At 36.2% G+C, this 72,089-nt stretch overlaps 1 protein-coding gene, 1 non-coding gene and 1 pseudogene across 3 annotated transcripts; 1 reads left to right on the top strand and 2 right to left on the bottom strand.

Moving 5' to 3' along the window:
• Positions 1-12,452: 12,452 nt before the first annotated feature.
• On the bottom strand, positions 12,453-12,542 carry LOC138391104 (U6 spliceosomal RNA; annotated as a pseudogene).
• An 11,539-nt stretch (positions 12,543-24,081) lies between these two features.
• ZNF326 (zinc finger protein 326) lies at positions 24,082-59,349 on the bottom strand. 2 transcript variants are annotated; one of them, XM_069478190.1, is made up of 12 exons: positions 59,197-59,349; positions 56,773-56,817; positions 49,881-49,916; positions 49,675-49,786; positions 47,157-47,562; positions 44,629-44,827; positions 40,438-40,549; positions 35,515-35,662; positions 34,290-34,389; positions 32,214-32,344; positions 30,448-30,543; positions 24,082-26,194 (listed from the first exon to the last, which is right to left on the bottom strand). In XM_069478190.1, the coding sequence occupies exons 1-12, from the start codon at positions 59,210-59,212 to the stop codon at positions 25,871-25,873; spliced, it is 1,725 nt and encodes a 574-aa protein (XP_069334291.1). In that variant the 5' UTR covers positions 59,213-59,349; the 3' UTR covers positions 24,082-25,870. The 2 variants fall into 2 exon arrangements, with proteins under 2 accessions (XP_069334291.1, XP_069334292.1); XM_069478191.1 differs by lacking the exons at positions 47,157-47,562; positions 49,675-49,786; positions 56,773-56,817; positions 59,197-59,349 and having other exon boundaries at positions 49,827-49,885.
• Positions 52,252-52,358, top strand: LOC138391034 (U6 spliceosomal RNA). The gene has a single exon (XR_011234677.1). It is a non-coding gene; the product is annotated as a U6 spliceosomal RNA (small nuclear RNA).
• Positions 59,350-72,089: the final 12,740 nt, after the last annotated feature.

The raw sequence follows: 72,089 nt of genomic DNA, 5'->3' as shown, positions 1-72,089 counted from the left end.
GTGTAACAAAAAAGGCAGAAGCAAGCCCCTCGCCCCTGCATGGGCCCAGCAGGACTCTGGCATCCTGAAAGGCAGCAGTAGGACCCACTGCTCAGGGCCCAGCGGTGCCATCGCCTGGTGGAAGGCATCACAGCCAAGCACTAGAAACAGAAATAAGCCTCGTGCCACTTGTTTCATAAGCAAAGACAGCAGATGAAGACCGAGAAGTAAAATGACAGAGATTGGAACAAACTAGAGGTCCTACAATGGTGAGTTAGGTTAAAAAAAAAAAACAAAAAAAAAAACCAAAACCAAAGAAATATAAGCGACTGCGAATGTGGCTTCGTTTCCCACCCTTATCCCAGGTCAACCGGACTTGAGGAAACCCAGCCAACAGCAACAAGAACTTCGGACTGTATTCGCCACGACTGTAACTATAATAGCAAATGTATCTTAAAAGTGCTCATGAGATGGATCTAATCTTTTTGTTCTTTAAATACAAATCAGAGTCTTCGGGATGGAGTTAGCTCCAGGGTAAAAATTTTCCATTGAAATTCTAATCCCAGCCCTTTCGTTGAAACAGCATCAGACTCTCACCAATAAACAAGTTCTTAACTCCTTTCTTTAAAAGAGGTTGCATAATCAGCTTGAAGACATGTTCCCCCAAAGTTAAGCTCCAGACCCATATGCTGTGCCCAAAGACAGCAACTTAGGAAAGAAATTATTTTCTCCAACTTTAAAAGGGAGATTTTTCTCTTTTTTTATTAACAAAAAAGATACAGCGGGAAAAAAAATCTTCTGCGTTTAGAGCCTGAATTCCCTTTGAAAAGTGGGACTCTGCTGCCCCCTGCTTTCCACTATAAAAATTGCTTCGGGCAGAACTAGCAATCACTAAATTATTGAAGAACAAATTTTTTCTCTCTGTCTCCCTCGCTCTCTCTGTCTCTCCCCCTTCCCACACACACACACACGCACACACATGCACACACCCAAAACCAAAAATCACTGACATTACTCTAGCTTAGGGCTCCAAAAACCCTCTGTTTCTAAACCTTATAATTATCTAAACACTGGTTACCTGGATGCAGCGATAAGCACCATGGGGCCAGCATGGCTTGAGCACACTGAAGGCTCCATGGATCTGACTCAGAATCTGCCCCGTCTGTGCGCTTCCCGGAATACTCTTTGGACTGTAGCCTTCTCTTCCATGCTGAAAGAGAATCTCCAACCCTCAGCACCCAAGCTTTACTCAGAGCCTGATATCCAACAAGGCCTTCAAACTCAAAATGACCCAAACCAAGCTTAGCATTTTCCCTCACAAACCAGCCAATACACAGATTTCTTTCAGTGAGCTTGATTGCTTTTAATGGTACTACTACTCTCCATTCCCTAAAGTTCAATAATCTTACACCATCTTTGGTGGTTTTTTCTTGTCTCTCTCTCTCCTCTCTCTTTCTCTCTCACTGTCCTCCTCCATCAAATGAATTGCGGATACTGCCTTATTCTATTAACATCTTTTTAAAAAATTTTTATGAGACAGTAATGTTTCACTCTGTTGCCCAGGCTGGTCTGGAACTCCTGGGCTCAAGCGATCCTCCCGCCTCAGCCTCAACATCTTTCAAGCCTCTCACCTCCTCTCCATTGGTACCCAGGTTTACGCCTTCAGTGGGCTCTCGCCATTTCTGTCTGGAATGTTACACCAGCCTTCTCACACCAGCTTGTCTTCACCCCAGTACATCTTAGCATTGCTGGCAGATTTATCTTCCTGAAGTAAAGTTCTGCTCATATCACTCCACTGTCTCCCTCTTGCCACAATATATAATCCAAACCCTTTAGTCTGGCATGCAAGGCCCTCCGTGATCTGCCAACTGATTCTACCACTGTACTCAAGCGACCTACACTCTCATGAGCCACACAAAGCACATGCTGTTCCCTAGAGACAATGCTTGATTTTCTTCTGTGCCTTGGTCCTGCGGACACTTCTTCCTTGAATGCTTTTTCCTCTAGCACTCCCATTACCCCAGTTCTTTATGTTCAACTCATGTCTCTTTCAAATCCGTGGTCAAATACCACTTCTTTCACAAAGGCTTCCCTAATTTCTTCAACTGGAATAAATTATTCTTCCTCTGAAACCTAACCAATCTATCTGTTCCTATCTTTAGTTCAAATGAGCAAATATATATTGAGTTTCTATCATGTACAGGAATATGCTCTGTCTGGGCACATTGGGGCAAACAAAAACAGACGTGATCCCTGTCCTTTTTTTTTTTTTTTTTTTTTGGAGAACAGGGTCTCACTCTGTTGCCTGGGATAGCCTCCCAAATAGCTGGGACTATAGGCACATGACAGTGTGCCCAGCTAATTTTTCTATTTTTTTATAGAAATGGGGTCTTGCTCTTTCTTGGGCTGGTCTCGAAATCCTGATCACAGGTGTTCCTCCCGCCTTGGCCTCCCAAAGTGCTAGGATTACAGGAATGAGCCACCACACCCAGCCCCTATCCTTGTGTATCTAACAGTTTAATATTTTTCACTTTCCAATTTGTATTCTTTTTCTGTTCAAGGCTTACTTTTCCTTCCAGACTGAAAATTTCATAAAGGCAGCATGAAATTTTACATTTATGTATATTTCATTCATTTTTTATGCCCCTCTCATACATAATTATCTAGCAGAGTGCATTGCATGTGCTTGTTAATAAATATTTGAATAAATTAATGTAAGTATTAAATGTTACTAGATAGCTGAATTTCAGGGTCATTACTTACTTTCCAAGCTCAAGTAACTGATTAATTGAGAATCTGACAAATTCTGTGGGTTTGCTGATTGAAAAAATTCTTTATCACTTAATAAACTGTACTAATAACAAAGTTATGGGCATAAGCTTTGGAATCAGGCAGAACCAGGCAAGATTTCCAGTGCTGCTACTTCCCAATTGTGTGAACTGGAGTATGAGTTCTGGGAAAATTACTCAACCACTCTGAGCTTCAGTTTCTTTATTTTATTTTGGGAGAGCATTAAATAACATAATAAATGCAAGGCAGCTAATGCAATTGTGGTACATCAAGGTTCAACAAATTGAGGTTATTACTACTGTTATTTATTTTTATTGTTTTTCTTTGAATCATAGAATATCAATACTATTTCCCATAGCTTGTGGCCATTTCACTGGGATGTTTGCTTCCTTAGCTTCTGTGACAGATTCTGTTGGAAAACTGACTCAACAGTCATTCCAAACCCTCTTCTTCCCTCCCATCCTCTACAATAGGCAGCTAGGGATAGTTAGGAATGGCCATTTGACCCGCTTCTGACTAAAGAGACATAAGCAGACATTTGCTAGAGAATTCCAAGGAAAATATTTGCTTTCCCAACAACAGAGATAGATATGTGTGGGACTGCCTTCCCCGCTCTCCCTTCATCCTGCCCTGAATGTAGGCACATTACTTGAAGCTGCAACAGCATCTTGAGATGATGAGGGAATCGCAAAAGAATTGAGATGCGGACTCAGACAACACTGAGCAGCTGAACCAATAGGAGCAGTCATCTATCTCCAGACTTCTTGTTATATGAAAAAAGTAAACCCTATTTCTTTAAGCCAACATACATCAGTTTTTGTTGCTTACAGCCAAACACAATCAAAACTGATTCTCAGCCTTCTAAAGTAATTTAGGGTATATGTAAGAGAACATTATAAAAAGAAAAATTAATAATAGCTCTGTTCTTTAAATACTCTTCAATGCATAAAAGTCAAATATGTTATAAAAACTTCATATAGAAGGGGTTCTACAAGTCTAAGAGGGATTCAGACTAAACTAAGAATCATCCTGAAACCCATCCTGAGGGAAGAGGCTACAAGGACCCATTAAGAGGACCTCAATTGTATTTGAGTGTCTGCCAACCATTCTAGCTGCTGAGGATCCAATGCTAAATTAAAAGACAAAAATCCCCTTCTCATGGGACTTACATTCTAGTGAAGGAGGCAGGTGATAAGCAAATGAAATAATTGTAGATAGTGATGAATAAAAACAGGGTAATAGGATAGGGAATGACCACTTGAGAAGTCCTCTCTGAGAAAGCTGAAGTTTAACCTAGATGCATGATGAAAGAGAACCAGTCGTGCAAAGGTTTGGGAGAAGGGCATTCTGGGTCAAGAAAACAATAACCACAATGGCTGTGAGACAGAAACAAGTATGATGTATCACAGGAGCAGAAAGAAGGTCAGTGGACCTGTGGCATAATGAGTCAGGGGAAGAGTGGCAAGAGACGAGATCAGAAAGACAGGGGCAGGATCACATATGGTATTGCTGGCATGGTTCCAAATTTAGAATCACGGGCAGTTTTTAGAGATGTCATGCAGACGGAGACATCAGTGTTTGGCAGTGACCACATGCAGTGTGAGCAAATATTCATGAGCGTATGTGGGATACGTGCTGGTATACGTGGAAACCTGGTGTAGGGGAGTGGGGACTTTTCAGGAAAACTAAACAGAGTAAGCTGGCAGGTAGAGATAAGAACAAGAGAATCTGACCTATTTTTGTTACTGTACTCCATCTGTACTCAATGACAGCTGACTGGTCCTAACGAAACTTACAGATACAATTGTAACTAGAGAAGAAAGCTATTCACCACTATTTTTTTCCTCACTCAAAATCTTCTACTTGACAGAATGGACAAGATGGCTGACCAGAGACACCAGGTGCCAGATCATCTCAGAAAGAAGGAAAAGTTTTAGATGAAAAAGAAAAAACAAACAAACATAGAGTGTAATTCTGAGGAAAAAGTGCCAGAACCTACCAGAGATTCCACGGGAAGAAGTTGTGGAACAGAACGAGGAAGATACTGGCAGAGATCAACCCCCTGAGAGGCTTGGAGTCCAGCGAAAAGGGTAGGTGGTGTGGTTTGTTTCTCCTTCCCTCACATCTCTGGAAGTCAGCAAGCTCCTGAGCTGCTGGGGAGCCTTTCCACCCTCATAAGCCCAAAAGCGGCTACCACCAGTGAACTGGGAGCTTCTTGATGACAAAGCACCAGGCTGCCAGTGCCCTCAGGGCCACTTCCCATCACCACAAACCCAAGCTGAGACGGCAGATGCCATATTGCTTCTCCACCCACCATGCACCTTTGTCCTCCCTGAGACACTTCAACCCCTCAGTTTGGTCTCACTCATTCCCACACAAACATTTCCCAACTCTGGCCCAGACTGCAGTAGCCACAGGGGGCTGGTGGGTCCTGGGGGATCTGTGTGGCCCCAGAGCCTAGACATTCTGGGCTGGCTGCCTTCCAGAGAAAGGGACAGAGACGATCAGAGTGCTACCTTTCCGCCATTCAGACTTTTTTCTTCCCCTTCACCTTACCCCAGTTAGAATGGCTTTTATTAAAAAGTTCAAAAATAGATGCTGGTGTGGATGCAGAGAGAAAGGGAACACTTATACACTGTTGGTGCAGACTGCAAATTAATACAACCTCTATGGAAAACAGTATGGAGATACCTCAAAGAACTAAAAGTAGACCTACCATTTGATCCAGCAATCCCACTACTGGGTATTTACCCAAAGGTAAAGAAGTCATTTTATCAAAAAGACACCTGCATTCAAATGTTTATTGCAGCGCAATTCACAATTGCAAAGATGTGGAATCAACCCAAGTGCCCATCAATTCATGAATGGATTAACAAAATGTGGCATATGTATACCATGGAGTACTACTCAGCCATAAAAAAGGATTAATTATTGCCTTTTGGATGGAACTGGAGACCATTATCCTAAGTGAAGTATATAAAGAATGGACAAACACCACATGTACTAGCTATTAAATTGGAACTAACCGATGAGCACACATGTGCACAGAGGGAAGAAAAACTCAGTGGAAATCAAGTAGAGAGGAGGGAGAGGAGGGGAGGGGTGAAAACCTACCCAACGGGTACAATGAACACTATCTGGGTGTGGGCACACTTATAACCCCTGACTAAAGCATCACAAAAGTGATCCATGTAACCAAAAACATTTGTGCCTTCATAATATTTTGAAATTAAAAAAAAAAAAATCTTCTGCTTTCTTGGAAGGTTGCCTTTCTTGGCTCCTTGTTGGTAGGAGACCAATTGAAGAACAGAGTACTACCTCCATTCTACAGTAAGTCCTCACTTAACGTCATCAATAGGCTCTTGGAAACTGACTTTAAGCAAAAAGATGTATAACAAAACCAATTTGATCATATGCTAATTGATATAAACAAGACTTAAGTTCCTACAGCATATTTCTCGTCATAAAAACATCACCAAACTTCTAAACAAAGACCCAAAACACTTCTAATATTAAACATTAAAATAAATGTGAGTTATATATGCATTTCACAAAGATTAATAAAAACAAGTGAGATAATTATTTACCCAATTTTTGGTGAATTAGTGAGGGACAACAGTCATAGTGGCAGTGGGTTAAATCAAGGAATAAATGTTTGCAAAACAAAAATCATGAGGAGCACCTTCTACCACCATACAGTAGAAAAACCAACAATAACAATTATGGCGCGCTTGCTAAGTGCTTCCATGTTACATAGTTTATTGCTGTGCACTTGTATGATTTTTGTCTACTTTACAAATTTTTTACCATAATTTGTATTCATTCATTCATTCATTTTCCAACTCACTTATGCCAGTTCTGGGTTTCGGGTGGCTGGAGCCTATCCCGGCGGCTCAGAAGGCAAGGCAGGCACCAATCCTGGCAGGACATAACTCCATCGCAGGGTGCACTCCCACACATATCCAGGCTCACTCAGACTGGGACCATTTAGACACGCCAAGTCACCTAACGTGCACATCTTTGGGATGTGGGAGGAAACCAGCGTACCCAGGGAAAACCCACCCAGACATGGGGAGAACGTGCAAGCTCCACACAGTGGTGCAGCCAAGAATCGATTTTTTTTCCTTATCAACACCCATCAATGTTGTAATGAAACAAGTTTATTCAAAAACCTGCTATACTTCCTAATACACTACCATTGACTCCCAATTTCCTCCAGTGGGATTCTGAGCATAGGAAAACCTAGAAGAAATAATTTGGGATCTCTCGAGCAGGAGGGAAACCCGTGAAGTCTACAGAGCAAGTTTCTTATGTGCTGTCTATCTAGAGGCAGTTTCTAGGCCTTACATAATTTTGGTTGGTTTGGAAATCAGTGTTGTCAGACAGACATGGGTAAGTAGATCATTCCTAAATAGCAATTGCCTTTTAATTGTCTTTAAGATTCCTAAGGACAAGAATTGTACCTATTTTGTTCATAACTGTATACTTAGCTCCTAGCATCAGTGTCTGGCACACAGTAAGCACACAATATATGTTAGGTGAACAAGTAATGCTTTAAGAAAAAGTCATCCAAGCTTATAAAAATTAAAGAGATACCACACAGGAAAATAAAATAGCTACACACATTGATTTTTTTTTTAAGTTTTTATAGATACATACACCTAAGAGAAAAAATAGCTGTAACATTCATTTATCCAACAAATTCATTTTGGGGGTATCTATTATGTGGCATGCACTGTGCTAGAAGCAGAAGACAGGAAAAAAGAGTGAGACACAGACTATTCTGGGAAGTAGAGGCCTGTAGTGTAGAGTAGAGAAAGAAACATCTACAGGATTTTTGTGCACTCTCTGATAAAGTAAGCAGAGGTAGGGAGTGGGGGGGTCAGGGAGTTACTGGTGAACAGAGGGGAAGGAGGTCAAGAAAACCCAGGAATCCTTCCTAGACCGGCTGAATCCCAGCCACTTTTTTGTTTGTTTTATTTTATTTTGCTTTAGGCAAATCCTAATACCTTTAAGCACAACATTTAGAGTTCAAATTCCATACCTAACTTCTTTTAATACATCTAGACCAGTGGTCCTCAACTAGGAGTGATTTTCCCTCTCAGGAAACACTTGACAATGTCTAGAAACATTTCTGATTGTCACGACTGGCTGTATGCTACTGCAATCTATTAGGTAGAGGCCAGGGATGTTGCTAAACATCCTACAAGGCAAAAAACAGCCTCCCACAACAAAGAATTATCCAGTGTAAAATGTCGATAATGCCAAGACTAAGAGCCCCTGATCTAGAATGAGAAAAGAATTAGGAAGTACCACGCAAAGAAAAACACAAATACATCATTTAGTCAAGGTTTCTCATATGCAAATAACATGATCACAGAAATCATTTAACACATTAACTGCCATGTGAGTTATATTTAACTCACGCTAGTTTTGAGCCTAGGGCCTCGTGAAGCATATGTAACTCACACATCTCTTTACCTTGGGAGCCGTGTGAACTATTTTTCAGGTTGCATATAACTCACACATAGAAAACAATAAAAATAACAAATTTTTCATTAAATTAGAAAGGATCATTTTATTTTCAAAATTTTTATTCTATTTTCATAATAAAACACTGTGGCCCCAAGGAAAATTTTTTTTCTAGTGTGGTAGTCAATGTGTTAATTAGCTGCCTTGAATGTAAATCAATAAAGTACAAATAAAAACACAATCAGTTAAATTTCTGTGATGACTGAATAAAGTACTTAAGTCTCAGGATATATACAACTTAAATATTTATATCAATCAGTCATATTTATAACATTACATATCAAACCCAGGGTCTCATGAAAACATTGTTTGATTAGAATTCCAAACTGAAGAATGTCTTACTTAAATAAGAAATTGTGAGGGTTATTTTTATAGCTTTCAGCTTCTAGGATGGAAAAGACTTAGCCCGTTCATTTTGAGTTTAAAATTATGTTACATAGTCATATGTTCAGCATCCTTTAGCTGGATACATTTGCTCCCTATAGGAAGTTTATAACTTGTAAAAGGAGTTTTATGCAGAATACAAATTGGGAGTATTACATGACTACCTCTTGAGGACACTAAGCTGTGCAAACAACATCACTTTATCTGACGTAGTGGCTTTGGATTGGTCTATCTGTTCACCCTAGGGCTGTCTAGAATTATAGAGCAGGGACATCACTGTCATACCCCAGCTGCTGCAGAAAGCTAGTAGAAGAAAAGGAGATTTATGAGTATTTTGGTTATACTGAACCAAGGATACAGAAGCTATACAACAAGGAGCCTGACAGCTCTAAATTGTAGGCATTATGCAAAACTAAAATGCAGAGTTGGGTATCAAGGGAGTCCTCCAGGAGCAATAGGACATCTTTGTAAAATCTCTAAAGAATAAATTTAACAGTTATTAAAGAACACCACCCTGTTGTTGCAGGTACTGAACTTTATATCACCAGAAAGGTACAAGGGATTTCCAGGAAAACATCTGTCATTTAACAGTGATAGTGACCTCAGCACTGACAAGCAATTCAAATCCTAGTGGAGTAGAGGGCTTTACTCTGAGTTTGGAGCTCTAATATTAGCAGATTATTAATATCCCTGTCAGTTGAGGACTTTTGATGCCAAAGGAAATAAAATTATTGAGAATAACTATTACCGTTATATGAGAAATTCATAAATTATTTCCCTTCATTTATATCAAATTATTAGGTCATGGTTTTGTTAATCTTGACCAAAGTTCTGTGCAAATCTTAAAGAGAAATGAGTACATGTAATATAATCTTCAAAACATGTTAGGAAAGGTTAAAACTAGGTCAAAATGAATTTGAAAAAAAAAAACCCTACATTTCTATCTTAACTTTATATAAAGATTTACCAAGCCAATAATTCTTTTTCTCTCTTATCTCTAATTAAAAATAAATAAATAAGCTCTGATTTTTAGGTAACAGTAGGAAAACTAAAATGTTGAGAGGACAACTAAGCACCCCAGACAGAGCTGGGGGCATTCATTTAATCTATGTATCAATCTTACAAGTAAGGTACCATTATCTTCTTTTTTATTATTATTATTTTATGAGACAGAGTTTCAGTCTGTCACCCTAGCTAGAGTGCAGTGGCATCATCGTGGCTCACTTCAACCTCAAACTCCTAGGCTCAAGTGATCCTCCTGCCTCAGCCTCCCGAGTAGCTGGCACTACAGGCCTGAGCCATCACACCTGGCTAATTTTTTCTATTTTTAGTAGAGATGCGGTCTCACTCTTACTCAGGCTGGTCTCAAACTCCTGGCCTCAAGCAATCCTCCCACTTTGACCTCCCAGAGTGCTAGGATTACAGGTGTGCGCTACTGCACCCAGCCCATTATCTTCATTTTGTAAATGAGAAAACTGAGGTTTTTTTCTCAATTTAAATGTTTTTCCCAATACAGACAGAACTAGAAAATGGTATAGCTGGGGTAGGCCATGGGGAGCAGCAGATAGGGAAGATCTGCTGAATCCCAGGGCTAATAAGCTGTGTTACAATATGTTGTCACAGGAATTACATTTTGTGTCAGTCACATGAATATTAAAACTCATTACTTGAAATAGAAAGCATTACTACTATAAGTTGATCGTGAGTTCCCATAAGCACCATACCCATATATCCAATTGCTTACTTGATAACACCATTTCAGTAGCCCACAGGCAATGTCAATTTAACATGCGCCAAAACTGATTTATCATCTTCCTCACCTAAACCTGTTCTTCTTCCTGTTTCTCTTACCTCAAGGAATAGTATCAACATTTACCTTGTTGCAAAAAAAAAAGATATAAGGAAGTATAAAAAACTGTTAGTGCTATTATCTGGGTGGTTGGATTCGAGGTATTTTTTATTCTTTATACTTCTCTGTATTTTACAGATTTAACATTTACATCGTAACACATCATTATACCCTTGTTTTAAAAATAAAAAACAGAAATCGATAGAGTAAAAAACAAGTCCCCACTTTCTCAATGCAACTTCCCTCCTCACATGTAAACATTTGTATATCCTTTCAGACATTTTTTCTATGTAAATACATTTTTATTTTTATGCATTTTTGTACAAATGTATGTTTTGGAATTTGTATATTTACACATCTACATATATAGTTTCTTCTAAGTGAAACTCTAATATATACTGTATATTAATATATTGTAACTTGTTTTTTTCCATCTTTTCCCTCCTAATACATCTTAGAGATTTTTCTAAGTCAAAACATATAGGTCTCCCTCATTCTTTCTAATGGCTTAGAATATTCAATTGTGATGCCTGTACCATAATTTAATTGTTCTCTTTATTGCTGAATATGTAGAGTGTTTCCAATTTCTCATTACAAATAATGCTGCAAAGACCATTCTTACAGATACACCTGTTTCAGCGATTTTTTTTTGTTGTTGTTTTTGTTTTTTTTTTGAGACAGAGTGTCGCTTTGTTGCCCTGGCTAGAGTGAGTGCCGTGGCGTCAGCCTAGCTCACAGCAACCTCAAACTCCTGGGCTTAAGCAATCCTTCTGCCTCAGCCTCCCGAGTAGCTGGGACTACAGGCATGCGCCACCATGCCCGGCTAATTTTTTCTATATATATTTTAGTTGTCCAGCTAATTTCTTTCTATTTTTAGTAGAGACGGGGGTCTCGCTCTTGCTCAGACTGGTCTCGAACTCCTGACCTTGAGCGATCCACCCGCCTCCGCCTCCCAGAGTGCTAGGATTACAGGCCTGAGCCACCACGCCCGGCCTGTTTCAGCAATTCTTAAGACAAATTTTTTTCCCCCACATTTTACCATTTCTGGTTCTTGGATGCATTTAACAACTGATGGCATGTTACCACCACTGTCAGCCAGGTGGTATTTGTTGTGTAAAAATCTTTTTTTTTTTTTTTTTTTGACATTTTCCTGTAAGAGTAAAAAAGCATTAGCCTCAATACATTTTAGATTAGATGAAATAGGTATCTTTTCATTTATGTGCATTTCAGGCATTTGATTTTAGGCAAATACATAGCTATTTATAGGTGAGATTGCTGGGTTAAAGAGTGTGTGCATTTTAAATTTTGCTGGATGCTTCCAAATTGCTCTCTAAATAAGGTGAAGCAATTTATGCAGTCATTGACCATCTTGGAAAGGGCTTGTTTTCCTCACCAAGAGTGGCTATTATAAATCTTTGAAGATTTAGCCATGTGATAGTCAATAAATTGGAGCTCTCTGTTGACTTAATTTACTCTTCTGTCTCTTAGACACATGGAAAATATTCTCCCCTTCTGTTACTCTTCTTTCAATTTTGTTTATGGTGCCTTTCACCCATAGCTGTTTTTGTCATGTACCAAATTTGTCAAACTTTTTTCGTTATGGTTTTGAGGTTTATATCTTGCTTAGAAAGACCTCAAAATTCTAAATCATTTTCTTACATTTTGTTTTAGTACTTATGTAGTTTTTTAGCCTGTGTCTCTTTAATCCACTTGAAATTTATGTTTCTATATAGTGTGATATAGGCATGTCTTCTCCCAATTCTGTCTCTAAATCATTCATAGGCTACTTTATCTTTTACCCATGATTTTAATATACATTATGTATTTACATATTACATGAGTCTGTTTCTTTGTTTCATTTATCTATTTACCTATTTATCTTTGATTTACTTATTGTAGTTTTGTTTTTTGGATTTTTTAAAATATGGAACATGAATTTATGTGTCATCCATGCTAATTTTCTCTGTATCGTTCCAATTTTAGCATTATGTGCTACCAAAGCAAGCACTTACTGTAGTTTTGTTTTTCTAGTTAGAAATGTAAGCCGAACTTGCCTCATTTTTCATTTTTCTTGGTTACTTACTTTGCATATGAATTTCTGAATCAGCTTAAGTGGTATATACTGCTAGTAGTGCCCTAATACCCATTCTCCCCTTTGTGTATAATAGAACCCCTGCTTTTTCAGGTTGGAACATGGCTATATAGAACAAATACAATTCCTAGCCTTCCTGGCATGTATTTGTTCTTTTAATAATGAGATTAATGTAGAAAAGCAGGTACAATTTCTGACAACAGTTCTTAAAGTGGAGGTGTGTGACTTCCTTTTCTCCCTCTCCACTGGCTAGAATATAGACAGGATGATTGGAGATCTGAGGTTTTGAAGATGGCAGAGCAACAAGATAGAGGGAACCTCAGTCTCTGATACCTTGAAGGGTGCCACTACCTCTGAATCGTCTACCTGAACTTATATATAAGAGAAAGGCACTTCAATCTTCCTTATGCCATTGTTTTTTTTTTAACTTTTTCTCATAGCCAATACTAGTTCTAAATAACAATTGGAATGGTAATTAATTCATAAACTCACCTTAAGATAATTGACATACAGACAATATTTTTTGCAGATAGGAACAGAGACTGTTTCTCCATTTATTCAAGCATTTTATTTCCTTTATTAAAATGTGTAATTTTCCTTGTATGTATCCTGTAGTTTTCCCACTATTTAGTCCTAATTAGTATCTAATCCAGATTTGTGTTGCAAATGAGACTTTAAAATTATATTTCCAATTGGCCAATGCTAGTCTATACAAAGCTAAAGATTTTCATAAGTTGAACTATTAAACAAAATTATTATTTCTCATAGTTTTTCAGTTCTCTCCACAATATTTCTATTTCTTAGGGTTAAATGATTTTTGTAGCCAGCAGGCATCTTTGTCTTTATCCTGAATTGAATGTGGATGTTTGCTAAAGCTTTCTGTTAGACCTCCTTAGCTATGTTAAAAAAGTTTTCTTCTATTCCTAGCCTGACATAATTTAAATCTGGAATAAGTGTTAAATTTTAGGAAATGTTTTCCCAGAATATATCAAAATTGTCATGTAACTTTTCCCATTTAATCTGTTTTTTGTCTTTTAATTGACAGTAATAGATTTCCTAATGGATTGAGTTACATTAATAGATTATGTTGCATTCTTTGGATAAACCCTACTTTGCCATGGCATATTATTCTTTTGGATTTAATTGGTAATATTTTTTCAACGATTACATTTGTTCATAAGTGAGATTGGTCTGTAATTATCTTTGATGCACAATTTTCTGGAATAAAGGCTATTTAGCCTCAAAGACCAAACTGAGGTGTTTCAACATTTTGTATAGTGCGGAATTGGTTATATAAAATAGGAGTTCTTTCTTAAAATTTCCTGTTTTTATTTTCTTTTAAATGCAAGCATTGTAAAAACAGTGTTTTCTTTTATACCTGATTAATTTTTTATTAATTGGTTTATTGTTATCCACTTGTTGATTTCTAGTTTTATTGTATTGTGATGACAGATGTCCCTTATATGATTTCTACTTAACAAAACTTACTTTTTGTGGCCTGCTTCATGGTCATCTTTTCATGGCATTTGAAAACAAATACTCTATTAAAATTTGTAAACTGTATGATTCAAAATCTTTTTCCTCTACTTTGAACTCAACAATTTCTGAGAGAGCTATGTTCAAACACTTAGCTAAGACTAAATTTGTCAATTTCTCCTTGTTTATCCAATAGGTTTTTTAATATATAATTTGATATCTTGTTTTGTGCATAGTTTAAAGGCAGTTAATTTCTAATATCCTTGGATGTCCTAAAATTACTAAAATATTATTGTTCCCTCACTCTTGATAATTTGACTCAAGACAGAATTCTAAATTCAAAATAGTTCTCCCTCATAACTTCCAAAATAGCAGTATCTTCTAGCATCCCAATGTACAGATGACAAGTCTAAGATCAATTTCATTCTTTTCCCCTTATAAATTGCCCCTCTTTAGACATTTGGAGATTTTTCCTATTAGCCTGGGATTACAGAAATTTTGTATTTATCCTGTATGACTCCTTTTTCATTATCTTTGTTCAGCACATGAGCCTTCTTATAAGAATTTTTCATCAGAAGTTTCTTTTCCCCTATTCTTTATTTCTCAATTTTTCTGTTTTTACCTATTAGAACTCCTATATATTTATATACATATACACACACACTCATGCATACATATGTATTCAAAAATATTTACTGAGTACTTACTATTTGCCTGGCACTGTGATATATGCAGGGTATTCAACGGTGAATTCTTTTACATATGGTTCCTAGCCTCATTTTGTTTAATCTTAAATGGATGGTGTTTTCTCGGATCTTCTATGTCATTAAGAGATATATCCCTACATGTCTTTTCTTATAATTTCTTTTGACCTTTCCTTGTAAGACTCTGGAGTATCCCTCAGCTCAAAATTCTAGCTAGGTAATTTGATTCTCAGCCATGTTTATTCAACTCATCAGTCTAAAACAGACATTATTTTAACAACCATTTTTTATTTCCAAGACACTTCTTTTTCATAGCAACTTGCATTTTTTAAATTAGTGCAGTAACTTCTAAAATCTCTTTGAAAATTATAATGGCATATAATACTGAGGATTATATATAAAACTATTATAATTAGTACTAATTATACTTACTCTAAAGTTACTTTTTTCCCCTGCATTGTTTCCCCAGTAATTCTTTCTGCTTGTTAAGTTTGCTGCCTTTCATGTAGCTCTTTTCCTTAAATGTTTGTTGTTTCTTGATTGTTTTTCTCTATCTGTAAAGGAGAGTCTAGGAGTCAGCAACTTTTTATGCAAAGGTTAAGCTTTGAGGTCCACATATGGTATCTGGCATATATTGTCTTGGTTTTCTACAATCCTTTAAAAATATAAAATCCACACAAAAAACAGGTAGTGGAAGGCCTGCAGATGGTGGTTTTCCAACCAATAGATTTTTCAGTATTATTACCTGGAGATTATTTTCTCGGATTGAGTGAAAAATTCCCTGGCAGATTGTGATTACAGAGAACCTAGCATTTTAATTACATGAGACGAAAGGAAGAACAATCAGTTAAAAACAAACAAAAAGGGGAAGGATAGCCAGCAGACTTTTCTTTGTTTGCTTGTCTTCTCAATATGAGGCATAAAACCCCGTGTGGTAACCACAAAACACCTGGGGCACTGCCACACTTCAATGGCCTCTCTATATATGCTCTGCTTATGTGCTTTGTGAGTCTTACTTTATTTGGCAAACAGCTACTTAGAATAATTCTGTGGACCAGTAGCTCTGAGCCAGAGACTTGAATAAGACTATTTAGTTCTTTAAAAATCTGGCTTATCATGCAACAGACATCTATCTCACAGCTGCCTCTAAACCGGAAGTAATTCCTCTGTGTGTAGCTGTCAGTTACTTGGCTCTTTTGGTTTCATCAGGATCTAATTGCTTATTTTTTATCTTTTAGAAATACCTCACAGCACCCCACTGTCGTTCTAGTGTGGTATAAATTTATCTTTTTTACTGTAATTTTTTATCATTGTATTTCTTCTGTAATTTTAATAGAACTTTAAAAAATAACAACTTGAATCTGGTTTGACATTTTGATCTGTAACTCTCCCAAATTCCTACTTTATACTCACCTAATAACCAAGCTACTCAGAGTTGCCTTCCACATTCCATGCTGTTTCATACCTCCCTGTCATCAATGAGGCCACCTGTCACCATTGACACCACCTCACCCCCACTCCTAATACTTAAAAAAAAAATTTTTTTTAACAAAACTCAGGAAAATCAGGGCAAAAGGAAGGGAAAAGTAAGATGAGACTAGACTTTTACGGCTGTTTCCAAGGAGGCCTCAAACAGTGGCAGGGCCTACTGAATTTACCATTGCCAAGAATCTGTCCTCTAGCCTTGTAGACTCCCTGGTTTCATTTGCATACCAAATAGGAACCATAGGAACTCAGCTGTCAGGGGAGGCACTACAACTATCAAAGTCAAATTGTTAACATATAATATTAACTGTAACCGTCACATGGACTAGAACATTTCTGCCTATATGACTACTCACTCCATTTTCTGTCCATCAACAGATGTCAAACTGTAATCAAAAGTTTGCTTACATTTAATGCCACTGAACTGTACATTCAAAAATGGTTAGAATGGTAAATTTTATGCTATGTATAGTTTACCACAATAAAAAAAAAAGTTTGCTTATATTCAAAATAAGCACAATTTGGTAGGCAAATCAAATGTTAAATGTCTAAAATAATCTGACAGTCTCTACTTCTACAAGAACAATCTTGCTAACAAAAACAAATTCTTAAATACATTTCAACATGCACTACCAACATTTGCCTTTTTAAGTTCTTTTTTCTGTATCTATGAATACAAGACAGAGCTTTTTGTATAGGAAAACTACTATTCCTACTGACTTCAAAATATAATTTTAAATATTAAATTTAAAAAGAACAAGGCCCAGGTTTCTGATTCCTAGAGGTCTGTTACAGATTCCAATGCTTTCATAAATTATTATGGAGAATCCCTCAAACCTATCTCTACTTACAAAAGTAGGGATACTCTTGCTTTGATATGGGAGAATTATAAGCACCAGAAATTTGTTTGAGGATCCTATCAATGTTCTAAGTGCAATCACTGACTATCACCTTCAAAATCACCTGGGATACTTGTTAAAAATACAACATCTCCAAGCTGGGCATGGTGGAGCACACCTGTGGTCCCAGCTATTTGGGATGCTGAGGTGGGAGGTTCACTTGAGCTCAAGAGTTCAAGTCCAGCCTGGGCAACATAGCAAGATCCCATCTCTAAAAATAAAAAAAAAGGCCGGGCGCGGTGGCTCACGCCTGTAATCCTAGCACTCTGGGAGGCTGAGGCGGGTGGATCGCTCGAGGTCAGGAGTTCGAGACCAGCCTGAGCAAGAGTGAGACCCCGTCTCTACTAAAAATAGAAAGAAATTATATGGACAACTAAAATATATATATATACAAAAAATTAGCCGGGCATGGTGGCGCATGTCTGTAGTCCCAGCTACTCGGGAGGCTGAGGCAGTAGGATCGCTTAAGCCCAGGAGTTTGAGGTTGCTGTGAGCTAGGCTGACGCCACGGCACTCACTCTAGCCCGGGCAACAGAGTGAGACTCTGTCTCAAAAAAAAATAAAAAAATAAAAAAAAAAATAAAAATAAAAAAAAAAATAAAAAAAAAAATTTGAAAGTTAAAAAAAAAAAAACCACCACCTCCAAAGAATATGCTCTAGTAAATCTGGGGTGGTGCCCCAAAATCTTCACTTTTACAAAAATTTAAGGACTACTGCCCTTTTCTAACACTTAACATAACCTGAAGAATGAAGTCAGCCAAGGAAAGCTGACTAGTATAGACTACACCAAATGCAAAGAGCTTTGTAGGAAAGAGCTTCATCAAAAAAAAAAAGTAACAGAAGGCTATTATGGCTGGTAAGAAGAATGGAATGATAAAAAGTTAAAAAGCCAGGCCAGTCTGATTGCCATGGTAAGGAGTTTGGATTGTACAGGTATAAAAGAAAGCATGACAACTCAGGAGCGCCCAGTTACATAAAGCAAACATTGTCTGATCTAAATAGCATGATAAACAGTAATATCATAGTAGCAAGGGACTTCAACAGCCCACTGAATGAACTGGACAGATCTTCCAAACAGAAAATAGGCAAAGAAATAATGGACTTAAACAGAGCTCTAGAACAAAAGGGTCTGACAGACCTCTACAGAACATTCCACACAAATAAAGCCGAATATACATTCTTATCATCAGCCCACGGAACTTTCTCCAAAACTGATCACATACTAGGCCACAAATCAGACCTCAACAAATTCAAAAAAACAGAAATTATACAGTGTATCTTCTCTGATCATAGTGGTATAAAATTAAGAGTTCAATTTCAACAGAAATAGTCACCACCTCACAAAGTCATGGAAATTAAACAATCTATTGTTGAATGACTATAGGGTCAAGGAGGAAATACAGAGAGAAATCAAGAGTTTCTTTGAACTAAATGATAACGGAGTCACTAGTTATCAAAACCTGTGGGATACAGCAAAAGCATACCTGAGAGAAAAACTAATAACATTAAACACTCACATCCAAAAAACAGAAAGCTCAAAAATCGACAATTTAATAAGCAGTCTCAAGGAATTGGAAAAGGAAGAGCAAATCAATTCCAAACCTAGCAGAAGACAAGAAATAAATAAGATCAAAGCAGAACTAAATGAAATTGAGAACAAGAGCTATACGGAAGATCAACAAAACCAAAAGCTGGGTTTTCAAAAAGATAAACAAAATTGACACCCCTCCTGCAAGACTGACAAGAATTCAAAGGGAAAGGACTCTAATAAACTCAATTAGAAATGAAAACGGAGAGGTCACAACAGACACCACGGAAATACAAAACATTACTTTTGATTACTATAAAAACCTATATGCCCAAAAACTACATAATGAGGAGGAAATGGACAAATTCCTGGAAACATACAACCTCCCTAAGTTCACCCAGGAGGTAACAGAATTTCTGAATAGACAAATCTCAAGCTCAGAAATTGGAGCAGTAATTAAAAACCTCTCAAAATGGAAAAGTCCCGGACCAGATGGCTACACTTCAGAGTTTTACCAAATATACAAAGAAGAACTCACACCTATACCACAGAAATTATTCCACAACATGTATCCTTCCTAACTCATTCTACGAAGCCAGTATCACCTTGATACCAAAGCCAGGAAAGGACACAACAAAAAAAGAAAACTACAGACCAATATCCCTCATGAATATAGATGCAAAAGTCCTCAACAAAATTTTAGCAAATCGAATTCAGCAGCATATTAAAAAAATAATTCACCACGACCAGGTGGGCTTTATTTCAGGGATGCAATGCTGGTTCAACATATGCAAATCTATAAATGCAATTCGCCTCATAAATAAAAGCAAGAACAAAGACCATGATTCTCTCAATAGACGCAGAAAAAGTATTTGACAAAGTCCAGCCCACCTTTATGATAAAAAAACTCTTAACAAAATAAGCACAGACAGGTCATACCTTAAAATTATCAAGTCCATTTATGATAAACCCATAGCCAATATCATACTGAATGGGGAAAAATTGAAAACATTCCCACTTAGAACAGGAAATACAAGGTTGCCCACTATCTCCACTTCAATTCAACATAGTGCTGGAAGTCCTTGCTAGAGCAATTAGACAAGAGAGGGGAATTAAGTAAGGGCATCCAAATGGGGGCAGATGAGATCAAACTCTCGCTCTTTGCTGATGATATAATATTATATCTAGAAAACCTCAAGGATTCAACCAAGAGACTCCTAGAATTGATAAATGAATTCAGTAAAGTCTCAGGATACAAAATCAATACACACAAATCAGAGGCATTCATATACACCAATAACAGTCAAGCCGAAATTCAAATCAAAAACTTAATATCTTTTACAATAGCCTCAAAGAAAATTAAATATCTAGGAATATATTCAAAGAAAGATGTGAGAGACATTATACAGGGAAAACTATGAAACACTAAGAAAAGAAATTGTAGAAGATGTAAACAGATGGAAAAATCTACCTTGCTCATGGATTGGTAGAATCAGTATCATTAAAATGTCCATACTACCTAAAGTGATCTACAGAATTAATGCAATCCCTATCAAAGCACCATCATCACTCTTTACAGATCTAGAGAAAATAATTCTATGCTTTGTATGGAACCAGAGAAGACCTCGTATAGCCAACGCAATGTTAAGTAAAAAGAACAAACTGGGAGGTATCAGTCTACCACACTTCTAGCTGTACTACATGGCTACAGTAATTAAAACAGCATGGTACTGGCACAAGAACAGAGACATAGACCTTTGGAACAGGACTGAGAATTCAGAGATAAAACCATCCACATATGGTAATCTAATCTTTGACAAAAAGAGGTAAAAATATACACTGGGGAAAAGAATCTCTTTTCAATAACTGGTGCTGGGAAAACTGGATAGCTACATGCAGAAGATTGAAACTGGATCCCCACCTCTCACCTCTCACAAAAATCAATTCAAGATGGATAACAGACTTAAACCTAAGGCATGAAACCTTAAGAATTCTAGAAGAAGATGTTGGGAAGACCCTTTCAGACATCGGCCTAGGCAAAGAATTTTTGAAGAAGACCCCCAAAGCAATTACAGCAGCAAAAAAAATAAATAAATGGGATCTGATCAAATTAAAAAGCTTTGGCACAGCCAAGGAAACTATCATTAGAGCGAATAGACAGCCTACAGAATGGGAGAAAATATTTGCTCTCTACACATCCTATAAAGGGCTGATAACAAGAATCTATCTAGAACTTAAAAAAAATCAACAAGAAAAAATCAAACAACTCCATCAACAAATGGGCAAAGGAAATGAACAGAAACTTTTCAAAATAAGACAGAACAATGGCCAGCAAACATATAAAAAAAATGCTCAACATCTCTAATCATTAGAGAAATGCAAAATCAAAACTACAGTGAGATATCACCCCAGTGAGATTGGCCTCTATCAAAAAATCCCGAAACAAATGCTGGCAAGGATGTGGAGAGATGAGAACACTCTTACACTGCTGGTGGGACTGCAGATCAGTGCAACCTCTGTGGAAAAGAATCTGGAGATACCTCAAAGAGCTAAAAATAGAAATACCGTTTGATCCAGCAATAACACTTTTAGGCATCTACCCAAAAGAGCAAAAGACATTCTATAATAAAGACGTCTGCATCCGAATGTTTATGGCAGCACAATTCACTATCGCAAGGATGTGGCAACAACCCAAAGCCCATCAATTCATGATTGGATTATTAAAATTTGGTATATGCATACAATGGAATATTACTCAATTATAAGAAATGACAGTGATCTAGCATCTCTCATATTTTCCTGGATAGAGCTTGAGCCCATTATCCAAAGTGAGGTATCACAAGAACAGAAGAATAGGCTCCACATGTACTCACCATCCAATTGGCACTGACTGATCAACACTATGATGCTCATACAGTAGTAATATTCTCCAGGGATTAGGGGGTTAAGCGCGGGTAAACTCACAACTAATGGATGAGGTGAGCATTGTAGAGGGGAAGGGTATGCCTCTAATCCTCGCTTGGGTGAGGCAAAGACATAAAATGTAACCAAAATGTTTGTACCCTCATAATATGCTGAAATAAAAATTAAAAAGGCAAGCATGAGATTAACATTATCTGAATTACGTTTTTAAAAACTTATCTTTCTTTGTAAAAAACTGAGCCTAGCAGGATAAGGGTAGAAGCAGGATTAGTTGGCTATTTCAATAGTCCAGGGAAGAGAAGACCAAGACTTGAACGAGGCTGGTAGCAGTGGAGGTGGAAAAGTAGGCTAATAAATTTTGGAAGTAGGACAGACTTTCTGATAAATTGAAGGTAGGAAGTGATAAAAAGGGATGAATATAAGATAATCCCTAGGAATCTGGCTTAAACAATTGTACAGGTTGTAAATAAATGTCTTTGGTTATTTAAAACTCTATATCTCACTTTTTAATATCTTACTTTTTAATAAAGAAAACAATACTTGGAAAATAGAAGTTGAAAGGTTATTAAAGGTTTTATATAAATCCTTATTATATAAAAGCAATGAAAATATAAACACTACAGATCACAAAAATTAATCTGCCTATAAACTAACCCATCTACAAATTATGCAATAGGAAATACATAAATTTGAATTTTTGAATTAAGCATAACAAAATACACTTTATTAATACCTTGCAAATAAGCTAATCTGTATAAAGTTCCACAAAAATACTACTTAGATGCTCTTTCCTATCTCTCATTCTAAAACATTTACCAAGAAGTTGTTACACAGGATTCTTGTTATATAGAATTTTTTTTTTTTTTTGGAGAAAGAGTCTTGCTGGGTGCTAGAGTGCAGTGAGGTCATCATAGTTCACTGCAACCTCAAACTCCTGGGCTCAAGCGATTCTCCTGCCTCAGCCTCCTGAGTAGCTTGGAACTACAGGCGTGCACCACTAAGCTCAGCTAATTTTTTTTCTATTTTTAGTAGAGATGAGGTCTTGCTCAGGCTGGTCTTTTACTTTTTTTTTTTTTGAGACAGAGTCTCACTCTGTTGCCTGGAAAGAGTGCGTGGTGTTAGCCTAGCTCACAGCAACCTCAAATTCCTGGGCTCAAGCACTCCTTCTGCCTCAGCCTCCCAAGTAGCTGGGACTATAGGCATACATCACCATGCCCAGCTAATTTTTTCTGTGTATATTTTTAGCTGTCTAGATCATTTCTTTCTATTTTTAGTAGAGACAGGGTCTTGCTCTTGCTCAGGCTGGTCTCGAACCCCTGACCTGGAGCGATCCTCCCCCCTCAGCCTCCTGAGAGTGCTAGGATTACAGGCATCAGCCACCAAACCCAGCCAGCATTCTTTCTAAAAGTTTCCTATCTCAGTTATTTTTTAAATTACCCTACTTAGTATCAAAAGAACCAAATACTAACTATAACCCAGAACACTCTGTTATTTAGCCCTTATAAGTATTTTAAAATAAAGGAGAAACAAGAGGGTTAATCAAGTCCTATTATCCTTAAAATTTGAAATCCTAAGCAAAAAGGCTTTCAGAAGCCTACAAATAAATACAGACTCCTACACAGGATCCAAATTTCTCTAGTCTTCAATTAACTTTCTCTTGTTTGGCTCCAAATCCCTACAATTAGATGTTAAGTCTCTACTAGATATTCCCAGCTTAAAGGTAAACAAACCTAGCTCACCTCAAAAAAAAAAAAAACCCATACTCATTCAGAAAATCTAATTTTAAAAGCCTTTTTGTGTAAAAAGAGAAATTACCTGTGGAATTCTACACATGCACATATACTCATCCGCTTAATGCCTTGCTATTTAATACACCCATACGTTCATCCATCCAATGCCTCAAAACTTTAAGAAGCTAATTTCATTGAAATAAAGCCCCTCTCTCAAAAGACGCCAAAGTAAAGATTCAAAGAAATAGAGCACTACTTTTCAGTGACATAGACAGATGGTCATTTGAAAATAAATTACTTATGAGATCCTTAAGTATACAAGCCATAAAAAGTAAAAAAGAAAAATAGGGAGAGAAATATTTGAAAAAGAAATAATTATTCTGAAAAAAGACAGTTTGGTTCTTCAGCCAAAAACAGACATGACAAAAGAACTAACGCAAATACAGAAGACTTATTTGTATTCAAATGTATTTTCAGGAAGATTTCAAGATCCGACACAGGCACAGAGAAAAGGAACAAACTGAAACAAGTATAAACAAGGTCAGTTACAGACTGACCTCTATTTGAAATGTGTTAAAAAAAATATTTTAGTCATACATTAAAAATATGATGATTGAGAAAAAAATTTTCTTTAATTCAAGTCTTCTCAATCATCTTGAAATACTGTGACCTGAACTCATACATTAAGGCAAATCTTTATTTTAAATACTCATTTAATTGATCAACTATTTCATTTAAATTGCTTATCCAGGGAGAAAGATTTTGTAAAAAACATTTTATTGCTACAAAGGGAAACATGGTCACAAAAAGCCTTTAAGCGTATCTTAACGCAAATTACTATTCAATGTCCAATGCTATAAAAAAATACACAGTCAGAGCACAAAATACTTGCCCAATTTATCTCTTCTAGGGTAAGTATTCAAAAACTTAATGCACACTTGAATATTCACTCCCAAGAGCAGCATTTAAGTTCAAATGATTAGAATAGATATACTACTAATACATGTTTGTTATCCTTAACACCAATAAAGTAATAAAAATCAAGCTTAAAAATTATACAAACAATTTATCAGATCTAGTTTGGTAGCTATAAAAACTAAACTAAAATAATCTTACCGTCATTTTATTAAACAAATGTCAAACATTTAGAAATTATATAAAACACAATTTTAATGTGTGGAATGCATGCAACATGGGTGTTAACTCATATTTTAAGCTATTAGGTTATTAAGTATGAAATGTCCAATTTCCTTAAGTACTAAGTTGACGTCTCTGACTTCACTTTCACACTTCTAGTTTTATTTCTGCTGTGAAGGTACATCCTCAGTATTTCAAACACACGGTTTGGCTTGTGACTATCTTTCAAATTTTTTTTAGCACAACTTTTGTGAAACCAGGGATAAGTCAAAAATTTGCGTTATTTTCGAATATGAGTTCCGCTGTGGAATCAATGCAGTGCAGACAGCTCAAAATATCAATGAAGTGTTTGGGAAGGATGTGCCTGATGAACGCACAGTACATCGATGGTTTCGGAAGTTCTGTTCTGGTGATTTTAGTCTTGAAAATGAGCCACATGGGCAACCTAAAACCAAGGTGGATAATGATGAGCTGAGAGCTACAGTGGGAAGCAAATGCATTTCAACCTACACATGAATTAGCAGCAAGGTTTGATGTTACTATTCCAACAATATTGGACCATTAGAAACAAATTGGCAAGGTAAGGAAGCTGGAGAGATGAGTACTGTATGAATTAAAAAAGGCGAACCATTTCTACACCACATTGTTATATGTGATGAAAAATGGATTATTTTTGACAATTCCAAATGTTAAGCACAATGGGTGGATAAAGAGGAAGTGCCAAAACATAGTTCAAAACTGAATATTCATCAAAAAAAGCTAATGGTGCCTGTTTGGTGGTCCAGCGCTGGTATTATCCACTATAGCTTTGTGAAACTTGGCCAATCGATTACAGCGGATGTCTACTGCAACCAGTTGGACAAATGATGAGGATGCTTGCAATTAAGCAGCCGAGTTTGGTCAACAGAGACAGGCCAATTCTCTTGTAAGACAATGCTCGACCACATGTCACACAAACAATACTGCTCAAACTACAGAGGCTGAACTTGGAAACTCTGTCATCCACTGTATTCACCAGACCTTGCATCAACTACCACTTCTCTCAGGCTTTGGACCACTTCTTCCAAGGAAAAATATTCAACCCTCAACAAGCTGTGAAAAACGCCTTTCGCAATTTCCTCGCCATTCACTCTCCAGGCTTCTTTGCTGCTGGCATAAACAAGCTACTGTTAAGATGGCAAAGCTGTGTCGATAGTTTAGGCGCACACTTTTGCATAATTGTACTGTTTCTTGTTTGAGATACAATAAACTACACTTTTGATTCGAAACTGGACATTTCATATTTAATAACCTAATGAAATTCTTATCCTTTTCCACATTAGGACAGAAATTTAAAGCTCCTTTTAAATCTAATACCTTATATCTAATTTTCTTCAGGTTGTTCAGGAGGGATGTCAACAGGCTCTTCCTTTGCTTCTTCTTCCTCTACTCCCCCCACTCCCTCTACTTCCCCCACTGCCCCTACTTCCCCACCTTCCTCTGTGTCCCCCGCACCCTCTACTCCTCCAGTTTCTCCCACATCCTCCACTTCTTCCACTTCTTCTGCCTCTCCTACTCCCTCTACTTCCTCCTCCTCCTCCTCGTCATCCTCTTCTTCAATAGGCTCATCAATCTTTTCTTCATCCTCTTCATCTCCTTCTATTTGCTGATCCTGAGAATGATCTTGAATTTCAAAAGGATTCTCACCCTAAAAACATGAGACAAGGCTTTTAAAATCAGCACATTCATTTTTACATCAGGACATTTTTATTTGCTATATCATGAAGAAGAAATACTATTTGAAACTTTTTATTTTAACTTATGACAAAGCTATTAAATATTTGTTGAGTACCTATTTCTTACCAATGTGGGTATATAATTTACTGAAGCCATTTCTTTATATTTCATAAGATGGAATACTTTTAAAGGTCCTATTTTCTTCTTAACTGAATTTCTAAAATCATATATATGATAAAGGCAAATACATGATTTGTGGTAGAAACCAAACAGATGATGCAAAAATTTACATTTTACTTAATTATACCAGTATTCAATGTACTACTGTTATAGGATCTCTTTAAAACTCAAATGAAAATCAGGTACCTTGTTTTTTCTACTAGATATCATGCCTCATTTCTACTTTAAGAAAGTAGACAAATCTTTAATTCAGTAAACATTCACAGATACAATTTTATTTTAATATTTTATTTAAATACTTAAATTATTTATTTGAGTCAAATCTCATATAAATTGGACTAAGAAAGCTATAATAATGTGGTAAGAAATGAAGTGTCAGTAAAGGTTACTAAAAAGGCAAGTATTAAGACTGGTGCTACCCTTTATGATTAACCAGGTAGGAATGTGCAGGATGAAGTGGAGTAGCCAGAGAAGAGATACTAGGGGCTACTCTAAGAGCCTAGAACAGGGAAATGCAAAAGATGTGCATTTCAGCATTAACAGAATGTTAATGCATTTATGTTAGTGCATTTCAGCATTAATAGAATAGATAATTAGAATCTCCATTCTAATGGAAAAGAAAAGGGAAAGGAGGAGGTAGGTGTATGCTATGCACAATCAGAATTTCAGATGTCTAAAAGTTTAACAGGCAGCTATAAATTTGTAACTTAAAAGAGGAGACTTCAAAGTAGATATTTACATTTGTGAATTGCTTGCATACAGTGCACTGTAAACAGGACAGCCCTGGGGTGGGACTAGAGAAGTTAAATGTTAAAAAGGGCTAGAATAAAACCCTATGAAAATACCTATACTGTACACAGTGGCAGAAGTTAGAAGAGAAGGAATACTTGGTGCAGGAGGAAACCCAATAAAGTAAAATATTATCTGGTAAAATATTTTCAAGACTAAGTGAAAGACAAACACTGCCAAATTATACAAATAGATAAAAGTACAAAAAGACTGAAAAAAGTCACTAGAGTTGATCATCTTTATAGCTGAATGAGGTTCTTTAGGATTTATTATACTATCCCCCTAACTTTTGTATGTTTAAAATGATAATAATGTTAACATTTTTTAAAGGCCACTAGATTTGATAATTACATCACTGGTAATCTTAGGAAGAACAGTTTTAAAAGTATGATATAAGTAAGAGTTAGCAGTTGTATGAGAATATATCTTCATAATTTCCTGTGAAGTTCTCAAAATACGCAGGCCCTGGTTCCACATTCGCGGATTTTAATTTAGTCAAGTCCTAGAACTCTTGCTAAAAACACAAATTCCTGAATCAATCCCAGACCTCCTGAATGAAAATTCCCAGGGTGGAAGACTGGTAACCTGCATGTTGAAGAAGCACTTCAGGAGATATTTATCAAGAAGTTTGGAAAACACTAATTCAGAAGGTCTGAAAAAAGGCGTAGGTAGCTTTTTGGTTGCTCTTTACCTCACAGGTGATTCTCACTACGTTCCTCCAGTTGATAACTACTAGTTTAAAAAGTGAATAATAGGAAGCAAAAAGCACATGCAAGGTAAACTATCTTTTCAAGCATGGTGGGAAGAGAAGAGACAATAATATGGAGAGGGCCAAAGTCTAGGAAAAGTTAAGTCATTTTTAGTTTAGGGAACACATAAGCAAGTCTGTTTGGGGAAGACCAGAAAAAGACAAGAAAAACATCAGTTTGCAAGTAAGGGAAAAAATGATAAAACAAGAACACAGATGAAAGGCAAAGAAGAATATCTTCCCTCACAGATAACAATAAAGATTAGGGAAAGATACACATATATATGGCAGAGAGGAGAACATTTACTGAGCTTACATCTAATGGTCTCAATCTCCGTAATGCAAGAGAAGAAATAAGCATATGGGAAGTGAGGAGAGTAAGTATGAAATCTGGAATGCGGGACGTGAAAAAGGTTTGAAACAGTCACTATAGGAAACACATTACATTGACAGTAAGTAAAATTACTGTGAACTGGATGAAAACCTTGCAAACATGGTACTGGCACAATTCCATAGTATTTTTTTAGCGAGACAGACAATTAATAAAGCGAACCACAGATGGCATAGTGTTGGAAACTAAAAGGGCAAAAGAACAGCAGCATTTCTTGTTGAAAGGGGTGATCACAAGCGCCCAGAGCAGAGTGAAGATAGAACAAGACGATACGGCTGGAGAATTAAGAGATTGATGAACTTATCAATTTATTTGATGGGGAAAAGGATTTAAAGGGGTATTTTCTCAGAGCACTTGCCAGTGAAAGATTTTTAAGCCATGCCCAAAGCTGACCATGAGCAGAGAATGAATGTTCTGGGGAATGACAATAGGGAACAGAGCAGAAAGGAATGTCGAACAAAGAGAAATCATTGACTCATGTGACTCCAGTGCTTCTTGAATTTTAACATGCATATGGAATCAACTGGGATCTTATTAAAATGAAGACTTTTATTCAGTAGGCCTGGGTATGACCTAAAATTCTGCATTTCTAATAGAGCCCCCAGGTGATGCTAATACTGCTGGTCCACAGATCACAATCTGAGTAACAAGGTTCCAGAAGAGTTCTCCTAAGTTCAGGTGCTTTCTCTACAATATACACATGAGCAAGACACTCCCACCCGTGTCATCTCCCGTTACATGAGTGACTCAATTGTGTAGTTTGAAAACACTACAGAAATTCTAATTTTATATTCCTCCCTCATTAAAAAACACTTTCCTACATCAATAAACTACTAACTTCTCAAAACTTGTGACAAAGCAAGTATAAAAATCTAATTTTTCCTAATATAGCTGTGATGCTCTTGTCCTTTTGATAAGGGCATCATAGCTAAATTGAGCACTATACTTCCCATAAAATTTCAATTCAGAACTGTATTCATTTTTTTAAAGCAGTGTCAAGAATGTAGTAAACAGTGATGATATGATTAACCAATTAGAAAATAAGCCCCTAAGAAGCAAGCCAAAAGAAGTGAGATTATGCAACTTGGAAGTCACTGGTTGAGGGATAATTTGATGGTCATTAAACATGTATCAGGTTTCTTCACAGAGGATCTGGTACTCACCATAATAGCCAAAATAAATAACACTTATTTAAGCTACAAAATATTTACTAATATAAATAACTCTTATAAATCTTCAACATAACAGCTCTCTTCAGTGTAGAATGATTTTAAGGTGGGTATTATTTTATAAAGACTCAAAACTAAATTCTAAAATTTATTTCTGTTGATTTCCTGAATAATAGTAAGTTCTTATTCGTACAATAAGTGTTTAAAATAAATTTTACATCAAGGTGGATTCAAGCAATAATATATGTCAAAAACCCTGAGGAATAAAGTGAGTCAGGTATATCAATCATTCACATCTGAGTTTCCTAACATTAGGAGCAAACCTCTTTTCTCCTGCCCTCCTGAAGCAACACGTCTGACGTCCTGCTTCCTCTCCAACTTTTATCCAAAGAAGAGGAATGACTTACCTAATTAGTATGCCTGGAAGAAGAAACTGAGTGTACGTAACTCATTCCCTTCTGGGTCCCCTCTTTTGGGTCTTCCTAGCAATGGAAAGGGTATATTCTAGTCTGCTTTACGTGGTGTGGTAAACTAGGGGAAGCCTAGTGATGTCCATCTGGGCCAGTAACAGAAGTTGGGGGAATGTAAGTTTAAGTTAGGAGTAAATATTAAAGTCCACAGTAACTACACCTCTAAGACATATTCTCCAAGTCAATCTTATTTTTAAATCAAGAATAAAGCTAATATTTTGATCTTCTATCCAATTCTTATGTATCTCTCAATTGACTCAGAGCTAGAAAGGAGATAAGAGAGGAATCACTTACTATTCCCCTCCTGGCCAATTACAATAATTAGGAAAAAGATGTTTTACCTATATGCAAGATACTAAGTAAAACTATTCCTATTATGTTATGCTATATTTAAATATCACAAAGAATTACTACATCACCATTTAATTATCACAGTACTACAATACTACCCGAAAAACTTTTGCCCTGAAATCTTACCTTAACAAAACGTTCATATCGTGCCTTCACTATTGGATTATTTAAAATGCTTGTAGCAGTCAAGACACTCTCTCGTTTTATTTGTTCCTTATAAGCCTATAAAAAAAACAGAACACACTCAGGGTACTTGAAAACCATGCCATGAAAACTAGTTCCATAATTAAAACAGCATTTATGTTCAAATTCTTAGATTTAAATGATTTACTTTCTGACAAACTCAGCTATAGAGCAACAAATACTACTGTGACCAAAATCATCTATAAATTAAAATAATAAAGACTCAAGTCCACCAGCTTCAATAAAAAAAACACTCAGTCCCCAAATATTACAAGTCTAGATCTACTAGATAGTTGCTTTCTTTCATTTCCACTCTACGTCTATCTCCCCAGCTCCCAACTACTAATTTTCATGCTGTCAAAAAACAATAATTTTTCACATTACAAGAGTAATTAGTCTTTCTCTAGGCTGTAGTTATTGTAAGACTGTATTATACAGAAGAAGAAAGGTAATAATACAGAATGTCTAGTTGCCAAAAAGCTATCAAGAGAATACCAAGGAACAGAAAGTGCAAAGAGTAATAAAAGACTACATGTGCTCAAACTGCCTAAAGAAAGAAGAAGTCTGAGTTAAAGGAGGTTCACTTCAACACAAAATATAAATTTAAGACTCAGGTATGCTCTACTCAAAACTTAAGTCTTTAATATGTGAATCTTTAAATTTGCTTTCTTAACAAACTAATTTCCCACAATATAAACATTTGTATTGTTTGAAGTAAATTTGACTAAATAAAGCCAACTAATACTTAAGCAGAAATATGCTAATGAAACAAAAAACAGTAAATTTTTCAGGAGTATTCTACTCAAAAAAATGTAACAATAGATGGTAACTACTAATCCTACGTTTTAATTTTTTTTCCAACCATTAGAAAAATGTATCGGTAATAATCAAATCTTTTTTATTCTAAAACACACACCTACATGCACTCACAAAATCATTTTGTAACAACTTAAAAAAAATGTTAATAAAAACAACAGTTCAACAACAGCTATAATTTCCTGAATGCTTACCATTATCAGGCACTATTTTAATTGCCTTATATGTTTTAATTAATCTAATCCTTAATCACATAAAAGAATGATTGTCCATCCTCATTTTACAGATAAGGAAACTTGGACAAAAAAAAGTTTAACTTACTTGCTTAACACATGTTATATACTGAACCAGGATTCAAACCCAGGAAGTCTTGCTCCAGAGGCTACAATCAATCAATCAATCAATCTATCTATTTATCTAACTAGGATACAGAATTTCACTCTGTTGCCTGGGCTACAGTGCAGTGATATCATTATAGCTTACTGCAACCTCAAAGTCCTGGGCTCAAGCAATCCTCCTGCCTCAGCCTCCCCAGTAGCTATGACTACAGGTGCATGCCACCACACCAAGCTAATTTTTTTTTTTTTTTTTTTTTTTTTGCGGAGACAAGGTCTTGCTAGGTTACCCAGCTTGGTCTCGAACTCCTGGCTGCAAGCGATCCTCCTGCTTTGGTCTCCCAAAGTGCTAGGATTATAGGCATGAGCCACTGCACCTGGCCCCAAGCCCACAATCTTAACCACTACATTCTAATGCCTCTCCTGATTATACTTAGTTATTCACATATGAGAGCAATAGGATTGTATGTAGGTTAAGTAGGTGAGAAACAATGGCCTAAGGACAATAAAGGAGTGATGGATAATTCAACGACTTTATTAAGACAGATCAAAATTTACCTGTTTCCCTTTGATGTGATCAGGCGATTTTAAGTGCTGCTGAACTGAACTGTGTAAAGCAGGGATATACACACTGCAAGCACTGCAGTGAACAGTCTCTACTTTCATCATGTGATCATCTGCAGTAACACCTACAAAAGAAATCCAATTATTAAAAAATGATTCATATATTTCTGACCAGTCAAGTCTTCACTAGTTTTTCCATGATTATTTATACCCCTTCTTCCACAAAAAGGATCAGAGTATGTATTAATAGGTTTTTCTACCACATTTCATAAATCTACATGTATAGATTTGAAAATATAGAGATTAAAATTGCAAGGTATAATTACACTGTATTTCCTAATCATGTTAAACAATCATGTTCTGAGGCCTATAAATCCATTCCCCCAAAAAATATAAAGGAAAACAAATGTTGATTTTGTAGTAAAATAAGAATTTCCACAATTATGAATGTGAAAGGGTATGGCAAAGGGAACAGATGGCAAAATTGGATTCATGAGGAACAAATATTCTGGATCTTGAAAATAGTGATTGGGGTTAATTACAGGTAAAGGTGTAAACATATGCAAGAGAAAGGTAAAGTATGAGAGAAAGTGGCACTTTCTGGGAATTCCAAGTAATTCAATATGGCTGGGGCAGAGTATAAAGAAAAGACAAAAGATGAGAATAGAAGAAAGAGAAGGGCCTAGATTATAAAGAGCTTTGTGTGCCATGTGTAGGAATTTGAACTTTATCCTGTTGAAGATGGAGAGCCACTGAAAGTTTCTGAAGTAATAAGATCATGTAGTAGAATTAGAGATATAAAAGACTGAAAGAAAGCAAACTAGTTAGAAAAATACTATAATTGGCAAGAGAACGGATAAGAATTTGAACAAATGTAGTATTTAAAACAGACTTGGCAAATATTTAAAAGATATAATGAATAGGACACAGTGCTACAGATAAAGTATTTAAGATAACTCTATGCTTCTGGCTTTGTTGATGGTGGGGCCCCTTTTCAATATAAATGAAGGTGATAACTGTAAGTTTTTGTTTTGTTGTCTTTGTGGGGTAGGGTATGCTCAAGGAGATGAAAATTTTTTGGATATATTGATTTTGTGTGACAGTTGTGGACAGATACCAACAGACAGTTGGATGTATGAGACCAGAGTTAAGAGACTGTGCCAGAGATATAATGTATAATTAATAAACATCTAGATTTTAATTTGAGCTCCGTAAGTAAATGAATTCATCAGGAAGCAATATAAAGAGAGAGGCTAATGGAGATCATAACAGAGTACTGAGAAATACCAAATTCTAAAAAACTGATAGAGAAAGAAAAGCACAGAGACTGCAAAAATGATGAGGGGATAAAGAGAACATTAGGCCAGTGAGGTGCCACAGAAACTAAGGACGGAAAATAATTCACAAAGAATGTAGTTATCAAAAAATGTTATAGCAGATAATGATTCAAAAGAACCTACAGAAGTCAGTGTTGGTAACTTCTGTCAGAGCAGTTTCAGTAGACTAATGGTAGTAGAAAGTTGTTTACTGTGCATAAAGTCATACATGGGAAGTGAAGAAGCAGAGCCCAGTGTGGGCTATGCTTAAAGAACTATTGGTTATTTAAAGAGAAAAAGAAAAGGCAGGGTTTATAGTAACTATTGTCTAGTTTTTCTTTCCCTTTCTTTTATTCCTTTTGTTGATTGGTTGTTTTTGTTTTGATGTAAGAGCTTATTTATAGGCTCCAGATATGGAATCAAAAGAGAAGGAAAGACCGAAAAACAGAAGAGTTCATAATTTGAACTTCAGAAGATGAGAAGGTATAAGAGGGACAGAGGACAGATAGAAGTATCTTTCATCTAGAGGAAAAGGTGACTTCTCCTCTGAAACTGAAGTGAAAGAGATAACGGTAGAGAGTGGTAAATTTGTAAACATGAGAACAGGAAGTCAAAAAAGTTCATTTCTGGTAACTCAGGGCTATAGCATATATGACTGTGTATTATATCACTCTAGCTGCTATCATTTGCATTGAAACAGGTTATGATATATAAAATACACATGTAAAATTAATAAAACAATTTAACTACTTACCTTCCATAACATCTTTTTCAATTATTTTGACTGCTTCGGTTTGATTATTTGTCTGTTGCTTACGAATAGATGTTTTCTTGAATTTGTTCACCATACATTCCTAGAAAACAAAATAGGAAGAATCCAAATAGTTTTCAATGAGCACTCAGTATATGCTTAGCACCATGCTTATCCTATAGAAGATATAATATCTGCTACGTAAGAACTAATTATCTATTCTCAATTTCTGTATTCCTGGCATTGCCACTTAACTATATCATCTGTGTATCTGTGAATGTGTTCAATTTCCAATTATTACTAGTTCACTGAAGATAGTGTCTGTGTCTTCAATGCCTGACATAGCATCTTTCATAGGCATGTAAGAAAAACTATTCCATTGATTACTACATACTGATAAAACAACGCACACTAAACAGACACCAGGCTCTCTGGCTCTAAATTCAGACTCTGCCACCTACTGACAAAGTCACCTAACTGTTGTATGATCTTTCATGGTAATGAGTTGTTAGGAGGCCCAACTGAAATAATGAAAGTATCCAGCATAACCCCAGGCACACAGTAGATTCTCAATGAATGACAGCTGAATCTACATCAATAAACAGTTGTTAAAGGAATTCCTTTTGTGACACTTCAGCCAGAAACTACTGTAACAAATGTAAAGTTATTTCTCAAATAATAAATTCAAATTCTATCATACCAGAATTTATATCTAATTCTGGGTTAATTTTAAAACAACTCTTTCTTTAAATAAATAGTAAATTAAGTTTTTAGAAACATAAAATGGGAGATATGGGAAACTGAAAAATGAAATTATAAGAAATTCACACCAGGCCGGGCGCGGTGGCTCACGCCTGTAATCCTAGCACTCTGAGAGGCCGAGGCGGGAGGATCATTTGAGCTCAGGAGTTTGAAACCAGCCTGAGCAAGAGCAAGAGCAAGAGCAAGACCCTGTCTCTACTAAAAAAATAGAAAGAAATTAGCTGGACAACTTAAAATATACAGAAAAGATTAGCTGGGCATGGTGGCACATGCCTGTAGTCCCAGTTACTTGGGAGGCTGAGGCAGAAGGATTGCTTGAGCCCAGGAGTTTGAGGTTGCTGTGAGGTAGGCTGATGCCACGGCACTCTAGCCAGGGTGACAGAGCGGGACTCTGCCTCAAAAAAAAAAAAGAAAGAAAGAAATTCACATCAGATAAATGTTTCGCACTTCAAAAACAGATACTTACATGCAAAAACTCCATAACTACTTTATCAAATTTGGTTTGTTTCTGAATATGATCTAATGTCTCTTGGTGTGAAGAACTTTCCAGATGTAGTTCAATATCTTTTTCTTCAAACGTTCGAAATTTACAAAATGAACACGTAAATGCCATTCTAAAAAGAAAAAAGTTTTTCTTTAAATATTACTTTATTCACTTAGAAAAGAGTTCATAAGAATATACCATTGAAACTAATTTTACCAGCATAAATGATTTCTTTTTTTTCCTACCATTTTATGACTGACTTAAATTTAGCTTAAGCCAGAAAAAAGAGTATTTCTTTAAATGTCTAGTTAGCACAGCCATTACACCAGTTTGCATTTCTAGTCCACCTGGGAGTGTCTGCGTAAGAAAAGAGGAATCATTGGCTCTATAAACCATTCACTTCAAGATGAGACCAATTACTAATAAAAAGCCCAAAGCAAACCTCAAGAAGTACCAAGCTCCAAAGTTCCATAACTTATTTTATATGATGTTCCATCCTCAAGCTTCTAAACCACTAAGGTAGTATCAACAAAGTCAAGTGGCACACCAGACAACCATAATTCATTTTCATGGAGCTCTTGGGTGATCAAAAGTATTGCCCCTAAAGACCACCTCAGAGTAACTAATAGTCCTGGACTGGACAAACGCACATTTAGAAGCTCAAGAGCCACTCCAGAATGAATTCCCTCATTTAATTGTTTCAGCCTTATGTATGCTGTTATTTCCTTTTCCTTAAATTATGACAACAGACTCCTAAATGGTTTCTCTCTCCAGTCTCCATTTTCCAATTAACTCTTTGCAATGTTATTAAATTTATTTTCCTCATTGAGAAACCAGGCTCTGGAGCCAACTCCTGGGTTTACATCCTAGCAACTTTTTGTGACCTTGGGCAAGTTACTCATCTTGGCCTTGGTTTTCTTATGTTAATGATTTGAGACCCTTCACAGATCTCATGAGAATTAAAAAAAATTAATACATATAAAGCTCTTAGAACACTTCCTGACACATAGTAAGTATTCAATTAATATTGTTACTTCCTAAAGGAGGTAACAGCACATCACAGCTCAAAAGGATTCACTGGCTCCAAGTAAAGTCAAAATGCTTTCAGTTGCCAACTAGGAAATTTCCTAATCTCTCCTATCTTTTTGGCTTTACCCACCAATATCTTGAACAGTATCTCACATATAACATGTCTTCATTAAATAATTAAATCAGATTATACATTTCACCTCAGTAATCACTTCATTCCACACAGCTTTCCATTTTCTGAATATCAATAAAATATTTCTATTTCTTCACTTTTACATCAAGCCATGCCCTCTACCTGGGCTGCCTCTCTCAACTCCTCCGGCAACCCTAACATTTCTAGATCAGTTCAAATACCATTTCCATCATGCAGCCTTCCTGATTTCCCTGCATCCCTATTTAGAAGTTACCTCTCGTAAGACTACTTTGCACTTCTCTTTTGGCCGTCTTCACCAATGTTGTTTGTGTACACCTTTCACACATCCATCCCTTTCTCCCTGTGTTCCCTTAAATTTAGGTATACATAGTCACCTTTCCATCCTCTTTATTATGCTGAAAGCATTCAAATATCCTAAGGAACATATCACAAGAATAGTCATTTACTCAATCTCTAATTCTCCTAACTCAAAGTAAAACTGCTTTGGTAAATTAAAATAATTGTAGACTATTTTAAAGAATTCTTATCCTAAAATGATAATTTAGTTGATTGACATTCTTTTGGTTACATAATCAGGTTTATAATTAGAGTTATGGAGAAAACAGCTAAATGAAAGCTCAGTTCTTTCATTTTCTCTAAGTCACAACACTTATATTAACATGAACATACCATACCCAAATCTACAATTTTTAATGGGAAAAGCATTCACAGGGTAATTAAATAGAAAAATGAATCTGATAATGCAAAATCATTTTTTGGCTCCTACACATTTGACAATTTCAATTCGTTTCCACACCAAAGTAAGCCTCTGCCAAAAGAAGGAATTATGAGATGAAGAGTGGGAAAGATACTTGCAAGGACCAAAAATAGCAGTATTCTTAGAACTAAAGCTTCTTTTTATGGATTAATTCTTAATAAGTTCAATCCTATTGTTTCTCAAGTCCCAATAAATTAGTAATTACAAAACAGAAAAGGATAGAGATTATTAAAGCTAGACACTAATATTACACAAGTATATCTAGCAGGTTAAAATCAAAGACAGACCAAACAAACAAAACACATCTGGTACTTAAGATGCAACTGAATTTTCTTTTACTACATTTTACATAAACAATACTAATGTATATATTAAGACCAACTAATAACAAAGAGTACCCTGTTTAATATGGAAGGAAAGTCGTACATTTAAAAAAGACTTCCATCAAAAGGTTTTGTGGATTCTTCTCTTAAACTTTTAAAGGAAGAGAAAATTTTAGCTACCTAGAAAATTCACTGATGGGAAACATTTAGTTCTTTTCATGCTACATAGAGAAGTCAACTTTTAAAGAACGAAAATATATATATTTTTTTTTTCATCTTATGGGGGATACAGAATTGCAGGTTACATACGTTGTCCATGTACCGCCTGTCTCCCCAAGTCAGAGCTCCAGGCGTGTCCGTTCCCCAGACAGTGCACGTTGCACCCATCATGTAGGTATATATCCCTCCCCTCCCCACCCCCCCTTCCCGAGTTTGACCATTCCCCAAAGATGCGCAATGCACTCACTGTGTAGGCATACACCCATCCCCTCCCCCACCCCCCACCTCAGTCTAATATCCGATTGGTATCGTTCCCAGATGTGTATTTAGGTGATGATCAGGGAAACCAATTTTCTGGTGAGTACATGTGATGCTTGTTTTTCCATTCTTGGGATACTTCACTTAATATAATGGGTTCCAACTCTCTCCAGGAGAACCATAGAGATGTCGTATCTTCGTTATTTCTTATAGCTGAGTAATATTCCATGGTATACATATATCATAGTTTACTTATCCAATCATGTATTGATGGGCATTTGGGTTGTTTCCACATCTTTGCGATTGTGAATTGTGATGGACAATATACCGAATTTACTTTTCAAATTTCATATTCTTTATTTTCCTAGCTAAAGTAGTACCTGGGATGTTTTCATAGAAAATGATTGAAAAAACCCAATTATAGTCCTTTTTAAAAGTTTTCCTAAGTCTTTTTTTCTATGAATAATTTACATTTTGTATATATACTTATCTATTTTACCTGCATTTTCTCCATGTTATTACAGATTTTATAACCTTCATTTTTAACAACGGCCTAAGAGCCCATAAAGGGATGTTATCAAACCTTACATATACTTGATCATTCTCTATAACTAGCATTTGATTTCTTTTTGGAGCTATTATAAATAATGTTATGATGGGCATCTTTTTAGATTAAACTCTTCTATATTTTTAGATTATTTTCTTGGAGAGATCAATGGACATGAGGAAATTTAAGATGTTTTTAAAAACTGCTAAATTGCTTTCTAGCAATTACAACACTAAACAGTCATCAGCAAATTATAATAATGTCCTGCACCTTAGTTAGCAAATCAGTATTTCTTTTCTCTTCACTAATAAAATGGTATACTATAATATTACTTAAATTTTCAGTTTATTTAAATTACTTTTCAACAATTTCCCTAAGTTTTTTTTTTTTTTTTGGAGACAGTCTTGCTGTTACCTGGGCTAGAGTGCAATGGAGTCATCATAATTCACTGCAACCTCAAACTCAAGTGATTCTCCTGCCTCAGCCCCCAGAGTAGCTGAGACTACAGATGCACACCACCGAACCTGGCTAATTTTTCTGTCTTTTGTAGAGACACAGTCTCACTCTTGCTCAGGCTGGTCTCAAACTCCTGGCCTCAAGCAATCCTCCTGCCTCAACCTCTCAGAGTGCTGGGATTACAGGCATGAGTAACTGTACCAGGCCAATTTTCCTAAAATTATTAACTAGCTATCATTCCTCCAGCAAATTAAGCATTAGATATCTTAGTTCTCTTTTTTAAAAAAAATTGAGTGATTTTTATCTAATTTAGACATTAATCATTTCTTATGTTTATATTTCCCAAATCTGTCTGCTTTCAAGTTTTAAGTTTTTAGTTAGCTAAATTTGTTCATCATTTTCCTTGTAACTTATTCTATAACTAACTTTTAAGCTAGGAAAAAAATCTTCCCTTTGCAGAACATTTTATTTTCTGTAATTTTCCATTTTTTTTAAGTTTTTAATCTACCTGGATTCATTCTAGGTGGTAGATGAAGAGGACCTAAACCGATTTTTTCTTATTATTTAGTTGTTCAATTCTCCTTTTGTTAGTAATTTCTTTAGTATATATTATATTCTTACATATTAATGCAGTCTTCACAGGCTAATAATTCTGTTACATTGATTAGCTCTGTCTATTACCACATATTTTTAACTATTACCACTTATTAATGTTTCAATATATAGAAAAGCTAGTACCTACTAATTTACTCTTCTTTTTCATAATTTTCTTTGGAATATGGATTAGAAAGAAGTTATATACTTGTATAATAATATTTAGTTTTCTTATCCAAGAATATCACTATTATTTCATCATATACTCAAATTTTAAGGGGTCTTTGTGGTTTTCTTCAAGTTGTGGTACATATTTCTTTTAAAGAATACTGCTGTTTCTGGACATTTTATGTTTTTCAGATTACCATTAAGAATAGAATCTCTTTTTTCTTATGTTTTCTAAGTGGTGACTACACATAAATATCAAAAATCAAAAGCATCCCTATATATTTTTGATCACGTTTTCATTTGAATCTTAGGAATTTTTCACATTACAATCAATGTAATTGCCTATTCTAGGAAATTATTTTTTAATGAACCCAATTTTCTGAATCTACTAAACACAAACCTGTATCCATCTCCATATTTCTCACTGTTTTTTTCTCTTCTGCGCCTTTGTTTCTCTCGCCGAGCCTCAATTCGTCGCTTTTCTTCTTCTTCATTTTTAGGATCAGTTTTTGCTACAACATCAGACAAAAAAGTAAAAACTAAAATCGATTTTTCCATTCTCCCTTTCTAATCACCAGTCCATAAAGTACATACTTATGAGTTTACTCAGTGATGGTAATCTAAATTGAACTCACCAGAAAAATCAGAGCTTGAGACTATCCAGTATTTCTAAAACTTCATTGAATAAACTTCATTAATTTGAATACCATCATCATGAATTTTTGCCATATTTGCTTCTCATCTTTGTGATTATTTGGTACATATTTTTCTTTAAATCTGCTTGTTTTTTCTTATTATCCTAGGCAATAATATCCTTATCACCTAAAATCATCTTAAACACCAACACTTTGGGAAGCACTATAGTAACTCGACCTCGAATGCAAAGGGAAGCCCAACAAACACCGGAGAGCCCTGGATGCTAGAATTCGTATTCATATCGTAGGAGCTCTCCCAAAATTTCTTTCTTTTTTTTTTTTTTTTTTTTTGAGACAGGGTCTCAGTCACCCATGCTGGGATGGCGTGGTACAATCACTGGTCGCTGCAATCTCCCAACTCCTGGGCTCAGCCTCCTGAGTAGCTAGGACTATAGGTGCATGCCACCATGCCCAGCTAATTTTCTTATTTTTTGTAAAGACGGGGTCTCACTATGTTGCCAGGCTGGTCTCAAACTCTTGGCCTCAAGTGATGCTCCACCTCAGCCTTCCAAAGTGCTGGGAAAGGTATGAGCCATTGAGCCCAGCCCCAAAATTTCTTAAAATGTGTAAATTCCAAAATAAAAGGTTTCTTTTTTTATATTTTTATTGTGATAAAATACACTGCTTTAACCATTTTAAAGTGTAAATTCAATGGCATTAAGTACATTAACAATGTTAACTTTTTCATCATTCCATTAAATAGTCACTTCCCATTTCAACTCTAAGGTCCACTGATCTTATTTCTGTCTCTGGATTTGCCTATTCTGAATATTTCATATAAATGGAATCATACAGTCTATTGCCTTTTTTGTCTGGCTTCTTTTATTTAGCATGTTTTCAAAGTTCATCCATGTCTTGGTACTTCCTTTTTATGGCTTAATAGTATTTCATTGTATGAATACACATTTTTTTTAACCATTCATCTGTTGATGAACATTTGGACTGTTTCCACCTATTGTATATTGTGAATAATGCTGCTTTAAACATTCACACATAAGTTTTTGTTTGAATACCTCTCTTCAATTCTATGGAGTACATAGCCAGGAGTGGAACTGCTGAGTCATATGGACAGTCTGTGTTTAATTGTTTGAGGAATTACCAATCTGTTTCTCACAACTTAACCTTCCCATTAGTAATGTGTGAGCATTCCAATTTCTCCATATCCTTATCAATACTTGCTATTCTTCATCTTTTTAATTATGACCATCCTAGTGGGTATGCAGTGATATCTCATTTTGAGCAGCTTCTTTCTTACAATATGTTTAACTTTACACTTTAAAAAAAAAAAACTTATCTATTTTCCCTTAAACTTTTCCTTTTATGCATTGTTTACCCTTTTGGATTGTCTTTGGAAAAATACCTACCATAAAATCATGAACACTTGGAAACTCATAAACTTGACATTAAACAAATATTTATTAAGTATTTGCTATGTATAGAATGAGATCCGTTTCAAAATTATACAAAATCAATACCTTAAATTTTAATATCTAGCATCTAGATTCTTTTTCATCATTTTACAAGAGCTTAAATATACATTCTTATTTTATGAAACATTTTCAATATGCTCATTCATATGTTTCCCTCAAACCCTCACACTACAGAAAATCTGCTTACATATTACTTCAAACAAGTAATTTCATCTCCCTTTCATTTGCTAAAACTGTATGATATGTCGTACCTCTATCAAGTGACAGAAAATGGTTCCTTACCTACTAATTTTCTACAAGTAATATACTTGACACTACAATGTAGCAAGACCTCATATTCTGGAAAATTCAGCACATATCTTTTAAAATGCCCATTTTACATCTGAAAGAGGAGGCCTGATTCAACTAATGAATTTTAGCTTCACTCTTAGTTAAACCATACTATTCTCAAATTTTGTTAAAGGGGGTTGGCAGGGACATATACATCTACTTTAATGGCAAATCAGTTTCTGTACCAAACTTTGCAATACATATTTAACTATATCTGTAAAATATATCTTTGAAATCTGTCCCAAGAGGATCAAATGAATTGCCTATTATAGTAATATCTAGTAAAATTTCAAATTTCATACATCAATCTATTAATTAACATACTGTAAAAAGCATCCCCACAACAAATACTCTTAGTATCAAGTTTCTAGAATTCCAGAATATTGTTATTTATTATTAAACAATATAGATATCAATTACAAAGCATGACAGTAAAGTTTCCTGCGTTTTATATTATAGTTCATATTTTAAGAAAAGAATATAAAATTGTATTTTCAATTTTTTTCAAATTATACATTAAAATATCTATAATCTTATAATTTTTTAAAAAGCTGTTTTAAAATAAAAGGGAAAAAATAATACAAAGCATTTGTTACAATCATATGGAGGTTTAAGAGCAGAGTTTCTAGAGCAAGACTTGAGCATCTTTTCATGTACTTATTGGCTACTTCTATATCTTTTTTGGAGGAATGTCTGTTCAGATTCTTTGCCCACTTTATAATGATTATTTGTCTTTTTATTATTAAGAGTTCTTTATATATTTTGGATACAAGTCCCTTATCAGATACATGATTTGCAAATATTTTCTCCCACTATGTGGATTTTTTTCACTTTCTTGATGGTACTAAAGCTTTGAAGCACGAAAGTTTTTACTTTTGATGAAGTCTGATTTATCTATTTTTTATTTGTTGCTCTTGCTTTTGGTGTCATATCTAAGAATTCTTTGCCAAATTCAGAGTCATGAAGATCTACCCCCATATTTTCTTCTAAGAGTTTTATAGTTTCAGCTCTTGCATTTTAGCTTTTGCATGTGGCTATACAGTTGCCACACCACCGTTTGTTGAAAAGACTATTCTCTTCCCATTGAATAGTCTTGACACACTTATTAAAAACCATTTGACCATAGATGTATATGTTTATTTCTGGACCCTCAATTCTATTTCACTGCTCTATGTCTGTCCTTGTACCAGTACCACACTATCTTGATTACACTGCTTTGCAGTAGGTTTTCAAATCACAAAGTGTGAGTCCTTCTACTTTGTTCTTCTCTTTAAGGATGATTTTGACTATTCTAGGTCCCTCGCAATTCCCTATGAATTTCAGAATCAGCCTGTCAATCTTTACAAAGTCAACTATTAATAGAATTCTAACAGGATTTGTGTTGAATCTGTAGATCAGTTTGGGGAATACTGCCATCTTAACAATGTTAGTCTTCCAATCTACAAACATTTATTTAGTTTTTCCATTTATTTAGATCTTCTTTAATTTCTTTCAACAACGTTTTGTAGTATCAGAGTACAAGTTTTGTACTTCTTTTGTTAAAGTTATTCCCAAGTATTTGATTCTTCTTGATGCTATCATGAATGAAACTATTTTATTGTCTTCTTAATTTTATTTTCAGATTGGCTTTAAATTTTGTAACAATGTAAAAATAGAAATATGATTATCTCTAACAGTCATCATGTCCAAAAGAGTAAAAGCAAATTAATTTTTTAGAAGAAATAGCTTTTCCTAGTACCAAGGACCATTAAAAATTTCTTTCCTTTGTCCTCATAAAGGAGAGTCTATGTTATATGACATACCACTTCCTCCACAATACCTCCAATAATAAAATATTACACCCAATAAAGAACTTTGGATCAAAATAATATGCAAGGCCTTTCTAAAAATATAGATGTTCCGGCCCCACCACATAGAATTCAGGAAAAAGGGATGAACCAAGGCATGTAAATTAAAAAGTATCTTGAGTACATGATTAATAACTGTACTAGTGAATTCACAGATCTAATTGCTACAATCATAATTATGTTTTTACATAATTGTTTTTCTATGTAACATGGAAAAATTTTCTAAAAGCACTGAATTTTAAAAAATAAACAGTATTCTGAACCATAACAATTATATTTTCTTACTTACTAGGTGATTTGCTGAGGCTCATCTTCTCCATAGGTTTTGCTAGCTTGGGTTTCTTGATAAAGGTTCCACCAGGTTTGTTAAATGGCTGCATCATTTTTCTCTTTATTCCTCTTGCAGCAGCAACTGTCACATTGGTAGGTTTGTTTTGATAGTCAACAACAATTCCGGGTCTATGAATGCTTCCAAAATCACCCATATGCTGTAAATTTGTGAAATCAAGAAACATTAGCATGTTGTCCAAAGATAAATATGAATTCATATAAAATTTTCATGTTATCTATCTACTAATTTTCACCTGAAAATTCCCTGGAATATAACTAAATTTTACATGTCCACTCTGAAAAACCACATTGAAAAACTCTGTATTATTGCATGTACTCAAATCCATCAAATTAGTATTTTTATTTCCAGTAGAATAATGGGTATTTGCTACCTATTTTTATTTTTACAATTCAAAATTACTTGAGATCATAAACAACATATGTGCCTGTCAGAATGTTACCACTTGTACAACTCTCTGACAACTCCTCTTCAGAGTTCCTAATTGATGTTTTCCCATGAAAAGACCTTAAAAGAAATCTTTATTTTACTAAAACTTGGCTTAAAACTAAGATACACAAAGAAGACCATATTTGTAGTTTGAAGTAAAAAAGATCCAGAAATCATTTAGTATTTCTCCCTGTTGAAAAAGGGAATGAGAAGGCGAGATGGAACATTAGTATGAAATAGGAGAGTTAAAGCATAACCATGCATCAACTTCCAAGACACACTTCAGATAAAGAATTGCATCTGACGTTCCATTCACATTCTTACCTAGATAAACATACTCTGATCCAGAAACCCAAGAAGCAAGTTTACAGACGAAGAGTCATGCAACCAAACGACTCTTTATGTCCCTTCCTCTTCTCCTGTCATTAACAAAATCCACTACACCAAGAGACAACATGTCCATAGAAATTTATTCTGCTAATCTTACTTTCAGAAAATAAAGATTGAGGAGTAATCTGAAGAGAAGGACCCAATGGGAATTGTACAAGTGAAGATTAAAAACGAAGGTCCTATTGATTCATCTACTTCATTAACAAGAAGAAAGAAAGAAAAGTCCATTCAGACTAGAATGGTAAATACAAAGTATAGGACTACTTGTTTTACTATCATGAAAACAAAACTGGTATTTGAAGTCTCATTAAGAAAAAATTCCTTTCCCTAAAAGAACATACAGCATGGAAAATGTTAAGTGTTTTCCAAATTTTCAAACTGGAATTGGTTTTCAGTTTCAAAACCCAAATCCTATTACATCAACTATTTTCAATTAACCTACAATAATTAAGTACAGTGGAATAGCAACATCAGTTGCTTACATTTGTATATCATGCTTAGGAATACTTATCTAACCTAGCAGTGTTTCCAAGTAACTTATAGTCACATCAGAAAAATCTTCATTAAGTATCCATTAAAGGTGCAATGCATTTTTACATAAGCAAAGAATAACTGTTAAAAATGCAAAATTTCTACACCAAGTACGACAGGCTATACTGATATACCAAAGGTTAATAAACAGTCAATAATGTGAACCCTACTACATTTTTTAGCCTAAGTACTTTCCTCTGCAAAGAGAATATTAATTAAAAGCAACTGACTTAAAAAAAAATCTTACAATATTCTTTAAATGATCAAACTACATAATAACCCCACAATCTACATACACTTACTGGGTAAAATTCCATGTCAATCAAATTACCTACAAACATAGACCATAATCTTTACACTATATACCCTAAAATTAAACGCTAGAGAGCTAGTAAATTTATTCATTTAAGCAATAATTTACAAAATATTACTTCCTAAAGAAGGAGCCATAAACATGTCTGCACAGGTAGGAAATTATTTTTCAATAGTAAAGCTAGTGACACAAGGGAAAATAAAACAACCAGCAATAGGACATATTGTAAGAGAGTAAGTTAGCAAAATTATACTGACCACAAATCATTCTACAATCTATTATGCACATCAACTTCTTCAACATGGCTAAGCTACCCTGACCTATCACCAACTTTTAGTCTCTTTGTTTAATGTGAAGCATGGAGCTTTGAAGAAATTCTACTTGCTAGAGTTTAGCAACAAAGTATAAACATTTTATCATACATTGCACCTTTAACCTACTCAAAAATTCAAAAAGACTTCAGTGACCTTTCACAAAAATCTAAGAACTGTTCCACCAGCAAAACTGCTAGTGTTTACAAGGAAAAATGCAACTCCTTTTAACCCCTTTTAGACCAAACCTAATATCCTCACCTTTTTAATAAAGGGAGATTTGGCACAACTTTCTGATTATCTCAAACTGCCACTTATTTTCTCAGGTGCTGGAAAAACTTTTACCGTCAACCTAAAAAATATGTTTATGACTCAGCTTTTGCTTCAAAATACACTGGGATGAACAGTGTTTATTCTAGTTGAAAACGATGGTCTTGAAAGGGTTTAAAAGAGTGACTAGTGAAAAGAATCTGAAAAGATTCTGTTGTACTTACTCCTCGGCCTCGGCCTCTGCCTGTTGATGGTCCTCCAAAAGCATCATAGTTTCTGCTTCCAAACGTACTTTCAGGATAAGCAGGCGTTCCTCTCCCCCGAGAGCCTACAGGTGCAGGCTTCATATGGGGTGAAGAAAAACTGCTGTAGGAAGAGTAATTCTCTCTTCCTCTGTCCTCCATAAACCCAGGCCTCAATTTTGAACGGGAGTAAGGTGCTTCCCAGCTAGACCCGCCCTGGTTTCTACCTCCGAAAGAGTCAAGGCTATTCCGGTAGGAGCTCTCAAATCGACCACCATAACTACCTCCGAAGCGGCTTTGTTCGGGTTCATTAAAACCATAGCCAGATCTGTACAGATCTCGCCCACCCAGAGAAGACCTGGAGTCGTAAGACTCATAAGGTCCAAACCTGGAAAAGTTGCACAGTGAGGGAAAAAACAAAAGTAAGCTTACTAATGTTAGACAATTCAAAAGACAAATTATCAGATGACATTTATCAACTAGAATTCATTTATACCATACTGGTTTGCACAGTTCTACTTTTGTTCACGCTTGATTAGGGCTGGGCAGTTCAACATGAGACCAGATAGAAAGCTATCTGAGTCAATGTCTAAATAGGAATTGAGTTTAGTAAACCTTAGCTTAAAAATCTGCTTTTTAGCAGCTTTTCTATTTAATTAAGAAGAAGAGATTTGTCTGTCATTATTTAAGCCCAGCCCTAGTCTTAGAAAAGGTCATTTGCTCAAGTTCACAAGCTATTCAAACTTTCTTTGAATCTATCCCTAATATTAAAAATTACAAAACATTTACAATATTTTGGCTTTCAAAAGGGACACAAATTGAAGACCACATAGATGTAGGTTCTTTGTGACACACAGAGATCCTTTTGCACCTCAATAATCTATATCACAAAACTGCTTCATTTTGTCTGTAATAGTCAAAATTTGGGGAATTATCTCTGGTTATAAAAATTTGACAATCTGCCAAACTTCAGCCAAGGTTAATAATCAATCAATCCTCAATTACTTTTTACTTGTAGACTAGAAAATCTAACAAATCGAGAAAGATAAACACATAAAATAAAATACAAAAGTAAAAGATCACCAACATATACCCTCTACATATGAATTTTCAAGGCAGATGAGAAAGAATACATTTTATAATGTCTTCAATTATTTGAAAAATTATTTCCTGTCAGGAAATTATCACATAAAACTACTCTAAAAAAGGGAGCACACAGTCTCCTCAAGGTTATAATAGAGTCAACAAAAGAAACGAATCATCTTACTTCTCACAAACCCAAAGCATGGATTATAAAAGTTACTTGATGTCTTACAACACAGTTTTATAAAGGCCCACAATTACACATGAGATAAAACAATAACATCTACAGCAATAGTTTATGCACATTTACAATGTAATATGGCAATAAATGATATATTAAAACATTTAAATGCGTTACATTACTTCAGTTATTTACAGATCACTAAATAGAAGGTAGCGTTTACTTCTGAATCCTTATAACCATAAAAAAAATTACTTCTTTTCAACTACATTTTTCAAAACATCTCTCACATAAACAAAATTGTAGTAATTGTTCATTTTCTTGATTTTTCTCTACTATAAACCATAGTGGCACACTGGAAGCAGAAAGAAGGAAAGTAAGCATCATTCAGTCCATCATTAAGGAATCTGGATCCTTCAATTTATGAAGAAGGATGATGGTTTCAAATATCTCCTAACTAGTCTTATTTATATTTATCAGGAATCTTTGTGCCTCATAAAGTAGACCCTCTTTTCCTGAAATATGGTCAACCCTAAGGCCTATAGTTGTTTAAGTAGGTTTAAGCTTTACACAGTATCAACAGTGAAATATAAATAGAACCCAGATACAGTGTTCATGGCATTAATACAATGCTCCTAGCCTAGAGCACAAGTGTTTTTGGTGTAAGTAGTATCTGCCAAGCCAATAAATAACCTTGACATCATTTAAAGAACATTATTATTACAATATGCTCTTATTAAAATTAAAATTAATAGAATACCTATCTTAAATGTTTCTTAGAAAACAAATGTCGCTAGACTGATTCAATTAAATCCATTCTAGTCAGAGTGGTTTGCTGCTTTACATAGCACCCCACATTAAGAAAGATTTTTTTGTTGTTGTTATTAAGAAAAAGCTTCACAAATAAGATTTTCAATAACATTTTTATATCATTTGTTCAGGACATTTTGATTGACAAGGAGTTAAAAGTAAAAGAAGTTAAAAAATTCACTGCTAAAAACAGTAGCTTACTCTGTTATACTGAAATAATAGCTATTTGGGGTTTTCCTAAAATTATGTTTGCCAGTGATCCTGAGATAAATTCTTATGCCTATTAACACCCTTAAACATTTAAGGTGATTATTCAATACCAAACAGCAAAGTTCAAGTATGATAACACACCTAAGAAATACTTAAAAGAATATATGCATAATCTTATAGTTGTCTATTATTTGGCTAAGTGATTAAGTAATTTACCTGCTACCCCCACCACCACCACTGTGATTGTCCATGCCATATGACTGGTTTAGGTAGGAATCCATGGATCTTTGACCCCCATAGGATCCATGGCCATAGTCACGATCCATCCCTATAAGAGTTTAAAAAGAAAAAAATTAAACAATGCTCACCTTTACTGGCACTCAAAAGAAGAATTTTTAGATAAATATCCTTGAATGTCAGACCTCCATAAGATCCAGGACCATAATCACGATCCATTCCTGAAAGAGAGTAAGAAATTGTCAGTAAAATATACCATTATCTTAAGGAATCTCTGCATAAAACACAAGATATTCACATCAATCACCTGAGATGATAATTCATCATTAATATTTAAACTAAACTCACACTAGATGTTAAAGGAAAAAAACACAAAAAGGATAATCTACTGAAAAATCAGATTTGTTAACAAAGCCTGATATTTCAAAGAAAATATATTACCAACTGAAAAGTTCTATATTAGAATTATTTTCAATTTAACCAATATTATTTGCTAGGGAACTACCATAAGGCCTTGTATTAGATACTATAATATATATAAAGATAATTAATGATACTTAATTCTTATTCTCAAGAGAAGTCAGTATTTAATGTCAAAAGGGAAAATTTTTGTCATAAGTATACTATGACATAAGTATACCTATTTTCTGCATCTCATTGCCTTCAAAATGTCTGAAGACTCAGAAACCACATTTTCAATTAGCCATGTTCACAATAACTAAAATAGATATTTTTAAAAAGTAAAATCACAGATTGGGACTGTGCCTATAAATAATAAGGACTCAACAAATATTTAAACCCTCAAATTCCCTTGAATAAAGAAAATGAATGTAAATTCTAGCAAATGTGAACACTAAAAAAAAATTCTAATACAATAAGAGTACTAAGTATATTTTATTACACTGCAATTCTACCTATATCCCAACCTCTGACATGAAAAATAAATATAATAAAAGAGATAAAAAAATTAATTTACGATGACTATAAAAACGAAAAATTAAAACATTTAGAATTTGTTTCCTATAAGCACTTTAAAATCCCTCATTACTATCCCCCAATTTTATGTGTAAATACAATAGTATGCACAGAGCAAATACCTTAGTTTACATTTTTAAAAACACTAAATTTTATTTACAATCATTTAAATATTTCTAGTCCTAACAATAATAACGACAACAACTTTACAAAAATACTCGTTAGACTCTTGTAACTTGAAACCAAAATGATCAAATTCAATCTTCTCATTTTATAGATTTGGGAACCAAAGTCCTAAGAGATGAAATGATTTTCCTGAAGTCCCATAGTTATCCTCCTGTTGAGCGTCATGCTTTTGCTTCTACATGAGATATTTCCCTCAGCTACCTCAAGTAGCTTCTGATTGAAATTTTCTAACCTTTTAAAGCCCATTTAATAAATAACAAATTTAAGAAAACTTTTCTTGATATTCTCTCAGCTAAGCATCATCTTTCTTCTGAATATTTACAAAAGCCTGTAACTCTTATGTGATACTCTACCTTATAGTCTAATTTTGTGGCTTCATTTTAAATTTACACTAGTCTTGTGGTAAGGGTCTGATTGTTACTAATTTTTCTATGTATCTTAGAGCAGTAGTTCTCAACGATGGTCTGCTGATCACTGAGAGGTGTTGAGACCCTTTCAGGGATTCACAAGGTCAAAATTATTTTCATAAATAATATTAGAACATTATTTTCTTTTTTCACAGTGTTGACATTGCACTGAAGATGTAAAAGCACTGGTGGTAAAACTGCTGGCACTTTCGCACAAATTGAGGCAACAGCAACAGACTGTACTAGTAGTCATTATATTCTTTAATATCACACACTCACAGTAAAAAATAATAAAATAAAAATGCCATCTTCGCTTAAGAATGTTCTTGATGGGGCCGGGCGCGGTGGCTCACGCCTGTAATCCTACCACTCTGGGAGGCCGAGGTGGGCGGATCGTTTGAGCTCAGGAGTTAGAGACCAGCCTGAGCCAGAGCGAGACTCGTCTCTACTAAAAAAAAAATAGAAAGAAATTATCTGGACAACTAAAAAATATATAGAAAAAATTAGCTGGGCATGGTGGCGCATGCCTGTAGTCCCAGCTACTTGGGAGGCTGAGGCAGAAGGATGGCTTGAGCCCAGGAGTTTGAGGTTGCTGTGAGCTAGGCTGATGCCATGGCACTCTAGCCCAGGCAACAGAGACTCTGTCTCAAAAAAAAAAAAAAAAAGAAAAGAAAAGAATGTTCTTGATGAAGCAGTAAGAATTATTAATTTTATTAAATCATGATCTTTGAGTACACATTTTTATGTTCTGTGCAGTGAAATAGAAGTACACATAAAGCAATTTGCCGTAATTTTGCCAACTATGATACCAAAGTATCATAGTTCTCTCCAGGAAAAGCCATTGTGCAAGTAAGTGTTTGGTTTGTGAATTAAATTAGCCACTTTTTACAAGGAGCACTTTTTTACTAGAAAGCCAAACTGACAGACAAATGCTATGGTTTTCAGATTTGGGCACTTGGCAGACATTTTCTCAAAAATGAACTAAGTGGTGCTCGCTTCGGCAGCACATATACTAAAATTGGAACGATACAGAGAAGATTAGCATGGGCCCTGCGCAAGGATGACACGCAAATTCGTGAAGCGTTCCATAAAAAATAAAAATAAAATTAAAAAAAAATGAACTAAGTGAAACTATCATTTCAAGGAAAACAAATGACAGTTTTGTTGCCAATGATAAAATACATGCTTTCAAGTGAAAATTATAATTTTATAAAACTTCTATCTACCATCTTGAGTTTGATAGCTTCCCAATACTTAAAGGCTTTTCTGATAAGGTTGGTGGTGGTATCAATGAATATTATTTTTTACATTGTATAACAAAACCTGTCAATATTTGGAAAACCTATATAATTCAGTTTCCAAATAACTAATGCCTGATATTACAGAATCAGATATGATAAAAAGAAATCCATTCAAAGTGTAAGACACACCGATAGATTTTAATATAAGAGCACAAAAAGTTTATCAATATACAAAACATATTGAGATTTTTGTATTGTTTTTTCATAATAAGACTTCAAAACCAGTGTGAACCACTGACAGCACATCTCAATTCAGACTATTCACATTCCAAGTGCTCAATAGTAAGGAGATAGTAGCTACCACATTAAACAATACAGTTCTAGACTAATAAAACAGTCAATTATTTGTCTTAGAGGTGGTTAAGTATATAGTATAATTTATGCCTATATCTCTTAGAGGACAATTTTGAGATTAAAATAAAATTTTCAAAATAAAAAGTTTTCATCTAAGGCCTCACATTAAAAAATAATCTTCAAATTAGGTTTAGTAATATACACAAAGCAAAAAAATCTTGTATTTTGCTATTTCTGCCAGTTTGTTTTCAGTTAGCAGTGGCTGCCTTTGACTACCAAATCATTTAGTTTTCAAAATTCTAAATGTTTTTATTTCACTATGCAATCATAAAATTATTAACACTTATTGGACACTGACCATGTATGTGCCAGGCACTGTGGAGTACACAAAAATTAATAAAGTTATTTTTGTATAGCAGTGATTCTGTTTTATTATTCATAGTATCGTTCATAGTACTGTTATTCAGTTAAAGAGAAGTCTTTATATTGTATACAATCTGCACAGTTATAGGAACATAGATTCTGTAAGATGACTGCTTATCTATAAACAATTTTTCTTCCAGGTTCCTAAAATGAATTTTAAAATCACTTTTAAATAAGAAAGTAATTTACTCAGAAAAATAAAACTGACATAATAATTTAGATCTATTCTATCACTTGGATCACTCTATCATATAAATAATAAGCACAAAAATGTTACAACTAAACATAAGGAAGCAGCTGTGGAATAGTGGGGAAAAAACTGACTTATGACCAAAATAATTAATTATTAATAGTTGTGTGGCACTAAGTCTTGAGCAGGACTACTTTTCACCAACTCTGCACTTCTAGCACCCTAGTGCAGGCTACTAGCATCTATCACCTAGATTATTGCAACAGCCTAACATTTTTCCACTTCTACTTTTGCTCCCTATTCATTATTTTATCAGAATAATTCTGATAAAAAATATAAGTTAAATAATTTCCAATGCTCAGTACCCTCCAATAGCTTTCCATTTTACACAAAGTAAAAGCCAAAGCCTTAAAATAACCGTTAAGGACCTACACTAGTGGTTCTTAACCAGGGGTAATTTTGCCCCCAGGAGACAGGAGCAACGTCTGAAAACATTTTTGGTTGTTACAATGAGGAAGCAGGTGCTGCGGCCATCTAGTGCATAGAGGCCAGGGATGCTGCTAAACATTCCACAATGCATGGGACATTCCCTCACAGCAAGGAATTACCCAGTCTAAAATGTCAACAGTGCCAAAGTTGAGAAACCCTACCCTATATGATCTGCCTCATCACCTCAACATAATCTACTATACACTCATTTATTCCACTCCAGCTACACTGGCCCTGCTGTTTCTAGAACACAACAGGTATACACCCATTTTTGCACCTGCTGCTCCCTCTGTCTGCAATGTTCTTCCCCTGTATCTGCACTGTTCACTCCCTCGACTCTTTCAGGACTTCACTTTCTACTGCTTCTTATATATTATAAGAAAATTACCTTTGATTTTCAACACCTTCTAGCTATACCTCACCACTCTAACCTTGTCTTAAAGATTGCTCAGCAAAAATCATCTGTTCTAGTCAAGCCAGTCTTCAGTCTCTCTAAAGTACAATGCACTCAGCCCTACCTTTGTTCCTGCTGTTCCCTCTACCTGGAATGCTCTCCCTTTTTCTGTCTGCTATTTATACAAAAAGTATTAAGAAACAAGAAAAAAAACATGGAGACACTAGAAATACAAGTTCCTCCCAGGAAACAGTGGGGAGGAAATCTGCATCTTGTCATGTTTTCCAATAACTTCTACTTCATTTCAGTTGCTGGAAAAAATGCTAACGATGAAATGTATTTTGGGCTTTTTGGTATCTACACATCTTTTATTTCCTAAAACCTGTAACATTCTTCCTTTAGATAACCTCATAGCTTGCATATTCACTTCCCTTAAATCTTATGCTCTAATGTCACCTCTTTGGTGAGTCCTTTCCCAACAACTCTAAAATTACACAGACATATTTGTCCCTCTTCCTTACATCATTTTTCTCCCTAGCAATTATTATCATCTAACACACAGTATTTGTTACTTCTTTATCTTGTTTACTGTCTATTTCACTCCACTGGACTGGAAGCTCCACAAGGGCAGGAATATTTGTCTATGTTGTTCACTGCTGCATTCCTACCTCCTAGAACAATAGACAGCAGGCACTAAATAAATATTTGTTGAATAAAGTCAAATCAAGTCCCTGAAATTAAGTGCCTCATTTGTAAAATAAAGATAACCTAGACCTCAAAGTATTGTCAAGCAGTGGTCTTTAACCAGAGGTGCATTCCAAAATCATTCAGAATACTTTTGCACAATATACATAGCCACGAAGGACTTGTCCTAAAATTAAGATTCAAAAGATCTAGGATATGACCTGAACAGACTTTGAAAAAGCTCCCAGCTCTCCAGGGGATTCTAACAATCACCCTCAGATAAGTACCACTGTTCAAACTAAAATTAAGAGAAAAAATAAAAGCTACAACATTAGACCTTTTTGCAAAACTGTGCATTAATAAGGAAATAAACTTCTGGCCCTGCATAATTCTGTATTTCAAGTCCTACGTTTAGACATTAAATCTAACTCTCCAGTAAATCCTACTGGAGATCATGGCCATCTATTACCCCAAATCTCTCCTTCTCTTTCTCTGGTAAAAGCTCCTACTCACTCCAGTTTAAAATCCTGGATTCTTTTTTATTCAACCCTCTCAATTTTCTACTCATTACTGGTTTGCCTGCAAGTTCTAGTAATTTTCTCTAAAAAATATCTTAATATTTTTAAAATTACTATTGTCACTTCCCAAGTTCAGGGTCTTAAAATCCTTACATCTAAATTTATGAAATGCCTTTCTAGCTAATTTTCCAGTTTTCAATCTAACCTGTAGGTAGATGCAAATTAACTTCCTTTAGTAATTTTATTATGTCACTTGCCTGCTCAAAAACATACTCTTCAGCACTCACTTAATATATAAACTGCTTCCTATATGTTGAGCCTTTTTAGCCTGAATAAAACCCAAAATTTCTCTCCATAGAAATGATAAATAAAAATTAACTCTACAGTAATTATTCCTATAAAAAGACATAGTCTTCTTTATTGGTACATTTGCTTCAGTTTCACTTTATGAATATATTCTATTCTGCACAACAGTTGGCTTTTGCATTTCTCTGGCAGTCAGGATATTTAATGCCACTCCCTCAAGTCCTTCATACAATATTTTTTTAACCTCTTTGAATTGTTCTGTGTCCTTTTCTTGTGTTACTATCCTCTCTGGCAGGGCCTTAACTCAAATAACTATCAGAACGACAACCAATTGTATTCCACATATTTTTCATGATTCTATCTAGCTTTGTAGTCACAATTCTAACATTTTGCTTATATCAATAAATAATCAGGCTTCTTCATGTACTCCTATAGACAGCTCTTCATGTATTAGCACAATTAGACACATTGAGGAAAATGACCTCAAAAACAAGGTTAAAACGCATTACAATAGAGGCTACATAGAATCAAGCCAATAATCCACTTAATCTGCATTACTCAATACCAAAGCCTCTAATTCAACAAAAAGAACTCAGCCAGTGTCTTGTAAAATTCATCATTCAGAATGTAGTCAGGGCCTTTGGGATAAATTAAAAGAATCATAATTCTTTTGACAGACGAAAAGTCAAACTAATCTGAATAACTCCTAATTTTTTCTGATTCCAAATTCAAATACTATATATAGTATGACACCATTAACACTGAAAAGTGATATATCAAGAGCCAAAACAATGACTGAAATAGGTGGAACTGGTTTTTTATAGTGACACTTTATCTTTATGAGTATGAAGAGAAAGGCTGAAATACATTGCCTCAACAAATTTAAGATAAAATGAAAGAGGATACTTACCATTAAAGCCCTGGTAAGTATTCCTGCAAGCAGAATGTGTGTAATCTATGAAGACATATTTAACAAAAAGAAATTAGGGCAATATTAGCAAAATTCCAAAATTATATCCCCATCTATTCAAAAACAAACACAATTTTTAAATGCTATTAACTCAATTATCTGCAAAATTGGGGTGTAAATAATTACCAATAACCCTTTTGAGAAAACACATAACTCTCCTTTCTTCACTACCTCCTCAAATGGCAGGTTTATTATCCAAATTATAATAATGTAAGTTAATTTATAACACCTGATACACAATAGCCCATAGAGGGGATCCAGTGCTAATTTATACTGATTAACAAAAAGGAATGCAGATAGAGTAAATTATGTGTCAAACAATGCAAAAGCAGAGCCACGAAAATTGATTCTATGTAATACAAAATTATTTCAAAGTTAATATTTCTTTTACCACTTAATTTGCTCTCTATCTCAACATCTTATCTGACACATACGCATATACGTATATGAGTGTGTTCTATATCCATCCAGAATACGACATCACTGAAAACTATATTGGCAATTTTCTTGTCAAAACTATTAATAATTTAACAAATGTTAAATCTGTTAGTTAATTTTACAAATAAATACTGAAAGAACAGAATTTAATACTGTGGTCATTTGGATACAACAGAACCCTGCTACACTACACAGGGTTTGATATAGCTACAATGTTTGGGGGGGGTGGGAGGGAAGAAAAAAATAGATACAATGTTAGTCAAACTCCATCTCCCAAATACAGCAGTGGTGGCTAACAATGGGCAGTGACAGAGGGAATATTTTATCACTGACATTGCTTAGTTTTATCATTGACACGGTTTAGAACTGCAAGCATATACCAATAATCAAAAACAAACCCACTAAGTTTTTTTTAATGTTTTCCAATTCTCTACAGAAAATGGATTCCCTTATTGCCTTGGGGGGGGGGGCCACGCGGGGAAGAACTGCTCCCATTGCCCCACTCCCCAGCTTGTTAGCCTGGGCTGTACCTTGGGTGTTGGTACTGCCATCAAACTTTAGCACAAAAACACAGTAATGTATTTTTTATTTCCACTCCAAATTCCGGCCACTTCAAATATTCACAGTTTAAAGGGATCTACATCAAAATGAGTCAAAGTCCAGCTAAAACAAACAAAAACAGCTCAGTGTGCTAAGAGCTAAAATTCCTATTTCAAAGTAACTCAAAAGTATCCACAAAGAGTTATTCCATTCCCCTTTCGTGTGCTTAGATTTGACAGCTTTAACTCTTTGTAGCATAAAATCTTATCAAAAACCAAAAGCTCATTCGGTAAGACATATGCAGAGATCACAACTCATTTACTGTTAAAAATAATTTTTTGGTGGGGTTAGAGGTTTACAACTACCTAGTGAACTGGTTTGATTTAGAAAGGCCTGGTTACTCAGGATTAAATACAGTTTAATCATACAAGCCCTTTTCCAAGTCTCCCTAACGCTGTCACTAATATACCATTTTATCTTGATACCAATTACTATGAAAGTTGGACAAGATTTGAAGTCAAGGTGAAGATCAAATTAATTTTACTTAGTGATCCTGTGAAAACGGTTTAAAGAACAGTTGTCAGAGACGACTGAAAAAGGTATTGCTAAAATACAGTTTATTTAATCAGTAAATCCAATACATGCTGCTGTGTATAGGTCTGAATGTGAAGGGCATTTGACGCTTGCTGTGCCAAATTTCTGACTAACTTAAAACTCATCCACACACAATCCAGAGAAAAGTACTTTGGTTACAGAAGTATTTCAAACTAGGGATTACCAATGAGGTCATTTTGGTGGGTAAATTTCCCAGTCTGCTAACCAGGAAATAGCTTGCTTCCCATTCTGTATAGATACCTACCTCTACATGTCATTTACAGACGCCCTTTAAACTCATCTTAAACTAAGACAATCAAAAACATCACTGCGAACAAGCCTCTGAAAATTTTATCTGGCAAGAAGTAACCCGAGATTGAGGATTAACTAAAAGGATGATCTGGGTCGCTGCCCTGTAGGGCGAATGCCAGACGAGGTTGCCCGACACCGGGAAGTTGGGAGGCGTCGGGGAAATTTCCACGCACAGGAGCCGAGGCGAGCTCGGGGCCCGAGCCCTGAGGCCCTCGAGCTCTGGGTGCGACCTTTCCGGCATCGAGCCGGTATCGAGCTCCCAGGTCCGCGCCGGCAGCGGCGCCGGGCGGGCCGAATCTGGGCGCGCAGGTCCTCAAAAAGGCCGACTCCGGGCGCTGGGCCCGCGGCGGGCGGGCGGGCGGACGGCCTTCGGGCCCGCAGAACAAAGCCCACACGGCCATCTTGAGACGGTAAACAGACCCCCAGCGCAGGCCACCCCGCCTCCCGCCAGCGAGCAGACCAGCCAGAGGCAGCGCTTACCGTCCTCGAAGTCCATGGCGGAGGCTGGGGGGCCGACGGCTTCGGCGGCGCTGGGCTGAGCTGTATCCGGCAGCAAGCGCCCTAGACCCGCGGTTCCACACGATGAGTACGCGCGACCGGGAGCGGCGCTACCCGCCTGGGAGCCGCACGCCAGAGCGAGGCTGGAGGGCGGGGCCGACCTGCGCCGCCTGCCCGCCCCAGCGCGGCCTGCCATTGGCTGACGCGAGCTGGTGGGCGGGCCCCCGCGTGGGTAGGGAGGGCGCGGGAAGTCAGTCCGCTGTCACGCTCTCGGGTGCTGACACTCTGCAACTGGCCTGGGGGAAGGAAGGTGAAAAGGAAGCGCCAAAGACTGGCGGGGGTTGTGGGAAAGAGAACTGAGTGTACTGGAAGGGCTGGCGGCGGCCCGCCATGTTTGAACCTGGCAAGCGCGAAAGGATCTGGTTGGAATACCTTCCTCTTGCCCAAACTAATAAAACCTCGTGCCTCCCTTTTGCTTTTTATTGGCTAGTGATGACTGATCAAAAATTTTTAATAACTTGTGCAGTTGTCAAGATGTTTTTAGAACTCTGTGGTAAATTTGAAAAGCAAGATACAAAATTACATACGGAATCTGATAACTGCTCTGTCAATACATTTTTTTGAACGGTAAAGCATAGAAATAAAAAGAAAAATTCCAAAACATGAACAATGACTTTTTATATACACATGCATATTTATTCTTGTGTATTCTCCAAATTTCTTGAACACTTTGATAATGTAAAATATATATTTGACATAAAAGGAGATGTAATATTTATTGGCAATTAGTGTTTATAAAAAGTTCTCTTGGCTGGGCATGATGGCTCACGACTATAATCCTAGCACTCTGGGAGGCTGAGGCAGGAGGATCCTTTGAGCTCAGGAGTTTGAGACCAGCCTGAGCAAGAGCGAGACCCCATCTCTACCAAAAATAGAAAGAAACTAGCTGGACAACTAAAAATATATAGAAAAAATTAGTCGGGCATGGTAGCACATGCCTGTAATCCCAGCTACTCCGGAGGCTGAGGCAGGAGGATCGCTTGAGCCCAGGAGTTTGAGGTTGCTGTGAGCTAGGCTGACGCCATGGCACTCGAGCCTGGGCAACAGAGCGAGACTCTGTCTCAAAAAAAAAAAAAGTTCTCTTTAGCCAAATGTTGTATTTCATTCTCTTTGGAGATATAATTATTCATGGGGTGGGCTGAGGCCACCTAAGTCAGTGTTTCTTGATCATGACACTTTTGGTAAGTGCCAATACTCAGGCCTCTCTTCAGGGATTCTGATTTGATGATGAGCCTAAAACTGTCACCAATGTTTATTTTCAAGACACTTAGAAGAGATGCTATTGGAAAAAGTTCTCTCTGTTTCAATAACTAGTACTTCTTGAGAAAATGTTAAATCTAAAAAAAGAAGTTTAGAGACAAGCTTTGATTTAGTTCCAAATTTTAAGGTGCAAAAAAAAAAAAGATCTGTAAAGTTCACAGAGAGGGAAGATTAGTGGCAGAAGTAGTCATCCAGAACATGAAGGATGACCCTCACAAACACACACACACACTGGTATTGTATTATTGCCACTTTGGAAATAGTGTTATGGACAGTAGGCAAAGTCATTCACCCATGAAGCTATATGGAAAAAGACAACTGCTTTGGTCATTCTGATATTGGAGCAGCTTGAACCACAAGTGAATTTTTTTTTTTAATATAGAGCAAATGGTGGCAACAATGAGTTGATCACCACATAGAAAACCATAAATCAAACTATTTGTTCTTCTTCAGGGTCTACCCAGTTGCTGGAACCAAATTCCAACAAGGCAGCCTCTGGAAACATAACTGGAAGAAAAACTCACAGATACACTATATGTATTACTGTCACCCCAAATCTGGGCAGGGCCTTGTTTCCTCCTCATCATTTTCCTTCTCCACCCTGATTGATTCATCCTGTTCTCCACTCATTTCTTGTTATCTTCCTTTTCTCCTCCTGTATGATGCTCCTCAACTTACTTGGGGTTATGTTCCAGTGAACCCATCACAAATTGAAGATATCACAGGTCAAAAATTCATTCAATACACCTAACCTATCAAGCATTATAGCTTAGCCTAACCTACCTTAAAAGTTCTCAGGACACTTACATTAGCTTACAGTTGGTCGAAATCATCTGGTACCATAACACTGTAGAATATTGGTTGTTTAACCTCGTGATCAAGTGGCTGACTGGGGGCCACTGCCCAGCATTTGGAGAGGGTACCCTACTGCATATTGCTAGCCAGGCAAAAGGTAAAAATTCAAAACTGGAAGTAACATGTTTATTAAATGCATATCACTTTTGCATCGTAAAGTTGAACCATAGGTAAGTCAAGGACCATCTTTATGTTTTCTATCCACCTGTGCTAAACATGTAGAAAACCGAACTCATAATTTCCCTCCTCAAACCTGCTCATTCTCCTGTGTTCTTTCATTTCTGTTAGTGGCATCACGAGCAACCACCCACTAATCCCAGCCAGAAGCCTACGAGTCATTCAGTCAAGACTCAGCCCTCCCTCATCCCCCCTGCAATCTATTCTGAAGTCTTTCATCTGCTTATGACCTAAAATTTCTTAAACCTGCCCCCTCTGCTTCATCCTCACTGCCACTACCTGAGTTCAGATTCTCATTTTCTCTCTCCAAAACTATTGCCATAGCTTCCTAATTAATTTCTCTGCCCTGCAGCCTCCGCAGGGTTGTGGTGATCTCAATGCAAATCTGAACATGTCATCATGCATCTCTATCACTGATTAGGTCTAGTAAAAGCTCCTTAAGCTGGAGCACATACAGCAGGATCTGGCCACTACTTGACCTTCACCATCTCTCTACATTTCCCTCTCCTCCTCTCTCCACACTCTCTCTTCTGATTAGCAATTTCAGGCTACTGGGTCCCAAAACATCCCTATACTTTTTCATGCCACCATACTTTTGCTTGTGTGTTCCTTCTACTTGGAACACCACCTGGTTAACCTCATTCATCCTCAAAACACAGCTCAGGATTTATTTCCTCTAACAAATATTCCCAGATCCCATCTCCACCCCCAGGCCAGTACTTCTCAAATATGAATATGCATGGAATTCATAGGGACTTGTTAAGACAGATTCACATTCAGTCTGGGGTGGAGCTGGAGGGTCTGCCTTTCTAACAAACTTCCAGGAGATGCTGCTGCTGGTGGAACCACACTTGGAGTCTCAAGGCCTTTGGTTCTGTTATTGCACTATGTTCCATGCATTCAATACTCTGGCTTTATGTATCCCCACATTGAAAGCTCTTTGAGATTGGAATCAAGTCTTCTTTGTATCCTAAGCGCCAAACACATATGTTTACCAATTAAAACTGAACTCTCCCTGAATGTTAACTTTTTTCCTTCTAACCATTTTAACCCTAATTTACCTTTTAGCAAAAGGAGGATTTTGTAACCTGAGGTCTTCAGGTCTTGTCATGACTGGAAGGAAATACACATTGGGTCATTGTATTTGTGTGTCATGTGTGTGCGTGCGCATGCACAGCACACACACGCGCGCACACTCTTCTCTCCTGAAGGAGAAAACTGCCAGACAAGGAATTCCTAACTCCAAAAGAAACCTGGCCTCAACACAAATTCATGGAGAGCCAAAATACACACATCTCTTTTCCCCTTCCTTCCTCTTTCCCAAATGGGAAGTGCTCTTACAGAGGCAGATGGCCATACCCTAGAGACACCCATTCATGAGGGTCCATCAAGCTGCTCTCTAATTCATTTATTCAACAAATAATTATTTAGTGCCAACTATATGCCAAGCATCATTTTCTTACTTCATTGTTATCTCTCTTCCACCACCCCACCCTCCTCCCCCCGCCACCCCCGACACGCAGAGTCTAGCTAGATTAGCTGCCCTGTTCCCACTTTGCTAGGCTCAGATTTTTACTTTAAAGGATCAATACTTTGTACAAAGCCTTATTACGTTTCATCTTCCATATATTTCACAACAAGTGGCAGGTAAGTAAATGCCAGACCAGCAAAGTCTATTGGAAAAGAAAAAAGAAAAGGACTTTTTATATGCAGGGGTAAAAAAGGACATCAGGGCTGAGGTCAAGAGAAGACTACAGGTAGGCTAGGCATGGTGGCTCATGCCTGTAATCCTAGCACTCTGGGAGGCCGAGGCAGGAGGACCGCTTGAGCTCAGGAGTTCGAGACCAGCCTGAGCAAGAGCGAGATCCCCTCTCTACTAAAAATAGAAAGAAATTAGCCAGACAACTAAAAATAGAAAAAATTAGCAGGGCATGATGGCGCATGCCTGTAGTCCCAGCTACTCAGGAGGCTGAGACAGGAGGATGGCTTGAGCCCAGGAGTTTGAGGTTGCTGTGAGCTAGGCTGACGCCACAGCAATCTAGCCTGGGCACAGAGCGAGACGCTGTCTCAAAAAAAAAAAAAAAAAGAGAGAGAGAGAGAGAGAGAACACTACAGGGAGAAGGAGGAAATGAGAGGTCACAGCTAAAGACTTAATCCCCAGGGAGTTGCCAAAGAAGCCCCACCCTGGAACCTGAGAAGAGCTAGGTGAATAGATTCCCTGAGGATCTAGAAACCTTTGTTCCTCATCTCCTAACCCTCCACCTAAATTCCTTCTGCTCCAACAACCCGGAATCATCTGCTGCTCCCTGAACAAGCTGTGTATTTTCACATTTCCATGCCTTTGCTCATGTTGTACTCTCTGTTTCTATTGTGTTTCCTCTCTTCCTTTGCCACTCTTCGGGTTCAGTGTAAATGCTGCCTGTTTGTAAACCTCTCCTTAAATTCTTAATCAGAATCCCCTTCACTCAGTGTAACCTTATTAGCAGTTATCACAGTTGGATTTTTGGTATGATCAGTGAGTGTGGCAGTTATACCCTGTCCAGCTCCTCATTCACACTGTTTGGGTGTGGAAACCTTTGCACCCTTTTTCATGGCCTGTCCAAAGCACGTTGTCACTAAATATGCAGAGGGGGAGGAGCATCAGCCAAATCACCACTGAAGAGAAGACTTTGCTGAAATTGTGTGCCCAGAGCTTCGTCTGTACAAAACCACTGTGTCCTACAATTATTTTGGAGAGGAAGTGACAGTAGGGTTATAAAGGAGAGTCCTGGTTACATAATGTTTTCCTAATTTGCCTCCAGATAATTTTTCTTCCTCATACTCTTTTGGGAATCCACAAACACGTAGAGAAGGAAGTTAAGAACTAAGAATTGCTTTCTTATAGCAAAGTAGCTGAAATTAAAGTAATTTCTCCTGAGGGTTCTGAGGACGTATCAAAGGAGAGGTGGTTACAGGGCCACAACAATGGAAACTGCTGCAAACAGTGGGTATGACAGTATTGAATGGAATGTATTTTATACATGGGAAGATGCCTCTCCCTGGTTTTAATTTGGAACTTTAAAAAGATGCAAGCATCTCTAAAAGGTGAAATGAATAGCAATTAAAGTAATAACTAACCTTTGTTAAGCCCTATATGTTAATAAATATTCCAAAGCACTTTATGAGTATTAGCTCACTTATCTGCTCAACAATCCTGTGATGTAGGTATTATCATCCCCAATTTGTCAATGAGGAAACTGAGACCCAGAGAGGTAAAGTTACTTGCTCCAGGTCACATAGTTAATAAAGAGTAGAGCCAAGATTCAAATCCACTTACCCTGGCTCCAGAGCCCAAGCTTGCATCTCTATCATTTTAAAGTACCTATTGTGCTCTACTGAGCAGCTACTGTGTGCCAGAAATTTTGATGGACACTCCACATCCCTTATTTCTAATGTTTACAGTAAGGTAGGTTATATCCTTTTCCAAATGAAGAAAACTAAAGAGAGGTTAAGTTACTCACCCAAGACCATACAACTAGCAATTGCTAGCTTCATATTCATCATAAATATTATATAGTCAGGATTAGGTCTATTGGTATATGGAGCCAACCTTGTAGACTCAATACCATCATCAGGGTCCCCAGGTTTAAAAAAAAAAAAAAAAGATTTTGCTAATCTACAGATGATTCTACATAATTGTGCATACTGTGGTCAAAGAGAACTACATAGCAAAAGAAGTGATCATGAATGCTTTGTTCTATATTCCATACCGTCTTCAGATTACAAAAACTGATTAGTTTTACATGAATTTATTTTCCAAGAAAGCAAGGTAAAGTTCCAAATGCAAAGGTGCTTTCAAAATGTAATCATTACCTTTCTTCCTTGGTTACATATTATGTAAAGTATACTTTTCTGGAAAATAAGGTCTATTCCCTTACAGGTGCTCATTTAAAACTTTGAATTATCCCCATTTGTTTTCTCTTATTAATGTGTTACAATCGGTCATAAATTTTAAATTATTAAGTAAATTGAGAGCAAGCTAGCTATGACATCTGTCAACCCCGCCGATTGCCAGACTCGATTTGGTAGATCTGTCCTGCTAGAACAGTATACCATTTCTTCCTGGCTCTGCCACATGTGTTTTCCCCAAAGCTGCATGCTTCACTGGAGAGGATGATTTTTCTAGATAGATAGGGTCTACAGGAGATCAAGTTCTCCTGCTGCAATAGCCAAGGCTTGCTGAGTAGATTGGCTGTGTCTCTCCCACTAGGTAAAGAGCCACTTGAAGGTGAAGATTTCATCTTTATGTCTCCAGTCCCCTGGCATCATACCTGGCATGTGGTGGATTCTTTAAAATGTTTGTTGAATGAATAAAAAGGAAACAGATTCACAGCCAGCTCCTGTATTCATATGGCTTCAATTCTATATCAAGGCAATACTTATAAATAAAAATACAGAATACAACATTCAAACATGTACAGAATACAACATTCAAACAATGTAAACTCCCTTCTTTAGAATCCTTACCCACCACATAGTTTACAAACAGAAAAAGACACTATCCTAGAATAGCCAGTAGAGGGCATCAAACACCAAATATAGTCAAGATTTGGCTACAGAAATTGAGCACAAGTTCTAGTTCCTGCTGCTATGAAGCGTTGGACACTAAGGTAGAGAAGACTGTGTGGCTGTGCTCTGCTGGTATCTGCATTTCTATTTTGGTGTAATCTTGGATATAAATGTTCCTATTTGCCTCATTTCATTAAATTTCATTTTCAGAGATGACTTTTAAAACATGAAACAAAGAAAAATGCTTATTATAATGATAAATTTGAAAAGCAAGATATAAAACTGCATATGGAATCTGATAACTGCTATGTCAATAAACTTTTTAAAAGACAAAGCATGGAAATAAAGCATATAATTCCAAAACATTAACTATGATTCTTTTTATATATACATGCATATTTATTCTTCTGTAGTCTCCAAATTCTTGAACCCTCTGATAATGTAAAATATATATTTGACATAAAACAAGATGTGATATTTATTAACAATTCGTGTTTATCAAAAGTTCTTTTTAGCCAAATATTGTATTTCATTCTCTTTGGAGATATAGTTATTGAGGGGGTGGGCAGTGAGTCTTTATTGGCCATTTAAGTCAGTGGTTCTCGATTGTGGCTTTACTCTGGAATTCAGGGCACTTTTAGTAGGTGCCAATACTCAGACTTCACTTCAGGGATTTTGATTTGATGATGAACCTAAAACTGTTACCAATGTTTAATTATTTTCAAGATACTTACAAGAGATGCTATTGGAATAAGTTCTCTTCTGTTTTACTAACTTGTACTTCAAAAAAAAAATGTCAAGTCTAGAAAAAGAACTCCAGAGATTGAATAACTACACATTAATTGATTGATGTGTGAAAAACGGTGTAACCACACCCTGAGCCAGGGCTAGTACAGATGCACGTATATCTCATAGCTCTAAAAGCTGGCTTGGTTCCAATATTCCCTCTAACTACCCTGCAGCCCTTGGGAGATAATTAGCTAATGACAATAAAGAGCTTTTAAACTTAAGACATGTTACATAAATGCTAAACACAGGAAATACACAGAGGATTTCCACTATTGCCAGTACTTTTCAACCAGAGGCAATTTGATGCAACTTTCAGCCAATTTCTTTTTTACAACTGAAATCTTCCTAATCTTTAATCCAAGGGAAATAAAAGGAATTCTTTTTTTAAATGCCTTTCCTGCAAATCAAAGACCCAAGAAGATTGCTCCTTTCACTATTTCAGAAGTGAGATTCTTGTCTCAACAAAACACCATGTTGTAATGTGGTTTGTGTGGGTGAAGTTCAGTTAGTTGGTTTGCTTGGATAATTGAAGGTGGATGCTACCCAAAAGAGGGATCATACTAGGTTGTACAGTAGAACTCGTGGTACTACTCTATACTTCATCTTTTGTTTTAAAGCAAATAATTCATGCGCATGGTAATAAATCACATTATAAAAAAGAACTTCCATTGAAAATCGACAGCCTTTCCTCACTTCCCTTAATCAGCTCCAGTTCTTCTGCAGAGGAAAACTTCCTTGTTTCATCTGGTGTGGGATCATTTGGTGTTTACTTCCATTGTACTCTATATGTCTCTTCTTTGTATACCAACTTTAATCAATAGCAATTGATTCCAAAGCATGAAAATGAGCATGTATCCCATACTATCCTCTTCCTCCCAATGTTTAATAGCAATAATAGTATTTTATTTTCTCTATTGGAACTAGACTTTTATATTTTTAAATAAGTACTCAAACTCCTGTTTCTTTTTAATAGAGTATCTGTGGATTTTTTGTTCTATAAAATGAAGTAGGGGCTCCTCTTCCCATTCCTCCACTTTTCCTCTCCCTTCCATTTTTGTCAGCTACACTTTACCATAACATTGTTAAAATGGTTAATATTTGCATTGTATGCTGCAACCATAAAAGAATATTTCTTACTTTTTCCATAAATTGACTTTAGAAGTTAAAAATATATATACTCTCTTCCAGAAAACACAGTATGGAAAGGCAGAGAGGGGAGTAACTTTATAGCAGAGAAATCTGGTAAATACTAGCTCAGCCAGAGGTGATCAAGCTCAAATCAACAGTGATAAGTCATACTGATAGCATGTATTATCAATACATAGCATGTATGTACTCTTGATTTGATGTGATAAAAATGGCACTTTACCTTTGTGATCTTCCCCACAAAACAGATAACCCCAGTCTAATCATAAGAGAAACATCAAACAAATCCCAAGTGGAGGACATTCTACAAAACCCATAACTAGTACTTCTTAAAACTGTCAAGATCATCAAAATCCAGTCTGAGAGGCCGGGCACGGTGGCTCACGCCTGTAATCCTAGCACTTTGGGAGGCCTAGGCGGGCAGATCATTTGAGCTCAGGAGTCTGAGACCAGCCTGAGCAAGAGCAAGACCCCATCTCTACTAAAAAATGAAAAGAAATTAGCTGGACAACTAAAATTATATAGAAAAAATTAGCCGGGCATGGTGGCACATGCCTGTAGTCCCAGTTACTTGGGAGGCTGAGGCAGAAGGATGGCTTGAGCCCAGGAGTTTGAGGTTGCTGTGAGCTAGGCTGATGCCACGGCACTCTAGCCAGGGTGACAGAGCGGGACTCTGCCTCAAAAAAAAAAAAAAAAAAAAAAAGTCTGAGAAACTGTCATAGCCAAGAGGAGCCTAAAAAGACATGATTACTAAATGTAATGTGATATCCTGGATGAGATCCTGAAATAGAAAAAACATTGAGTAAAAGCAAAAGATATCTGCATAAAGTATGAACTTCAGCTAATCATAACATAACTTTCATTAATTGTAACAAATGGAGCAGATCAATGTAATATGTTAATAATAGGGGAAACTGAGTGCAGGGTATATGAGAACTGTCTGTACTATCTTTGTAATTTTTCTGTAAACCTAAAACAGTTCTTAAAAATAAAGTTTATAAAAATATGAAAAAATTAAACAATCCAATATACTGCATATACATTATTATAGTCAATATAAACATTGTTCAGTGTTAATATGCTAGGATAATATTTTCTTTTTCATGGACGTAATGTTATAACCCCCAGGTCTCTCCAATGACACTATTTCTAGCATCAGGGTCAAATGGATTGCCTTTTCTTACACTCCATGAATTCCTTATATTCATGCCTGTTTGTGGTTTGCTTCATGTTGGTCTGTGACTTTATTGTTCAGAATTGTTTATCTTGAGTTTCCAATTGTCATTTTATCTTGTGTATTCTAGCCTGTAGCATTATCTGACCATTTAAACCATTAATTCTCCCCTTTCACTTTCTATGCTTTAGAAATTTGTTCAAATCTCCAGTCTATTGGTTTCTACCTTCTCTCCACCACATAATTTTGTTTTGTTTTGTTTTGTTTTGTAGTTGTTTATATTTATTTCACTGGAGTCATGGGGAGAGGTTAGTGCATATAGGTTTACTCCCCTGCCGTGAAGTGAAGCTTACTTCGCCTCTCCTACAGTTCCTTCATCAACCCTTATTAAGGGTGCACTAGCTGAGATCTGACTCAAAGAAAAGTATACGGAGTGTTACTCTGGGCTATATCTACTCCTTAAGCAGAAAGAAATAGTGCATTTGATCAATCAGTGGTCTTCCTGCCACCAGATATTTCTAGAAGCAAATTATTCTGATCAAAACAACTTGCTTACCAGCTTTTAAAGAAACACTAATTGTAGGAAAATGAGTTTTAAAAGAAAGTTTGAAGGTACTTGCCCAGGGTCACTCAGCTAATAACTGAAAGCATTAAGACTAGAAAACAATCACCATCAAATTGGTTTCACTGATCATCACCTAAGAGCACATTTAGGAATAACATTCATCGGGTGTCGGGCAGATGTAGGGGGGAAGGGGATGGGTGTATACCTACATAATGCGTGCGATGCGCACCATCTAGGGGATAGACAGGCTTGAAGCTCTGATTGGGGGGGAGAAGGAGGGGCAAGGGCAATATACGTAACCTAAACTTTTGTTCCCCCATAATATGCTCAAAAAAAAAAAAAAAAAAAGACTGGAAAACAAGTAAGGTTGACCTGAGGCTCTTTCTGACACACACCCCACCCTGAATCTTGAATAGCTCTTTCCCTCTTGCTTCTCTCCTATCCTTTCCCCTCCAACCACATCCTTTTCAAAAATTCTAAAAAGAAGTGTAGAGAGAGGGGTGGGATAGAGTGGGAGGCAAAGAGGACTGCAGCTGGGAAGGAGTCCGCTCCTGCCTTTTCCAGAGATCTACCTGATGTGGCTCAGATCAGTGAACAAAACTTTCTAACTCCAGCAAATTACTCTACCTCCTCCACTCCCTCCCTTACCCCAAACCTGCCTGGGAGGGACGAATACAGAAGGCAGGCCTGGCTCTACTTGTTTTGACAAAATATGTGCCCTGGCTTTAGTAATTAATGATCTCCCCTACAGGAGGTAGTAGATGTTCCTATTTACATAATGAATCATTCTCCGCAAAGTTTTTTAATGTCCTAAATATTCATGCTAATATGAATCACTAGGAGAAGAAAGGTCATAATTTTATGACGGTTAGTTCAGTAATTAATATGAGGCAAAAGGAATTTTTTCCCCAAACCCTTTAATTTCTGTTTTGTTTTTTGCTTCAGGAAACTGGAAAGGAGAAAGAAAAATGTTAACAGCACACTTGACTGCTTAATTTTTAAAGCACAAAGTCATGAGGGAAAGGTCCTCCTCCATGTCCTACAATTGCCTTCTATAACTCTAGGACATTATCCCCCCAGGGCAACGGTTAGAGTGACCTCTAAAGGATGTCACTAGACATCCTGTTATTAGCTAGAGAGCCTAATACCAAAGCCAATATTCAGCCTTTTTAAACCATAGCAGAGAGATGGTGTTATAATCATCTCTCTGAATCCTATGTTGAAAATGCATCCCTTTCTAGGAGCCACCTCTGGGATGCACCAAGAGCTGCCCTTTGCTTGCCTCCACTGATTCTCATTACATATCTGAAAATGAATAAAGACAGCTGTGACTCAGCAGAATTTCTTATTTATGAGGGACAGCCCTTGTCTCCCTTAGCAACTTCTCTGCATCCTTCCAAATTCTTGTCTTGTGAGCTGTACCTTGCCAATGAGTTAAAAGGTTCAATACTAAAATCTTCTGATTTTTTTACTTAAGAATATTGGCAAATGTGAGTTTAAAAATGAAGTCCCCGCATTGAGGAAATTTTTCCTGAAGCTGAAATGAAAAAAGTCTCAAAATGGTTTACCATCAAAACCAATGAATGCTTAAATAAAGATGATGAGACATCCATATAAAAGCTATTTTTAAAAAAGAATATATGGTTGAGATGTAATAGATAGTTATTATAGATCTATTAATAGCATGAATCGTTGGTGTTAAAAAATATTGGGGGACAAATTGGAAAATCAGAATATGGACTGGGTATTAAATAATCTTAGTGTGCAATAATTTAGTTACATTGCTGGGTTAATTTTATCATGGACATATAATACATCTCTTAATGCACTCAAGAAAACTCACAAAATGGGTGAATTGTGGATGGCAGTTAAAGCACACAGGCACAAATACATCCAGGGTTTGGATCCTAGCTTTGCCCAAAGCTGAGCGACCTTAAAGTTACATTCTAAGATAGTTTCTTAATCCATAAAGGGGGATAACAATGGTGTCCAACGTCATTATTGTGTACATATGGTCATTGTTCTGAGGATTAAATGAAATAATCCAATTATCACAGTGTCTAACACATAGTAAGAACTCAATAAATGTTTTACGATCATTATTCTGACCTTAGATAACCTATTTTTGCCCTTTCCTGGGAGTCTCAACATCAGTGTTACAAGGGATCTTGCACATGTGTATGTATGAGCATGTACATGTGCATGCACACGTTGGTACGTTCTATCCGAAAGAACTATTTTCACTCTAGGCAGATGTTTATAGATTACTCACTTAGGGAAAAAAATATTGTGATATAAATG

Source organism: Eulemur rufifrons, chromosome 8, assembly GCF_041146395.1.
Source record: "Eulemur rufifrons isolate Redbay chromosome 8, OSU_ERuf_1, whole genome shotgun sequence".
Classification (NCBI taxonomy): Eukaryota; Metazoa; Chordata; class Mammalia; order Primates; family Lemuridae; genus Eulemur; species Eulemur rufifrons.
Note: the sequence above shows the minus strand (reverse complement) of the source record. Positions and strands in the feature narration are given on the sequence as shown.

Bases quoted from the DNA above. Each gene is read 5' to 3' on its own strand.
- ZNF326 (XM_069478190.1), bottom strand. The intron at 30,544-32,213 runs GTAAATTTTGAT...TTTTTTTTATAG, and splicing joins ATCACATCAAAGGGAAACAG to GCTTATAAGGAACAAATAAA. The intron at 26,195-30,447 runs GTAAGATTTCAG...TCATGTTTTTAG, and splicing joins GATATGAACGTTTTGTTAAG to GGTGAGAATCCTTTTGAAAT.